The sequence below is a fragment of the Anabrus simplex genome, chromosome 1 (genome assembly GCF_040414725.1).
Source record: "Anabrus simplex isolate iqAnaSimp1 chromosome 1, ASM4041472v1, whole genome shotgun sequence".
Lineage (NCBI taxonomy): Eukaryota > Metazoa > Arthropoda > Insecta > Orthoptera > Tettigoniidae > Anabrus > Anabrus simplex.
In genome coordinates, this window is record NC_090265.1 from 251,625,693 (window position 1) to 251,697,781 (window position 72,089).

At 38.8% G+C, this 72,089-nt stretch overlaps 1 protein-coding gene across 1 annotated transcript; it reads right to left on the reverse strand.

The window, feature by feature from the left end:
• Nucleotides 1-13,774: 13,774 nt before the first annotated feature.
• On the reverse strand, nucleotides 13,775-51,369 carry eIF2Balpha (eukaryotic translation initiation factor 2B subunit alpha). Its single transcript, XM_067141860.2, has 8 exons — nucleotides 51,200-51,369; nucleotides 43,989-44,090; nucleotides 42,723-42,862; nucleotides 39,417-39,533; nucleotides 37,158-37,270; nucleotides 21,559-21,703; nucleotides 21,356-21,481; nucleotides 13,775-14,864 (listed from the first exon to the last, which is right to left on the reverse strand). Exons 1-8 carry the CDS (start codon nucleotides 51,210-51,212, stop codon nucleotides 14,715-14,717), a joined length of 906 nt encoding a protein of 301 aa, XP_066997961.1. The 5' UTR covers nucleotides 51,213-51,369; the 3' UTR covers nucleotides 13,775-14,714.
• Nucleotides 51,370-72,089: the final 20,720 nt, after the last annotated feature.

A 72,089-nucleotide genomic window follows, 5' to 3' on the forward strand; every position in this document is an offset into this window, starting at 1 on the left:
TTGTTATTATTCCATAATCATATTAAACCAATATTTAATTTATTGTGCAATAATATATCATTTTCACACACAATCACTCATTCCACTCATACAGGTACTGTACCTTGCTGGAAGCACTTAATGAGGAACTGCTGGTAGGAGGTTTTAAATATACTTTTTGATGCAGCATCCTTGATGTCTTTGGGAAGAGCATTCCACCATCCCGAAGCGGTGATAGTAAATGATCGATGGTATGTGGTTGTTCGGTGGACAGGTATTTCTAGGAGGGACACTGAGCGAGTATCATGAGGATGTAAAGAACCAAGGTGACGAAAATTGCTGGAGAGATAAGCAGGGGTGTCTTCCGAAAGTACCTGGTACACAAGAGTATTTGCATGTAGTTTACGTCTGTCATGTAGTCGTAACCAAGATAATTGTTTATAGTAGGGAGAAACTCGAGCGTCATACCGTAAATCCATAGCATATCTAAGACAAGCATTTTGAGTGCGTTGTAGTTTCAAGCTTAATTCTTTTGTTATATCCGTAAGAATTACATCACAGTAGTCAAAACTGGGAAATAATAATGACCGAACAAGTTGAATTTTTAGTGATTGAGGGAATACATTTCTGAAACGTTTTAAGGGGTGCAAGCCACAATAAACCTTTTTCAGATATTCTTAACTTGCGCTGTCCAGTTTAGAGTTTCCGTTATAATAACACCAAGGTTAGAAACTGATTCACAATAAGGTATAACAGTATTATTTAAAGTTACGGGAGGAATGCAATTTTGTTTTAAAATGTGAAGATTCTTTGATGTACCGATGATAATGGCTTGCGTTTTATGGGGGTTTAATTTAAGGTTGTTTTTAATTGCATAGCTATTAATTTGCTCAAGGTCAGCGTTTACATTACATATTGCTTGTTGTATATTATTAGTTCTAGTGTGGTAATAAATTTGCAGATCATCAGCATAAAGATGGTACTTGCAGTGCTTAATTGATCTGGTGATATCATTTATATATAAAGTGAATAGGAGAGGGCCTAGGACTGACCCTTGTGGAACACTAATATTTTTTGTTCGCCACGTTGATTTATTATTATTTGCAACCACACACTGCCGGCGGTTTGTGAGGTAAGAATAGAAAAATTCCAGCACTTTCTGGCTAAAGTTTAAGGACTGTAATTTGGAAAGAAGCAACCTAGGATCGACAGTATCAAATGCACTACTGAAATCTAAAAGAGTAAGTACTGTCACTTGTTTGTTGTCCATTGCATATCTAATGTCATCTGTCACTTTCAGCAGAGCTGTCATGGTACTATGTTTTTTCTTAAAGCCTGATTGGTAAGAGTCGAGTAAAGCATATTTATGTAAGTACGTAAGGATTTGTTCATGTACCAGGCGTTCCAGCACTTTGGACAAGGGTGGTAGGATAGAAACTGGTCGGTAATCTGAAGGAATACTGGGTCCATTCCTTTTTGGGATTGGGATGACGAGGGCATCCTTCCACGCCGTAGGGATAATTCCTTGGGTTAAACAGTAGTTAATAATGTGTGTTACGATCGGCAGAATGGCGCCAATGATGTATTTGTAGAAAGACAGAGGTATGCCATCGTGTCCAGCAGCATTTGATCTGAGAGAATACATAACTCGTTTTACGTCATTTATACCAACCTCTTTAAACACAAATGTATCTTGAATTGGCATAAAATGAATATTATTATTATTGTTATAAAAATTATTATTATTATTTGCTCTTACAGTGGATTCGGCCGACGTGAAGTGTAAATTTAAGTCATCAAGGGATACATTCGGCGCCTGCTTTAGTAACTTTCGACCTATACCCATCGTTCGTAATTGTTTCCATATTTCTGTCGAGTTCTTGCATTTCGATGCTTGACATATGTGTTTATATTTACTGTTTCTGATTAACTGTTTAACCCTGTTGCGGAGAACGCGGTAATTTTCAAAGTCATTAGCATTACCCGTTCATTTAAACCTTCTGTACCATGAGTCACGCTTTGCCATTTCGGATTTAATCTCACTAGTCAACCACGGAGAAGGTGGTCGAGTCACCCGGATCTCTTTCTTGGGAGCAAATCTGTCATACAGTTCTAACACCAGATCAGATAGTTTATTTATTTTTACGTCAATATCATCTATGTGTAAAATATCGTTCCACGGCAGATAATATGCTTCGTGTCGTATTCTTTCCTTGTCCAGATTTTTTATATCCCTGCGTGTTATATATTTAGTTTCATATTTTGGCATCTTTAATGAATAGCAGACATATATTAGATCATGGGTAGAAATACCTGGCACTGCAAGCTGTCCGTGATTTAAAACTTTCTGAGTATTGTTAGTTATGATCAAGTCAATCAAAGTATGAGTCGTCCGGTTTACTGTATGTAGATGGTTAGTAGCATTTAGAGGTAGGATGTTCAGGTCTAAGCTAAAGAACATATTTTGTAAATGCAATGAGTCGTTTGTCGCAGTCAGCAGATTTGTATTAAAATCTCCAAGTATAATTATATTTTCGTACAGTGGAATTAACTTGGCTGAGCAAATTTCAAGGTCCGATATATGTCTTACGTCTGGGGGTTTATAAACTACTCCGATCAGTACTTTTTGATTGTTAGCCAAAACTTCTATAAATATAAACTCAGGTCGACTGGGAATTGTCTGGTCTGAAGTAGCCACTATTTTACTTTTGAGGTCATTACGACAGTATATAGCACACCCTCCCCTATACGTTTTCTTCGGTCTAGACGGTGTAAAGTCATGTTATTTAATTCAACCAGGCCTGAGTTTAGTGAGGGTTGTAACCAAGTCTCAGTTACACATATGCAGTGCAAGGTATTACTTATTTAATTCAACCAGGCCTGAGTTTAGTGAGGGTTGTAACCAAGTCTCAGTTACACATATGCAGTGCAAGGTATTACTATCATGAAAGAGGGACTGTATTTCGTCAATGTGAGCCATTAACGATTGCGCGTTAATATGACAACACTGTAGGGCTCGCCGATATCTTGAAAGACTTTCCCTGAGAATGTTTCCCACTGACGTTGTTGGAGGGTAGGGTGAAGGGGGCGACTGGGGAGGGGGTGGGAGCGGGTCACTGACATCAAGGTCACCACAATCGGTAGAAATAGCACTTGTATTGTGACTAGCCATTATCTAGAAAAGACTTCTGCTTACTCACCTTGTTCTCACCGCAAGTACTTCCAGGGGCACAATCACATTCACTCACACACATACACGCACATTTACTTAAAACTACAACATTATCCATTAATGCCATCTCAGTAATGAGTCCGTATCAATGCTCACTCGTGTTTTACATTAAACTAACAAGTTGTACCATTGTAGTAATTAACACCTTTCGTCCATTGTCACATAGCACAACAATGCGACCGTCCTGGCTCCAGACACGATTTAAGCCAAAGTGATCTCGTGCACGATTTAAAATGTTTTTCCTGGTACCCGTGAGCGATTCCGTCAGGAGAAGGTGCGTGCCTTTTAGCCGACGTTTAGCTCTCCAAATGCGGTCACGATCCTGGTACCGCAGGAACTTAATAATCAGTGGGCGTTTACCCGTGGCAACCACATCAGCCGTTGTTCACTTCGGAACACCTAGGCGATGGCAACGGTCAATGTCTGGCATATTAAGCTCGATATCCAGTTTTTCTTTAATAGTTGATAATACTTTAGCGTACACGTTTTCACCTGGTGCTTCCGGGACGCCATGCAAAATTAGACAGTTTCGGCGGCTGTATTGTTCCGCTTCGTCCATCCATTCTCTTTGCTCGTCCAGCTTTTCCTCTATTTTTAAAATATTGTTTTTTTATGTCTTTCAGTTCACCAGACACTTTTTCTTGAAACGCACAGAACTCCTTCTCCAGCCGCTGTAGTTTCTCCTCCCGGTTGGCGCTGCTGGTCGCCTCCTTGAGTTGGGCGCGAAAATGCTGCATCGCATCTTCAATTGCCGATACCTTTAGAACTACATCCCGTAGCGTCATGATTTTTGTCAGTATTGGACGGTGATTATTAAAACTATGGCACTTAGTTGCTGTTTATCTTGCAGATTTACGAGTTAGCCTTGACACACACTTTACACTATGACTGAGCTCTCCGCCATCTTGCTTGCTTGCTTAGAAATTTTGGTGATGAAAGAAATAATTCCTTACAATGTTATAAAATAAACGTGTCAAAATTAGGTACTTCAAAATATCATGGTGCAATGTAAAATTGTGTCTAGTTGTACGCGATAACTTAAAAGACGATGTCCGAAACGCAACGTAAGTCGTAGATGTGGGTTATTTTGAAGAGATATCATATAGCACAGCCCGCAGTGTTGCTTGTTCAAAAGAAGTAAAGTACGTCGGCAGAAATACTCCTGGGATGATCCAGCACTTAGAAACGCATTATATCAATGAAGAGGAAACGTCACAGAACACCTCTGCCCGGTCTGCATCACAAGAAGCTACCCTGTCCATTAGTGATGTGCAGTCTGAGACTAGATTTCTCGAGACTAGCGCAGACACTATTTCTCGCGAGAAATTTTGAGAGATCTCAAGAGCGTTGTCCCCGCATTGTGTGGCGAGCAGCGTGTCGTAGGCCTACAGCTAGGCGGAGCTGAATGTTGTTTTCACAGAGTATGCGAATAGCAAACAACGCACCTTCTCCATTCCGTAAATACGTGTCAACAAGCAACTAGGGCGTTCATTTCTCTCATTTCTGGCAAGGTCTATTTTGACGCAGTATAACATAATTATAAAGGTTACACATTCCGGCATTGTATGCAGTGGTATTGTAAGTACACGAATGAATAGGCTAAGTACAGAAACTGATGGCTACTGTAGGTACACCTGCCTGGATACTAGAGAAGTGCATTATTCAACTCGAGACGAGGCAAGATGCGCCCTGCTGTCTATGCAACCACCAATACGCATGAGTGGAATGTGCAGTTTAAAATGCTTGAGTTTGCTCCAATTCTTTTGACAGGTAGGTGTAAATCGTTATCAGATCCCACATTCAATATCACATTATGACCACTGTTTGTATTTATGGATATTTTGGTGACGAAGGAAATAATTCCTTACAAAGTTATAGAGTATTCACGTCATATGTAAATTTAATATATAAGTAATAATAACGTAAACGTTTCCACCTTTTCAATACTAAAATATAAAATTACAAAAATTACAAAAATACAAAATTATACATTACACGGTACTAGTTTCGACCCATCTAGGGGTCATCATCAGCCGTATTGGAGCAAAGATCACTTTTGGCGAAATCCTAAGAAAATGTTATTTTAAAGAATAACAAGTGAAATGAGATGTTATTATGGTAATAGTTAATAATACAAGGAATATACATACTAAGAGGTTTTTAACAAAGAATAAAGTATAAATGGGGTGTTGTAAAAATTATAATCATGGAAATCAGTAAGTTCTTGTATTGAAATGACATATATAAAATTATAAATGGCTTAGGAAGAGGGCTTAAGGTGGGGCTGAAGGGTGCGGGAGAAAGTGTAATTGTCTTGGAAAAGTACCTTTGATTAAATTTAGGATTGAGTTTAGGTTGGCTGCATTATTGTTTCTGAGGAAAGTGATAAATAGATCGAAGAGTATGTTGGGTTTCTCTGAGATTTCATTGAGATTGTGACTGGCATTAAAGTATTGGTCTAGGTGTATGTAGTAATTTTCCATTATGTTGAGTAAAGGGCCCTTGTTTGCTAATACGAGGATGTCCATGTCTTGTTCAATATTGGTGAAATTATGGTTATAATCTTGCATGTGTTGGCCGATGGCTGAAAACCTGTTGTATTTTATTGCGTTAGTGTGCTCGTGGTATCTGATAATGAAGTTTCTCCCGGTTTGCCCGATGTAGGTTTTTTTACAGGTGGTACATTTGATCCTATAAACTCCTGATTTTAAAAAACTGCTGGTCTTGTTGATGTGTGAAGTATTGTATAAAAGTTCATGTTCTTATTGTTGGTTTTAAAGGCTATTTTAACGCCTTGTTTCTTAAAGATGTTGGTTAACTTGTAGATATCATTGTTGAACGTGAAGGTGGAAAATGTTAGAGGTTTGGTTATTTCTTTTTTGAGGGTAGTTTTTGGGCGATGTTAGTGTTTATTGATTATCCTTTCTATAAAATGATGGCTCAAGCCGTTGAATTTTGCGAATATATTTTAGTATTGAAAAGGTGGAAACGTTTACGTTGTTATTATTATTACTTATATATTATTCTCAGTTCAATACGGACCAAAAACATGAAATTCATAACCATTAATATATGTAAATTTAGCATAATTACCCAACAACAGCAACAACAACAACAACAACAACCAGAGTACAACAAGCAATTCCATGAAAAGGAAATATTGCAAGAAGTACTACTAATTTAACATTCTAAATTCAGCATCATCATACACAAATTCAGTATTTCCAGTGCTTAACACTACCGCTTACAATACTATAGGTTAAGCTTCTACTAGCTTAACATTACAAGTGATAATAAAGTGAAGTTAAACCATCATTACCCTACAACTATAACGACTACAATGAAAGAAAATATGACAAGAAGTTTAACTTTCAAAATCCAGCATCATTACACACAAATTCACACACAACTTATGTATTCCCATTACTTAACACTATGCTTACAATACTATAGGTTGAACTTACTACTAGCTTAACACTACAAGTGATATTAAAGTTAAAACATAACTATCCAACAACTATAACAACAAGAGTACAACAAGCAATTCCATGGAGAGAACATATTAGAAGAAATACTACTAGTTCAACACTCTAAATGAAGCAGAAAATGACCAATTCAGTGTCCGTCGTTTACAGCTTTTACACTAGCATTAATCATCTTCTTAAACGATTTGATACCAGAAGAGAATCTATCAAAGACTTCTGCAGGTAATTTATTTCAATCCCTTATGGTCCTGTTTACGAAGGAAAACTTGCCCACATCAGTTTTTTTTTTGCTAGGGGCTTTACGTCGCACCGACACAGATAGGTCTTATGGCGACGATGGGATAGGAATGGCCTAGGAGTTGGAAGGAAGCGGCCGTGGCCTTAATTAAGGTACAGCCCCAGCATTTGCCCGGTGTGAAAATGGGAAACCACGGAAAACCATCTTCAGGGCTGCCGACAGTGGGATTCGAACCCCCTATCTCCCGGATGCAAGCTCACAGCCACGCGCCTCTACGCGCACGGCCAACTCGCCCGGTGCCCACATCAGTATGCTGGTTATTATTACACTACTGTAAGTGACCATAGCCACCGGGATATTTCCCATTTGCAATGTATTTGTTAATAATAATAATTAGGTACTTCGTTATATCACAGTGCAATGTGTAATTGTGTCTAGTTGTACGCGACAACTTGAAGACGATGTGCGAAAATCAACGTAAGTAGTGGATATCGGTTATTTTGAAGAGATGCCACATAGCATAGCCCACTGTGTTGTTTATTCAAAAGAAGTAAAATATGCTAGCAAAAATACTTCTGGGATGATCTGACACTTAAAAACACATAATATACAATTTAATGAAGAGGAATAGTCACAGAACACCTCTGGCCCGGCCTGCATCACAGGAAGCTACCCTGTCGACAATGATTGCGAGGCATCTAGGTAGGTTTACATTCTAATAACAGATATTAACAAATTATATGGGTTATTCAGCTAAGAAGTCCACCTGAAATAACTTGTGAACAGTTTAAGATTCTGGCATTCTGTCTTTACTTTCGTTAATGCTATTAAAGAGCTCATAGTTCAACATGGAGTGCTTTCCTAGGCTTTTGACAAAATTTATCATCACACATGTTTCTATATGAGAACTGCTGATGGTAACTGTCAAGCTTACACTCGTAGTTACCAGGACGTCGCACAGCTTGCAGCACACGAGAATTGCCCATCACCACTGCTGAATGAATTGAAGTAGGCATTTTAGATTACACGTTCCACTCATGTGTAATGGGGGTTGCATATGTAGCAAAGTAAAACTTCCTCGTCTCAAGTTCGAATAATGTATGCCTCTAGTATCCAGAGTAGGTGTACATCCTACCTACAGTTATTCACAAATTATGCAGGATAATTCAACTAAAATGTCCACCCCAAATAGGTCGTGAACAATTTAAGATACTGACATTCTGTTTTCACTTCCGTTAATGGTATTAAGAGATTCATAGTTGAACATGCAGTACTTTTCCAGGCTTTTGACAAAATGAATTGGCTCACATGTTTTCATATGAGAACGTTATTTCGCAAAATAACTGCCAATGATATACTATCAAGTTAACAGTGATAGTTAGTGGTACGTTGCACAACTTGCACTACAGGAGGATCGGTCTTGAGATTCTCGCGAGTCTCGAGCAAGAGCGTTGCCCATCACTTCCTACTCCTCAGTACCTTTCATCAAACTCGTCCACACTTCTGTCACACCACAGTTATCGCTCCTTCAGTGAGTGACAAGCTGGCTATCCGGTCAACTCCTCACATTACCTGTCTCCGTTCTATTCAACTATACGCGACTCTTGGCGTAGACTTATTTATAATGCGGAAAGTGCACTGCTATCATTCACTGTTGAGTAGAGGGAGAAGGAGCATTGTCTATATTTGTGTTAAATTAAATTAAATATCATTTTAAAAGTATTTTCCATAAACAGAACTTGAATTTTTATTTTAAATTTCATCAGCAAAAGGCAATCTCATTATTATAATTATTATGCTAAAAAGTATTTGTCTGTGTTTAAATAGTATTATCTTATATTATTGTAACAATAAATAGCCTATTAAGTAAGTGCTTGGTGTTTTATTGATTTCTGGTCGAAACGACCGTACACGACTCCTGACGTCACACTCAGCATGCGACCCCTTGCGGGTTAAGTGTTACCTCATGTGCAACACTGAACACTGAGCAGTCTGCTGATGGAAAGACAACATGAATTATTACCATCTGAATGGGACAGAACAATGGGTATCAGATGAACAAGGTATTCTAGTTTTGAAGTTGAACACAGTTGACTCAACATTCGTTGATCCATGGTATCATATTGAACCCGAGTGACTTAGGCCCAAAGTCAATCATGATTTGATTGATAAAATAATATATGGTACATTTATTGAAATACAGAAGTGTAGTTGAAAACATTTCATATATGTAATGTCGAAATAGGAGCGAAGGAAGGACGACAGACTGGAGCCTGACGGATTAGCTCGACACACCAACATTTAGCTACTTCACAGCAGGGGATCTCATTAGTTGGCGAACAAGGAAATACAAGTCTACAAATAAGTCTTGGTCAGAAAGAGAAAGGGATAGTTTGACAAAGGAAGCTCGCTACGTGAGTAATGCGCTGGGATATTTTTGGCAAGACGGAGATTCCCGTGCCGTCATGGAAAACTACAGCGGTTGCGAGGACATTCGCTAGCCTAGGTTCGGGCAGGTGGAGATTTAAATCACGTGACCGCTTGCCGGCCAATCGTAAAAATTTGATGTAAGACTCAGGGATACCATCTTAAGGAATGATGGATGAGATATTCTCGTAACTTCAAAATTAATCAGTAATAAATTATTGTGAGTACACGGATCGATGTAATGAATTTATTAGATGTCACGCATGGAAAAATAATCAATAATTATTGGCAAATTAAATAAATTGGAGGCTGGATTTCTTGGAAACCAGACAGCTTGAATGTCATTGGCTGGACGAAGACCACGTTGTAAGGGACGCTTCCGAAGGCGCGAAATGTGAGGAGCTAAATCCACCCGTATCTCCTAAATCTGTGATCGCTAGGAGTTCATATTTAATCCAGCAGATATGCTAGCGGAGTGGATTAATTTGATGTAAATTTTAACGTCCAATTCGGAGTGCAAGAGCCGATATTAAAAATCCACCCCCTCCCTCAGGGGTATGACGTCAATGAATCCGCGAGGGAAAGCTTCATCCATATATACGGGACAAGGGATCCTCGCCACCACACTTGAAATGAATCTCTGGAGCTGAACTGTCGGTCGCAGCTAACTTCAAATTCTACGGGCGTACAGTAACTCAACATTTAATGGCGCGAGCATCCGCCAGTGTTTAGAAAATGTGATCGCGCTCAAGCAACATGAACTGGAAATAGTTAACGTAGGACAGTGTTTGCCAGTTATAAATATCAGTGAAGTAAAGTAATTGCACTGTAGGAGAGTAATATAAATTGCACCGCAATAAGTACGTAAATAACAGACTGTGTGACGAACAGTACTTTAAGGGGATAATAGCCTGTACTTTGCAATATCGAACCGCTATCATGAACACTTCAAGAAGGCCGTATGAAACGGGCGTATCGCGTCGGACGACATAAATCGCGACGGGCGTAAAATTTGACACCTCGTCGTACGTGTCCAGGTCCATTGTGCGGTAATTGGACGAAGATTAAAATAGTGTAAAATATTAAATTTTTGGGTCTAGGATATTAATTTGTTGTATAAAAGTTAAAGTGTTCAGTGTTAACGTTGTCAATGGTGAAGGTTTGTGATAATTAAGGTATTAGTGTAAAATGGTAATGTGCCAGGAAATCTTTTGTGGAACTACGCCATCAAGAATGGAGGAGTAAAATGCAGAGAGGGGCCGAAAGGAGCCTCTCATCTGCAAAGCTGTAATGGAATACCAAGAAACTAAGATGAGTACATAATGTAAAATATATTTGGGAAATGTTACCGTGATTGGGAAAAATGGGAATAATTTGATTAGACTTGGTTACCTTCTGTAACAAGATGAGTCGCTTAACGACCCCATCCTAAATTTGTAGCACGGACAGTAGTAAATATAACAATGTAAATAATCGGGTCTTTTATGTATTCAGTTTGTTGGAGATGTAAATTTTGTAGATATAGAGTAGTACGTTAAGTCATGCATGTATTCTTATTTTCTTTGTAGTCAAGAATAATTTTCTTTACATTTGATTTTGGTTATGATAGTTAAATAGACCCGATATGTGCTTTCCTGTTTGTCATTTTAACGAGCTATGTAATGACATTGAAGGAAAGTCCAGCCTCGTCATACCAGCTGTGTTTGTTGTTGATTAGTATGTTCATATTTTCAAAGTGAAGTTGTTAAATTTGTGAGAAGCGATAATAATAATAAATTTCCAAGTAAATCATATCTGGATTGATTAGTGCCAGAATAAATCGAAATTGTAAAAGGGGTTATGCGTTAAACATATTAAGAATGGACTACCGTGTAACAGGCGAAAATAAATTTTTTAAAATTAATAATAATAATAAATAAAAATAAAATTACTTTTTTTTGAAGAAATTTTTTTAAAATATAATTTGGAAATAATAATAATTCATGAGATATTGGAATTTTTAGTGAGCCATGCGTAATAATAAAATTTAGGTGATCAGGTGTTGAGTTTGTCAGGAATCATTTAATGGCGGGATGTCGTTTTTAATTCGGAATTAAAGTGTGTGGTAATTTAACTTGATAAATTAATAATATTGAAATTTAAGATCGGTGCTAATAATCCGTACATGTTAATGAACGTGTGGTTTAAATTACGGTCCAATATTTTTCTTTACGAATAAATGTCGTGTCTTAAATTTGCAATTCATTAGCCGGAACACGTAGGACTAATATTACGAAACCATGATTGTCAAATTTTGGTAAATATAATTTCAAGATGTTACGATTATTTGTGGAGAACGAACTAAGGCGTAGATCAAAATGAGATAGAAAAATGTTAAAGAATCTGCAGTCAGATAATAAAAGGTCGTACGATGTCAGAAGTGGAATAAATAAGTCAGTTGATAATTCTGTGAGAAATAAATGAATCAAGGAATATTGAGATAGAAAGGGATATAAATTCGGTACGAGAGACACTTAGGATATTGAAATGAGTGTAAAATGTACGGGCAGTGTCACAGAGAAATACTGAGTTACGTAGCGGGTAGAATTCGAACCCGTGACAGCATGTACGAAATAAATAGACTGCACAGCTATTCGTCGAGATACTACGGATCTAAGGATAATGAGAGTTCAGAGTTCACATAAATGATCGTATAGTGTAATCATTGTAATGACGAGCGATGACAATCATGATGTCGTGATAATAATAATAATAAATATTGCAGATAAAGGATTGGACCCCGTTAATTAAATGAGCGTTGATAAAGATGTTAAACGGGAATCTAAAGGAGAATATGCAACCGACATAATAATAATAATAATGTAAGGACGATGTTAAATCATCGCGGTCAGTTTAATAATAATTATCATAATAATAACAGTAATGATGCCGTTGGTTGATCAGTGAAATAATTATAATTGCGACCGATATCTTAATATATTTTGGCGGAAGTGACCGGTTCATTAATAATAATAACATCTTGAGTGACGTTAATAATAATAATAATATCTTAAGTCACCTATTCATTAATAATAATAATAACCACAAGAGGGATATAATAATAATAACAGTAATAACCATTCGTGTTTGCGTCCCACATAATAATGACGATATTAATCAAACGTGGCAGTGCCAGGAACCGTTGAATAATAATAATAATAATAATAATAATAATAATAATAATTTCAAGGATGATAATTTCATGAATATTCTGACAATAGTGAATTAATTAATTGGTGACAACATCCCTCTACTCGTATGTTTGAATAATAAGAGTGAGAAATATTATAGTCATTTTGTTACCTCGTTATCGTACGGTTTCCGCACGGGAGGAGTTACAGTAATACTTGGTGTGTTTGTTTACTTCGCCCGCGATGCGAGGGGAGGTCATTGCCACGGTATTTCCCACCGCTTCTCGTTATCTCATCTGTGGCAGTAGTCTACTGAGGCTACTTTGTAACATTTGAGATCATATGTAAATAAAATGTAAATGCTAATTCTGTGGTATGGCATCAGCTGGACATCGTGAGATAGGAACTGTCCGTGTAATCCATTTTTCGTAATTCACGAGAAACATTACCCAGTCCGAGTACCGGTCTCGGAAAAATGTATATAGCCGGGGTACATCATCTTAGTTAAATCGAGAAGCCGACCGTAACATGGGTTATGCTCGGGCTCCCGATAGAAGGAAGCTATATCCTTGAACAACGGTTCGATTCAAATGGAATCGATCCGTAAATTATACCTCAAAATGTCATTTTATTTCAGAAGCAACCCAGCACGATATTGATACCACTTGCGGTATAGCAAGTGATTTGTTTATGTAACATGTGTGGAAAATTTAAATATCGTTGCCAAATGTATCAAAGTTTCGTACGTCGGATGGCGTAATAAACTGCTTTTTCTGGCAAATTATTTCAAAGGAAACCATTCTCATAATCTTTTTATTGTAGTTAGTTGATGCCCTTTTTAAAGTTAACAGTCACTTCCTAGTCCTATCATGGAGTCCTTAAATTCAAGTTTACAATCGAGCCTTCCCCATTTTTAATTTTAATTGCTCCGTTCATTCCCGTGTTCTATTTATGCCGCTATATTTATATTTGATGACTTAAATAATGAACCGACACCAATGAGATAAATGCTAGTCTGGGACTCGGGAGGTGGACGGGTGCAATATGTGTACTGGGAATATCTCCCATCAGGCATTTCTACCTACTATGGATATTTCAACATAACACACACATAGCATCGGCTGCAATCATTCAAGACAGGCAGTATTAGTCATATTTCCAACAGACCAATGCAGCATTTTTTGGGTTCCAGGGATGTGGGATACAGGATTCATACCACTAGACATCTGGGCTTACTAAGTCGCTAGTAATGCACTGTTTATTGGGCTCAAATTGTTCAGAATTGATTCATGGAGTATTGTTCAGAAATGATTCATGGAGTATCTGGACAGCTCTTAAAAAAATTAAGTACCCCACATTTGTCTGTTATGAATTTAATATAGCATTTATGCAATATGGTGAGAGGTCCATATGTACCCAGTATCTTGCACCCCCAAAAGTACCAGGGAACTGTGTACAGGTATCTATGCAGCATGGTTCAAAATTTCTTCAGAGTCTTTTCTTCACTTGAAGAACAGATGTCATCTTAAGATGCACCACTTTTAATACCTGAGTATACCACACAGCCATAACATACATGAAGGTAAAATAAGTACAATCTATTCTACATCTTGGTTGGGCTTATGTAAACACTTTTATTCACTTTCAGCTCTAAAGTGGCACTTGTATCACTGGAATGAGTTTCCGTATTTTTATCTTGTGCGTTCAGTCTTCAGTTACACACAAACACCTACAATTTTAAAATACAAATGACATGAAAAATGCTAGTCATTCTCAGGATGTGAACTAGACCACTTTGATAATTTTGATAACACTACTGATTGCACCAGATAAGAAAAAATCTTAAGGTTTCCAATTTTACAACTTAAGACAAAAGCTCTTATAGTAGCTACAATGAGAACAAGTCATAACTATCTGTGAACTTCATTGTTTTAATCCAATGCATGCTATGAGCAGTATTCAGGGTTAACTGATATAGTCAAGATGTTTATTAAGTCTAGAAAAATTTAAACATTAAATTAATTCAAATTGTGGTCAACTGTGCACAGGTCTAGAATCAAGAGATCTCAGACTTGAGCCCAGAAAGTAAAAACCATTTTCATTGAATGTCACCTGGAGTATCTAGCAGCTTATTAGGAATCAATTCTTAACGAGGAACTTCAAAACAGTTTATTTCCTATTCTTTACAGATATAGCTTTATGAGTTCATCACTGACAGCAGAAGGCGTGAGAATACCCAGGTCGGTGAAGAGGAGAGTGATGTATGATGGTGGCGTATAGTCCACGAGTGGATGCTCCTTGCTGAGGTCTTTCCTCAACATTCCTGCTGGGTACTGTCAACAAACAGAATTGATTACTTACACAAATTCATTCAAATAAATCAAAGAACTGAAAATAATCAACTGCAATGAGTCAGCAAAAAGGATGCATCTGGATGTGTTAGGAGTTAATGATATTCGGGTAAGGGGAGGAAACGAGGAAGAGATAGGAGATAATAACATTTGCTTGACGGGAGTTAAAAAGGGAAGGGCAGAATGTGGGGTATGACTGTTCATCAGGAATACAATTGTACGCAACATAGTTTCCATTAGGCACGTAAATGACAGAAAGATGTGGGTAGATTGGTAGTTGGAGGAATACACGAGGGATACACGACTTAAAATGCCCCCATGTCGGAAAAAATCATATTTAGTGTTTCCATATCCCTGTTAGATAGTTTTTATTCTTATATTCGGTAGTACATTTTCTTGCTTAACATGTTTCTTTTTGTTGTCCCCTGCAGAAATGTCTTAATAAGGTTTTACTGTAGCTGTTGAATCCAAGAATAGGTCAAGGGAAGATTTTGGCAATAACCTGGAAAGGTCAAGCAGCAGGGAAACCTTTCTGGACTGTAATAGAGAATCTTAGAAAGGGAAGGAAAAAGAAAATGTATAGTGATTTGGGTAAATCAGGTGAACTCATAATAGATCCCAGGGAATCACTGGGCAGGTGGAAGGAATATTTTGAAAATCTTATCAACGTAAATAACTTGGATGAAAACCAGTGTGGTTTCAGACCACAGAGCGGCTGTCAGGATCACATTATCAGTACGTGCCAGGTAACTGAAAAATGCTACAAGAGGAATGGACAGCATACGACAGAGTTATTTGCCTGGTGTGAAAATGGGAAACCACGGAAAACCATCTTCAGGGCTGCCAACAGTGGGATTCGAACCCACTATCTCCCGGATGCGAGCTCACAGCTGCGCGCCCCTAACTGCATGGCCAACTCGCCCGGTATCTGTAAAATTCTAATCTGGTTGAAATTTAGTACACAATATTCCTACAAAGTTCTACAATAACGTAGTGAAAACTGCACGGGCCACTTTCAGTTTTGAACGTCAATTTTGAATGCCGAAAATCTGCTGGGCGACGGCATTAGCGAGGAAGTGGGAAGAGGTAAAGCTGACCTTGAATCATAGCAGCACGCAATGGCTCGTGGCAACCAGGCTGCGACCTGCCGTGCCGCGTTGCATTCCCCAACTTCCACCTTCCCCTCATCCCTTCACTATCATAACAGTTCGGTAGGGCTATGCAAAACAAATGTGATTTTTCGGATGAACAGGTCCCTAATTGTTCCGTCATCATGCCATGTAAGTGCGACAATTTTATTTTGTCTGTTTTTTAATTTTACTGTCACAGACAACAATTAATTTTAAAACTTTAATTTACAGTCAGATTAATTACAAATGTCAAAAATTGACGATGACAATGTTCAATTAGAACACCTTCCAAATTTTAATCCTTGGAATGTGGTAGTTTGTCTACAAAGCTGCTTTGCTGAAAGTTATCTGTATGAAAGCCAAATGACACCTGGTGAAAGAGAATTGGGTTTTGAACTGTACCGTAAGTAAAAACTCCGTTTACATTTTCTCATGGCAAATGTAGACGTGCGCCAACTTTGAATCATGATCCTTGTTTACAAGCCTTATTGCAGAAAAGGTTAGTGATATACAGGTCGCCACTGAACATGAGGAGACGTTAGTTTTGCCTGACAATAACAAACTTATTAAAAACAATGAATTTGCAATATTCTACACTGACAGTGAAAAAGATGCTACCTCAACACCTGCAATAAGTATCACATAAAAAAAAAAAAGAAAAAAAAAAGAAAAAAAAAAGGCAGTTGATTATTGGCTGAGCAAAGGAGGAAAAGGTCATTTAAAGTCGTTCAGCACCAATTTAAAAAGCTACGGCATCAGTCGGACCTTTCTAGATGGAAGCTATAAGTAGAATCAGGCGGCACTAAGGCCGAAAACCTGAAATTTATCACCAAAGAAACATCTGAAGAATTTTAAAAGGCGAGACTGAACAACAATAAAAACATCCATGGCGTATGCATTAGAAAATGGGCCCTGAAGAATACTCGGCGTGTTCATGATGATATCTTCTGCGCCTCAACTTTCTGGGTGCGAAAGTTTGAAAATAAATTCAATATTGGTTCCTGGAAAGTTATGAAATTTGTAACCAAAAGTTACACCTTGACCTTGCATGAATGCAACGATTTTTGTAGGAGAGGTATCTGAATTAATAAGCACTCGCTCTCCAAAGTGCGTTTATAACACAGGATTTTTGTTCCTGAACTTCAACAGTTGGTAGAACTGGCCCCATGCTTCTGCTATGCTTAGGCAGGACCATTGGGAGTGGGGAGTGTGTGCTGTTAGATATTTCCCGCCATTTCGTCAGTAACGCTCACGATGTCAGAGCAACAGAGCAACAGGTGCACCCCTCCATTGCGCAACACATAATTATAAAATTTCTTGCTCGTGAAGGAGTTAGAGCGGCGGAAATTTTCCAGAGTTTGACTGCACAGTTCGGTGATCAAACACTGTCAAGGATGCATGTGTGTAAGGAGTGGCGGAGGAATGGGGAGACAGCACTAGTGAAAGTCAAAGCTCTACTGTCAGCTGGCAAGGTTCTTGCAACTGTTTTTTTCGATCGGCGAGGCATTTTGCTGATTGATTTTTTGCATGAGCGACGCACAATCAATGCTGCTTACTACTGCGCGCTGTTGAACAAGGCGAGGATTGCATATCGCCGCAAAAGACGAGACCAACCAATTCGACAATGCGTGGCCCCATACTGCAGCTCTAACTGTCTCCAAGCTGCGATTTCCATTTGTTCGGACAGCTTAAAGAAGCTCGAGGAGGGCAACGATTTGAAGAGGATGAGAGTGTGGAAGACTTTGTGCGCAACTGGCTGGTGATACAATCCTGTTCTTTTTATGAGGGCATCAGAAAGCTGCCCATACACTGGGACAAACGCATTTCCAAAGCAGGAAACTATGTGGAAAAATAAATTGTAATTGCATTGTGTTTTTCAATAAAAAATAAAATCCTGTTTATATTTGACCCTCCCTCGTATTAGCATCAAAACCTGCCAACAAAACTATTATTGTTAAAACTATTCCCCAGGGAACTACTGGAATGATTCAGCCATTAGGTGTGATTGGTTTCCGGATATGGAAACAATGTGTTCGTTTTTTATGATCTGATTGTATTATGCAATTTTGATATTAACATTAATTTGCGCAACAATATTTTTAAAACCCAATCACTGACCCACAATCAACTATATTTTCTGCAGTTTTGTAACATGTAAATGTATAGTTGGTACAAATCCGGTTATGTTGAAACACACCCCGCTTGCTTTGTGAATCGCATTCAGTTTTGTTTCAAGGCTGGTGCTATCCGAAATACAGTACAAAAGAAAGTGTTACAAGGTGCGCGTGGTGCAAGCAGTCTCTTTGCATTGACCACTTTGTTGTAAGCATCCACTATTGCAAGGATTACAAAGGGTGAAAGAGGAAAACAAAGAAAGGTCAGTTTATTAATTTACAGTATGGCCAAGCGCTAAACATCAAATTATGTTACAAGCTATATTCTAATCGAGAGGGTAGAAGGGTGAGGGGAAAGTTTAAGGTGGGGAATGCAATGCAGCTCGGCAGGTTGCTGTTTGATTGCTGCGAGCCATTGAGTGCTGCTAGTATTCAAGGTCAGCTTTACCTCTCTCCACCTCCTTGCTAATGCCGTCGCCCGGCAGGCTTTTGGCGCTCAGTATTGGCGCTCAAAATTGAAAGTGGCCCATGCAGGTTTTACTATGTCATTGTACAACTTTGTAGAAATATTTTAACCCTTTGTTGCCTGACGGTACTTTAAAGTACCATCTTATATTTCATGGCTTTGGAATTATTCAGTAAATCCTACCCTTGTATTTTCCTCATGGTACTTTCAAGTAACTAATTCTTGAAACAGAGATATTTCATTTTTGAGGTTGGTATTGATGAAAAACGCGGGAGATCGTTTTATTCTTAGGAGTGTAGTCATAGTGTTACCACTGTAAACAAATGACTTTTTGATTGATTATTTCTTTGCTCCTATTGTTACATTTGACCTGCAAGTGATCTTAGTACATGTATGTATGCTTCTGTAATGCAATAAAATACTCAAGTCGATGAAATTTGCAATTGGTGTGGATATATAGCTAGTAAATGGCGAGGTACTTAGAAGTTCCGTCAGGCCATATGGAACGTCTCATGTTAGTCATATCCAAAACCGAAAGTAATGCTTTCCTTCGATGGACATCAGTGTTTTTCTAGGGAAAGACAGTAAAGGTGTGTGCTTAGCATCTAATTTCCATGGAACAGAAGCCACAACTGTTTCTAGGAAACAGAAGGACGGAAGTAATGTTACTGTTGATTGCCCGGTTGTTGTGCAAGACTACAATGCGCACATGGGTGGAGTGGACCATGCTGACAGACTTCGAGGCGTATATGGTTTAGACTGTCGATCCAAAAATGGTGGCAAAGATTATTTGGGAATGATTGAGATAGCATTTGTCAATGCCTACATCATATACTGTAATCTGCATGAAAAAGTCCCTCTAATGGCATTCCAGCATAATGTGGCCCTAGGACTGATGAACCAGAAAGAGATTCCTCTTCCAGAAAAACTTTCACGTGATATGAGGTCACCAAAGTCACCAGAGCAAACTTGTCTACCAAAAAGGAGGAAAACAGAGTATTCTGTGCCCAGTGATGTCAGACTAAGTAATCGTGGAAATCATTTTGTTGATTTTGTAAAAAACCGTGGTCGATGTGAGGTGTGTTCGAGAAAGAAGGTGCAGTCAAGACCGCATTCAATGTTTACTACATGTAGTGTTTTTCTTTGCTGCAATGAAAAAAAAAACTGCTTTGCAGAGTATCATAATTTGTCAGTTGTATAGGATGTATGCAAGATGTTCTACATATGAACAATAATATTAGGAAACTTCCTCTTATTACACATATTTGCTTTAAAATTTGCTTTTATATTTTTGTAATAATTTTAGGTATGAAAAACATGTTCTACTAATATTTTGAGACACTAAATGTGATATAATTCCAAAATGTGAACATTCTCATTTGCCCAAATATGAAGCCTCCTATGTGCCTGACGGTACTTAAAAGTACCAGGCCCCAAAAACATACCAAAAACTAATATGATGATTTGAAAGTATTAGCATTTACTATTTGAACATATTCCATTAGAATAAGGTGAAAAAATCACGTACACTTATTATTTTTCACTATTCAGGCAACAAAGGGGTATACTAAATTTCAACGGATTAGAATTTTACACCGAAATCTGTTCCCTTGTAAGTCCCAAAGCACGCTGAATGACAACAATATGCTCACCTTTTTCATAGAGATCCAAAACTTCTAACTTTGTTCCTAACACATACGACTTGCATACACACTTCTTCCCTTCAACAGGCACACTTTCTTTCCTTTTACCCGGAATTTTAAATATGAAATCTGTCAAGTGGAACTTCACAGCTCTACTGACCAGAACTGATGATTCACGTCTTGACAAACATGACAGAAGACGCACGTAGAGATGCGCTTGCCCCATTTAACCGTGGTGCGCGACATAGTGTACATTACAGAGTTTGGCACGCATGTCTGTACCTGCCTCCACGTACTGTTAACAGATGGCAGCACTAGACTTAAAACCAAAATCGCATATATGAGAAATAGAGGATAATGAATTTGCATATAAGGGGGTTTACCTGTAGATAATTTGAAGAATTTAGGATGTGTGTTCTCCCAGGATGTAGTATAGTAAGTGAGATTGAATCAAAGTGCAGCAAAGGTAATGCAGTGAGCTCGCAGTTGCAATCAACAGTATTCTGTAAGAAGGAAGTCAGCTCCCAGATAAAACTATCTTTACTTTGGTCTGTTTTCAGACCAACTGTGCTTTATGGGAGTGAAAGCTGGGTGGACTCAGGATATCTTTTTCATAAGTTAGAAGTAACAGGCATGAAAGTAGCGAGAATGACTGCTAGTAAAAACAGGTGGAAACAATAGCAGGAGGGTACTTGGAATGAAGAAAGAAAGGATGTTAGGAATGAACTCAATGGATGAAGCTGTGCGCGTAAACTGGCTTCGGTGGTGGGGTCATGTGAGGCGAATAGAGGAGGATAGGCTACCTAGGAGAATTACGGATTCTGTTACAGAGGTTAAGAGAAGTAGAGGGAGACCGAGATGACAATAGTTAGACTCAGTTTATAATGATTTAAAGATAAGAGGTACAGAACTAAATGAGGCCATAGAAATAGTTACAAATAGAGAATTGTAGTAGTGGTTAGTAAATTTACAGAAACCATCAAATTTCATATTGACCAGATTTTACTCAAATATGTCTATGGTAATCTACCTACGACTGCCAGCCCTTCTGAAATGATATGTGTTCTTCTCCCTGCCCCTTCTGCCACATCCTCAGAGAATCAAACTTTGTTTAGATTACCTTTAACTCGTTTGGCAGATCCTGCTGGTTGAGAGGATATAATCTCACAAACTTGAAGCTTTCAGTTAGGACATAAAAAGGTTTCTTCATTTCTCGAGCACATAATGCCACTGTATAGCTTCCAACCTGGAATAATAAGCAGTTAATTAAATAAAGTACAGAAGGTAGAAGAGATGTAAAATTCTGTTAAATTATTTTCTAACCTTATTAACAATACCACCACTTTCTACGACACCTTCAGCTCCCACCATAACCAAATCCACTTGCTCCATCACATAGCCGATGGCCGAATCGAGAATTAGTGTGCAAGAAATATTAGCTTTTTCTAGCTGTTTGCACATTTCAATCCTGCTCAAAGAAAAGATGCATTACACACAGGAAATATTATTTAGTTAATAGGATCAACACAAACAAATTATAATAAAAACAAATTTATAAAAAGCAAAAACAAATAAAAAATATAAAGTAAATAAAATCAACAATGACATTAACATCAGCCAAATTACTAAAATGAATAGGTATGTAAGATGTTTTAAAAGGTATGTCATTTAACATGATATGATTTTTACAGTTCTTCACTTCACAAGTTTATAATAGCCATCGATCAGCATCTTATCAAAGCATGGAATGGAAAGAAGAACAATGCAGGCAAAGATGCTTATGCAATTTGCCACTTTTAGTTCAGACATTTCCTGAATTCACTTCACACAGTGATTCATCAAGAAACCTGACCAAGATGATATTAAAACAATTACTTTCTTTCTGAAAAGTCTAATCAAGACTCAAATGTACTTTAAGACAATTAACACCTAGCCAACCACCAATTCAATTCAACCATCAATGATCTGCATTTAAGGCTGTCACCTAAATGGCATATTTCCGTTCAAATGTTTACCTAGCTTTTTCTTATATTTACAATAATTATATGTACTGATTTGGTGGAAACCTTATGTCTGTCTGTTGTAATTGTAACAATATGGACCAATATGAAGATAATTGCATACAATATAGCCTTTTCTTGAATGGATATTTCTCTGATAAATTATTTCAATCTCTTACTACTCATCCTAAGTATTAATATTCACAACACTGAAATATCTAATAGAAGAAAGAACCAATCACTAGAGCTAGGAACTTTAGGTACAAAATTCTGGTTAAAAAGGTGAAAAAAATGCCTTAATTTAGTAAAAAAAAAGGTGCAAAAAGTGCAAATTTTAAATGGAAATATTCATACAGACATCACCAAAACCAATTTTACATCATATAAAAGGACACAAAATTCACTCATGTTATCATGTATTAAAAATCTGCCTACACCTGGTTATTACACAATGTTATTACAATGACAGGTTCAGAAAACTTGTCACAACATAACATATTTCATTTACCCTTAAAATAAACACAAGTACTCCATCTAGTAAGATTTGGGTAAGTTGGAAGAGGATCTTCTGTATTTACAACATACATTTATTTCCTAGCAGAGCCCTTTTAAGTAACCTCTTAATGCAAGACAGAAATGTATTCGCATATGAATATTCATCTTTTAATGCTTCACAAGCTCAATGTAATGCATGTAAACGTGCTTTAGATTACAGTACCGTACTTAGTTTACATGTTGGTAAATGCCGACAACTTTGAAAATGCTCGATCATATTGTATTCCTTCTGGCCACAATACAACATTAAAACTTTGGATCACACTGGCACTGTTGGTTTAATTCGGAATATACATTTTCAACAGCATGGGTTTCACTTGCTTCCATTTAGGGGTGATATTAAAATGTCTAGAATATATCTGTTTTGCCCACCACTGGTTTCATCAAATTGAAAATATACTGAATTTTCATCTATTTCTTGACTGCTATGTAGTCATTTTTCTTTGTGCAGAGGCTGAAGATATGATCTTCATAAGGTGCTCTCATCTGGAACAGACATCCCAGTATATTTCTGCAAAATACCTTTTCATATGTAAGAGGGATATCACACATCACAAATGTCTTTGCTGTTTCAGTATTTCTTCCTTCTTCTTGAATTTGAAGAAGCCATTTCTCACCAAGGAATTGTTGGTGCACTCCACCCTTACTACATTGTAGTTCCTTGCTCTTTACATTTTGCGCTAGCTATATGCTGCATAACATCGTTATGTTGGTGATTTTTTTATCAATTGTTATTGATCTATCACAAACATTGCACTTCAGAACAGACCTGTCGCTCTGAATACCATCTGCACTAAACTGTTTATTACTATCACGTATTTTCTCGGCGTTCATTTTCTGTTTCAGCATATCTGATACTGATACTAATACTGGAAACTTAAGCTCCCGATTACACTGTATAGGGAGCCTACGATCCAAGCGGCATATTGAGGGACTACATCGAACCGAGTTTTACAGATGAAACATTTCGCTTTTTGTTCAATTTCTCTAGGAATAAAATGTGGCAAAGGAGCCAAAAAATATATTAAACAAGTGGAAAAAGGTGCTAACATTAAGAAAAGGTGCAAAAAGTTGCTAGAATTGAGAAAAGATGCAAAAAGGTGCAACTAAAACACAGGGGGTGTTCTTTTTACGTTTTCTTTGCAAGACAAGGTAATTTGGGCATTTATATAGTGAAAAAAAAAAAAACCACCCAAATATATATATATAGTTCAGCACCTAAAATTCCTAGCTCTACCAATCACTAACACTCACCAGCAAATTTCACAAAGATATGCCTGGCTACTTCAATACAATGAAATGGATATCTCAAGAGAAGAAAATCTTGCTACTAATATGCTGCTGCAACCCGACACAATCAACTTGCAGGTGTCATTCACTTATGATGATCTAGCTGATATGCAAGGATGTTAAAATCTAGGATTTTTGTTTTAAAGACCGTGATTTAGAAAATTTATTGAAAACGCTACATTAGATTATAACCAACAGCCTTCCTGAAGACATGGAATTTGTAGGTTTCTTGATGGTATATATGAATGGTTCTTTTCTTTGAAGTACTTTATATGTACACAAAACCAAGTGAGCTAAACCTCACTGTTGACAATCGATTTTATTGCTTTCCGCTGTTTTCCATTTTAACACCTGGGGTTGTATCTTAATCAAGTCAATGGGTAGTTAAATATAACACCACTATCGCTGACTACACTTATATATTTTTACACTCAATACATATACAATAACACTTGAAATATACAAATACAGTAGAAGTCCGTTATAGCGAGAATCCACAATACCGAAAATTCACTCGTTATATCCGATTTTTGTATAAAAGTCGGAAAACCCTTCATGCACTTTAAAGTCGGTATGAAACGGCAATCAGTTTGTTCAAAACTTGCGTTTCCGCAGATGATATCCACACTACGACTTACTTGTTTGCTATTTTTCGTAATCCGATACTACGTGAAGGTGTATGTTTAATTTCATTCTGAAAAAATTATAGTTCCGTATTCCTCCAAATCCAAGATTAACCCCACTTTTTCCTTCAAAAAATTTAAATCAGGCTCAAAAAAAAGTTTGTAAAATCATACAAGCCTATGCATTTTTAGAATAATTTTAGACTTTCGTCACGCCGTATTTAATTTTTTTTTGCGGCTGCACAATTATTCTTTATTTCTGCGGGTTTAAGGACCATTAACTTAACATTGGCATCATAATACCGAAGATAACTCGTTGAAAATTTTCCGGCAATACCTATTCCATGCGTCTCTACAATACAACGAACCATCACGAAATTATTCTTGCTGTCTATAAAACTGTTACTTTTATGCAGCGTCAGATATAACCGGCTACCGCTACACGCACGTCTCGCTTGTCGGGTGCGGCCAAATTCAACGGCTAGCGATGTATAGGCCTAATCGTGAACGTTGAAAGTCAACGAACGAGTTTATTGCGCCACGGTATGGCCAACCGCCCTTGCGTTTTTCGTGCACATATCTCACAATTTCATCACCGACGTCTTTAAAGCGTCCTTGTTGCGGACCACTGAATGCATTTTTTGCACAGTACCGGTACGCATTTTTTTCTTAATTTTTTTTTTTCTTCAAGCTAACGCCAAATATTGGCTTAAACTTGGCATTATGATATCGACTAGAACTGGTTGAGAATTTGCCTTTTCCACGTATCTTTACAATACGACTATCCATCACGAAAATATTCCTGCTGTCTATAAACCTTAATTTTACTAAGCGTCAAGTGCAACAGACGCGTTATGATTCTGCCACTGAGTAGCCATGGCTTTTCTAAGAATTCGAAGGGTCGCATGTTTTGATGCCATTCTGCAGATTTGAGAAACACACAGGCACTGTACACTGTACAGCCGGTAGCGATGTGTAGTAAAGAGGCGGTCGTTTATTGTCAATGCGTTCTGAGCGCGTGTGAAAAGAAGCAGCTTGGTTACCGCGGCAATTGCCAGTGGTATCTATTAACTTACTGTTAGGCCGTGAATGCAACAACCCTTGAGTTTTCGCATGAGATTCTGAGAGAAAAAAGTCTTGGAGTCGGAGAAATATGGTATCTTTTTTTTTTTTGCTAGTTGTTTTACGTCGCACCGACGCAGATAGGTCTTACGGCGACGATGGGACAGGAAAGGGCTAGGAGTGGGAAGGAAGCGGCCGTGGCCTTAATTAAGGTACAGCCCCAGCATTTGCCTGATGTGAAAATGGGAAACCACGGAAAACCAGTTTCAGGGCTGCCGACAGTGGGATTCGAACCTACTATCTCCCGAATACTGGATACTGGCCGCACTTAAGCGACTGCAGCTATCTAGCTCGGTAAATATGGTATCACTCCAGAGATTTCTGTGGCAAACACCTGAGCTTTCTTCTTCAAACAGCGTCACCTAACCTAACCGTATATGTAGCCTATCATGAAAACATATTTGAAACGCATGTAGAGAAATAACCTCCTCGCGAAAAATTTACATGTAAATAGCCGTAACTAGACGCGAGAAGATATGAAATATCCTCTGAAATCAGTGATGTACTGTACCATATCTTGAGGTGTATGACATTCTGAAGTAATTTCCGTATATATCATTAAAATTAAGATATCGTTTAAGTCTTTAATTTTACGAGTTAACAACTGCTATCGGCCACGTCATTTACGCATTTATTACGAAAACGTGTTATCCCCTTTTTCATTTCGAAATTTCTTTAGAGAACAGCAGTCGATGGGTATTACTAATCAACTCCAACATCGCCTTTGAATGGCAACGAGAGAGCTCGCAAATGCACAAAGTGAGAAAACTAAACCGTACCGAAGATGATCGATCGCATTTTGTTGCAAACGTTTCAGTTTTCTTATTCAAACAGCGTGACATATCCTAACTTAACCGTACTAAACGTATGATGAAAACACACTTCAAGCGCCGGTGGAGAAATTATACCTTTCTCGCTATAAATTTACATAATAGCCTTTCCGTAATTTAACCAGACGCGACAAAATACAAACTAACGTATGAAATCAATTAAGCACTCTGTCATATCTCGAGGTGTATCCCATTCTTACTTAATTGCAGTATTTAGCCTCAAAATTAAGCGGTCGTTTAGTCAGCCTTAATTTTTAACGAGTTAACGACCGTTATCGGACACATTATTTATGCATTTATTACGAACATATGTTCTCTTTCATTTCGAATTTTCTTTACGGAACAGCTGTCGACGGATATTACTAATCGACTCCGACATCGCCTTCGAATGTCGACGAGAGAAATCGCTAGTGCACATAGCGAGGAAACTATGCCGAAGGTAATCGATCGCATGCAATATCATCGCTGGGGTGCATAAATATCGGTAAAGGAAAAAAACGGGCGCGCTTAATCGCTCGTAATAACGGATGCGCCAGTGATAGGGTTCTCGCTGTAACCGAAGGACGATACACAGTTTAATATAGGAATTTTGAAGGGACAGAAAAAAGTAGACGTTATAACGGAGTTCTCGTTATATGCCGTACTCGCTATAGCGGACTTCTATTGTAGTACTTCACAATCAATCTGCAAAGCAGTATCAGCATGGTACGACTGATCTACAACAACTTGCTACATCAATAACCAACTGTCAAAACATCACTCTATCAAACCACATTTGATCTGCTGATGCAGTATCAACAACACAACTCCATAACAAATCACTGCTGATCCGCTATCTTAAATTTCAAAACACCTGAACTACAATAACACCACTAACTGACTTACATCTCAGTACAACTCCATATATATATATATATATATATATACGGGCTAGAATTCTAGTTGATTCTGCTTTCTTACAACATAGTATTACTTCAAGATGGCTGGAAGATTCTATAGTATCACCAGAAATTCCTTCATAAGTACTTGTTCTACAATTCCCTTCAGATAAGTTTGTCAGTATGGCACATAACCTTATGTTATCTACAAATGTCTAGAATATTATACAACCTGTCCTTGGTACATGAAGATTCCAGAGCTTACTTATATTAACACACACATCACTGGGGGGTTTTCCTGAGTAACTTTGAAAACACAGACAATTTCCTGAGTAACTTTGAAAACACAGACAATTATTTACAGAGATAAACCTTATGTAACCTTAACCTAACTTCCCTTGCATAATATACGTATAACCGGAAGTTTCCTGAATAACTTTGAATACATCAGGGGTTAATTACAACCAATAAACATAAACTAACCTAAATACAGTACATGAGTTACATACACATGATTACACTTAAATACATAACCTAACTTGAATCATAGTTGCTATCTGCCTAGTCTTAGCACATTCCTAAGCCAATATTGTCGTAAACATATCCGCTAGTATGAAATTAAATAGTTGTCAAGTGTCAATACAGTATGAGGCAAAGCAAACAGTACTGAAATTACAAACATGCTCTGAACCGGAGTGCTGCAAGGGAACGATGTATCAAGATATTGGAGATTGGTTTTCCCGAACTCTATTCGTGTGTAATCACTTGCATTCGGATTTGGTCTTCGCTTGCTCGGCATCACCTAGCTGATCGCTCCTCAGTCAAAGGGAGTGCTCACTTTCAAACTCTGATACATTATACATTATAAATTTTCCAGCTAACTCATTCTTGGTTGCCAATGTTTTGCCCCCGTGTGCTAAGTTGGGCTCATCAGTTGGTACATAACACACCCACTAAGATGGATGGCTAGTGCATCCGTGGAGGCCAATAATGGACCATTTATATTGGTATTATAAATTTACTCATTTGGGACAAATATTTCAGGTTCCCTATGGGAATCAACATCTACATATATCATTCAAACTCTGATACGTATAGCTGTACCACAAAAACGGTCTCATCTGAGACAGTGGTGTGACCCGTGCAGAACAAGCTAACAGTATCATCAGAACGTAAAATATATAATTGTATTTATTTATTCAATTAATTATCTCCAGTTTTAATTGGTATTATTATCTCTTATAACATCAATATGTATGTTGTAATATTAATATTTGTTGTTATTCTTTGCAAAGCATCTTGTCTTCCATGTATTTTTATTACTGCCATCTCATGGATACAGAAGAAAATATACTTCTATCAGAAAATTATTTACATACTGTTATTGGACTGAAACAGTCTAAGACAATTTAGTTTACAAATACTGTATTCAAGTGTTACTCAGTGTAATATTGATCTTGATGAAAGACATTTTTCAAAAACAAATTAAAATGCAATTTGAACATGATGTTGAAAAAGTAAATTTTTTTTTCTTTCTTTATGTCGCACCGACAGAGATAGGTCTTATGAAGATGATGGGATACGAAAGGGCTAAGAGTGGGAAGAAAGCGGCCGTGGCCTTAATTAAGGTGTAGCCCTAACATTTGCCTGATGCGAAAATGGGAAACGATGGAAAGCAATCTTCAGGGCTGCTGACAGTGGGATTCGAACCCACTATCTACCGAATGCAATCTCACAAATGCACGCCCCTAACCGCACGGCCAACTCCTTCGGTAAAGTAAATACAATTTTAGGAAATATATATGCTCAGAAAATGTACATAATGCATTAAATTAATTAACCCCATGATATAAAAAAAAAAACCCACTATTTGTCATTTAAAATTATTTCCTAGAAAATATTCTTTGCAATTATTATTGTTACAGAAGTGAAAACAGGGATAATTCGTTGTTCATGGCCTCTTGATTAGTGTGCAAGAAACTATGTATCAGCAATGGCCCAAGTTCTTGTATCACTGGATATTTCATGCCAAGATCTCAAGAATCTAACAGTACATCTATATATATAAAATAAGAGTTTTGTCTGTACATTGCTCAGAATTTGAAAATAATGGTATTTCTGCATCGGTCATGTCTACAGTAACAAGGAAATGCACTTTTTACTTTACCGTAATTTCTGTCTGTCTGTCTGTCTGTACGTATGTACACGCATCACGAGAAAACGGCTGAAGAGAATTTAATGAAATTAGGTATGTAAAGTCGGGGGATGAGCCGCTACAATCTAGGCTATACATAATTTTATTCATGCTGAGTGAAATGGTAGCTTAGGGGAAGGCCTAAAACTTAATTCTCAAATATTTATCTTATTAGTGGTCCTATCGATAAATACTATATAACTAAAGTTATATAGAATTATACTCTTCTGGTTGTTTATGTCTCATACATTTTTACTGTACCAGCTATAATAACAGAGATGTTAATGAATTTGTAGTTTTGTTGCTAAGTCCATATCAACGCCAAGCCACGAGAAAATTGGTTAACAGAATCTAATGAAAATCGGTATATAGAGTCGGAGAATAAGAAACTACAGTCAAAGCTATAAACAATTAGATTCACCGTGGGTGAAACTGTAGTTTAGGGGAAGGCGCCTACTATTTAATTTTTAAATACTTATGTTATTGCTCCTATCGAAAAGTACTACATAACAAAAGTTACAGAGAATACAATTTCTGATCATTTATGTTGGTTTTTTTTTTCCCCCCCCAGTTTTACTGTACAAACTATGATAAGAGTGGTAATTCAGAGTGGGAAGATAACTAAATGTGAAGGCCTACAATATCGAAAGTGCATAACATTGATCAACAATAACATTACTTTTTTTTAAAGTTGCTTTACGTCGCACTGACAAAGATAGCCCTAAAGATGGTTTTCCGTGGTCAGTGTCAGTGCCAAAATAGATTTCAGTCATGCAACAAGTTCCAGAAGAAGACACATCCAAGTTTTCCGAATAATTTTAAATCCAGTGGAGGTAACCTACAGAAGAAAAAACCAACCAAAAGTCAAGATCGCCAAAAATTCATCTCTACATAGACAGTCAAGGGCAGGGTATGGCAGAAGGCATCAAGGATGAGCTGTAGAATCCAGAAACTGAGGTTTTAGGACTAATAAAACCAGGTGCCAAAATTGAAGACGTCCTTTCAAGTTGTGATCCTGTGTTAGAGAAGGACAATTATGTGGTGATTGTGAGTTGTACAAATGACATTGCTGCAAATGAAGGTGAGGAACTAATTACGACCCTCAGAGGTAAGATTTTAAAACTACCTGATTCAAAAGTAATTGTAGTTAATGTGCTCCCCAAGTATGACCTTTTAGAGGACTCGTGTGTGAACAAAGCTGTACATGATGTAAATATAAAAATCAAGAGATTATGTAAGAGTTTTAGAAATGTCTATGTAGGAGATACTTTAGGTCTTGGCAGGCAAATGTTCACTAGGCATGGGTTACATCTGAATGGTAATGGAAAAGCAACTCTCTGTATACAAAATGCTACAATTATCAAAAGAGATCTGAAAACTAATCTGCACTTAAGAAAACCCATACCACTAAACTGGCACATACAGGGAAACTTGCCAGAAAACTCAGATCCTTAAATCAAGATCTATGTACAAGGATCTGGGTTCCCAGGAAGTTCTCAACTCATGAGTCAAATGTTACCCAATTGGAACAGACAAGTTTTAAGGAGGAAGGGGGTCTGAGATTGCTCTTGGTAAACAGTCAGAGTGTAGCAAATAAACAATTAAAATTCGGCACAATGATGGAATCTTATGAGACTGATATGGTGATACGAGTGGAATCATGGTTGAGAGAAGGGCTGGGTAATAGAGAAGTATTTCCAGAAGGGTATACGGTCTATCGTAGAGATCGAGGAGATAAAATGGGAGGGGGGGGTTTGTTTTTTCTGGTGAAGGAAATTGTTCACATGAATGGTTTACAGCTGAAAGGGATGAAATATTAGGGATAAAATTAGTTTGTGATAATATATAGGAGGTGGGAATTATAGGAACATATAGGCCTGGAAGAGAGGAAATACACATGGATATATATATTTTTTTGCTAGTTGCTTTACGTCGCACCGACACAGATAGGTCTTATGGCAACGATGGGACAAGGAAGGGATAGGAGTGGGAAGGAAGCGGCCGTGGCCTTAATTAAGGTACAGCCCCAGCATTTGCCTGGTGTGAAAATGGAAAACCACGGAAAACCATTTTCAGGGCTGCCGACAGTGGGGTTCGAACCTACTATCTCCCGAATACTGGATACTGGCCACACTTAAGCGACTGCAGCTATCGAGCTCGGTGGTGGAAATATTTGAGAATATAATAGATTATACTCATAAAAACAATAATAATGATATGGCAATAATTGGGGAAGATCTAAACTTGCCTGAAGTTGAATGGAATGGAGCTGCAAGTAAATGAAATGGCGTATGGCTTTTAGTGCCGGGAGTGTCCAAAGACAAGTTCGGCTCGCCAGGTGCAGGTCTTTCTATTCGACACCCGTAGGTGACCTGCGCGTCGTGATGAGGATGAAATGATGATGAAGACAGCACATACACCCAGCCCCCATGCCATTGGAATTAACCAATTAAGGTTAAAATCCCCGACCCGGCCGGGAATCGAACCCGGGACCCTCTGAACCGAAGGCCAGTACGCTGACCGTTCAGCCAACGAGTCGGACGAGCTGCAAGTGAAGCCCATGAACAGAAACTGGCAAATAAGTTAATTTGGGAGGGAGGATTTACACAAGTAGTACAAGAACCGACTCGTCTCAATAACTTGCTAGATGTATTCTTGGTTAGACCATGGGAAATTGTTGATAAAACTGAGGTAATTAAAGGAATAGGTGACCATAAGGCTGTAATAATGGATGTAGGACTCGTACCAAAAATGCTTAATAAGAGGGTCACACAAGACAAGAAATTATACAGAAAAACTAAAGTTGATGAATTTGGGACTTATCTTATATCACAATTCAGTTGTTGGATAAGTGAAGGGAGTAATGTGGATACACTTTGGGCTAAATTTAAAGGAATCATTTGGGAAGGAGAGAAGAGATTTGTACCTGTTAAGAAGGGTAAAATGACCTCAGACCCTGTTTATTATACAAGGGAAATAAGAAAATTAAAAAGAAAATGTAGAATAGTAAACAGGAAAATCAAAGAGGGTAGGGAGAATAGAGAAACTAGAGGGAACTGAATAGAGAGAAAAAGGAAGCAAAAGAGAATTATATGAATGGCATACTTCAAGAGGGTAATGACCACAAAGGGAAATGGAAAATGTTGTATTCATATATTAGGAATCAAAAAGGAAAAGGAATCCAAATTCCTACAATGGTGGGAGAAGGGGGTGAACACTATTCAACAGATACTGAGAAAGCAAATCTATTTAGTAGGAAATTCAGAGATTCAGTAGAATATTGTCAGGAGTTGGAATCTGTAACAGAAGATAGAGAGGGAGAGAAGCATAGGGAAACAAGAAGCTTCTCATTGACAAATGAAGATATTTTCAGAAAAATCCAACTGCTTTAGCAAGGAAAAGCAGCAGGAAGTGATCAAATTACTGGGGAGGTATTAAAGACAATGGGATGGTACATAGTGCCTCATTTAAAATTTCTCTTTGACTATGTCATAAATAATAGTGTAATACCAAAGGAATGGAAGGAATCTATAATAATACCAATTTATAAAGGAAGGGGTGATAAAAAGAAACCAGAGAACTACAGACCAATCAGCCTGACCAGTATAGTTGATAAAATACTGGAGAGTTTAATAGCAAAGTACATCAGAGGGATATGTGATGATAAAAATTGGTTCATGAGGAGCCAGTATGGATTTAGAAAGAAATTTTCTTGTGAAGTACAACTGGTGGGATTTCAGCAGGACATATCAGATCAGTTGGATTCAGGAGGCCAGTTAGATTGCATAGCCATAGATCTTTCCAAAGCCTTTGATAGAGTGGAACATGGAATATTATTTAAAAAATTGGAGGGAATAGGACTGGACGTAAGGGTTATATGTTGGATAAGAACATTTCAAAATTCAAGGGTTCAGAAAGTCAAAGTAGGAAATAATATATGACAGGAAGAGAAAGTTTGGAAGGGAATTGCACAGGGTAGTATAATCGATCCGTTATTTTTCTTAATATACGCAAATGATTTAGGGAACAATATAACATCAAAAATAAGATTGTATGCAGATGACATAATTGTTTATAGGGAAATAAATAACATTGAGGATTGTTCAGAATTACAAAGGGACCTTGAGAGTATCCAACAATGGGTTGAAGAAAAGGTTAATGGAGGCAAATCAACTGTTACAACATTTACAAACAGGAGCTTTAAAACTGAATTTGAATATACTTTGGATGAGGTAGTTATCCCCAAAGATGGCAAGTGCAAATACTTAGGTGTGAGATTTGAAAATAATTTGCACTGGAAGGGTCATGTTGATGACATTGTTGGGAAAGCATTCAGATCGTTGCACGTCATATAGAGGCTACTTACAGGATGCAACAAAGAATTAAAAGCAAAAAGTTACTTAAGTATGGTTCGTCCATTATTGGAATATGCAAACAGTGTTTGGGATCCTCACCAAGAATACCTAATAAAAGAAATAGATAGTGTGCAGAGGAAAGCAGCAAATTTGTAACAGGGGATTTCAGGAGAAAAAGTAGTGTATCAGAAATGTTAGAGGAACTTGGGTGGGGAAACTTTAAGTAAGAGAAGTGAGAAAACTAGACTTATAGGATTATATAGAGTCTATACAGGAGAAGAAGCAGCATGGGGAGAAATCCGTTACAGGTTTCAGTTGGAAAATAATTATATCGGCAGAACTGACCACAAGTATAAAATTAGAAGGAATTTTAGCAGAAGCGATTGGGGTAAATTTTCATTCATTGGGAAGGGCATGCAGGAGTGGAACAGTTTACCAGGGATAGTGTTTGATCCTTTTCCAAAATCTGTACAGATATTCAAGAAGAGAATAAATAACAACAGAGAAAATAAATGTAATGTTAGAGGGCATTCGACCAGTGCAGGTTATTGTAAATAAAAAATGTGTGTGGAATAAATTAATTCCATCCCCTGGTCTATGGAATTTGGACAGCCGAAGTAGGGGCTGCCTGTAGGGATGAAGTACAGTGGGGACTTCGAGGGCCCTGGGACCGCTACAGTAGCTGTGAAGGCCCTTCAGGAACTCTGAAAATAGTATTATTTGAAGTAATTCCACATACTGTATATGAGTTGACTATGTTTGTAAGTGCAGGAGATATTATAAGTAGAATTTTGTAAACAATATAAATTTCTTAAGGATGAGCTGTGTGTTTAATAGGAAAAAATGTTAGCGTAAATTGTATAATGTTTTATTCTAGGAAAATTTTCTTCTTCTCTTGTTATTTTAAAATTTAGTGCTTGACAATAATGTATTTTAGTGTACCATTTGCCACCAAGGTAGACACCTCATTTGCAAATAAAGAGATTTTGATTTGATTTGAATGAAGCCCCTAACTTGTGGCGAGGATAGGAATTGTGCCAGCTGCCGAGGCCTGTCACACTCCTCTGAGGCAATGATTAATGACTGACAGATGAAATGAAAGTGGAGAGTGTTGCTGGAATGAAAGATGACAGGGAAAACCAGAGTACCCAGAGAAAAACCTGACTCGCCTCTGCTTTGTCCAGCACAAATCTCACAAGGAGTGACCAGGATTTGAACCACGGTATTCAGCGCTGTGAGGCCGGCGTGCTGCTACCTAAACCATGGAGGCTCTAAAGTACTGCACTGTACTGACCCAAAAAAAAAAAAAAAAAAAAAAAAAAAAAATTGGAAGGTATTTAGAAGAAAAATTAAATAATAAAGCTAATCACAACCTATTCAAGCTCTCCCATAAATAAGATAATTTTGGTAATAAGCTCTAAAGTATATCTAAGAACAACAATTTATTTTACAATTAAATATTGTGGGCTTACCTCATAGACAAAATTTATCAGCGTTATCTAATGGTAGGCATTTTGGAATAGCAGGGTGATGTCGTGAATATAGCCCTGAATGCCACAATAAGTACTAAGGTCACATTTCTGTGTATAAGATTAAGGAATGGCTGAAAAATGCAGGTGAACGGACTGCAGGTATGAGGGGGCATTAAGAAGTATCAGGGAAGAGATAAAGAGTTTGAGGAAGATAATGAGGCTTATAAAGAAAGACAAGAATGGAGGTAGGTCTGCCCCAAATAATCTACAGGGTTTACTAAGTAGACAAGACTTTTATTTATTTTTCCATGACAAAATATTAGTTGGTATTAAGTACACTCTGTCTCTTAGGCAACCTCTAAATTGAGGAAGTGTTACCATGCAATAAAAATAACAAAAAATGCACAGGAGGGCTAATGTTTTAAGGGGAAGAAAACTGAGGTCTTTGGGATCTAGTCAGCAGAAGAGTTCTAAAGAAGATATTGGTGAGGAATCGGTATGAGTCAATGCTAGTGGAACAGCAAAGGGAAGATGGGGAACATTGGTTTTTTGAGATTCCTGGAATGACCTTTTTGGAACCTGTTTCTGTTTTAAAGTACCTATAAATACCCTTCCATTTTTCACTAACGTTTATGTTATCCTTAGCTGACTTTTTTTTTTTTTTTTTTTTTTCTAATTCAAATTTCCTAGTACGTTCCTTCAATCTCTTCTTGCACGACCATTCCTATCTTTGTTCCTTTCTAACTTGCACCTTCTTAAACTGTTAATATAATAAAGTGGGTCTGTACCATTGCATACCATCTCTTAAAGGGTACACACCTGTTTTCACACTTCTCAACAATTGCTTTACACCCAACCCATAGGCTGTTTACATTTTTACTAACCATTTTCCATCAAACATAATTACTTTTTTTTAAACTCCATCATGCTTCTCTTATCAACCGTATAGTATTGTTTAACACATTGTGGATGGGAGACGAGTTTACTTGTGTTTGGCTGGTCGAGCGTTGCGGACGGGAGACGAGTTAACTTGTACGTTCAGTGACATCTTTGGAAACTTCTGAAAGGTTACAGTGAAGGTTACTAGAAACTTGGTGCTAAGGCTTTTGTTTATTCCATGCCGGCTTTGCTTTATGTTCTGTTTTATGATTCATTTGCTAAGTTTTCCGACCTCATGTTTACATCGTTCAAGGAGTCATGTGGTGGGTAAGATGGCACTCCTCAGACTGAACACGAGCGTAGATGCATACGAGATTTTTAATGAATTATACGCGGAAAACAGCAGAACATTGCAAGCTGAACTGTCAATGACACCTGGGGGAATATGGATTGCCAAAAGGATTTGATACTTTTTTTTTTTGCTAGGGGCTTTACGTCGCACCGACACAGATAGGTCTTATGGCGACGATGGGATAGGAAAGGCCTAGGAGTTGGAAGGAAGCGGCCGTGGCCTTAATTAAGGTACAGCCCCAGCATTTGCCTGGTGTGAAAATGGGAAACCACGGAAAACCATCTTCAGGGCTGCCGATAGTGGGATTCGAACCTACTATCTCCCGGATGAGGATTTGATACTAGTAATTTGAAAATAATACTTCAGACTCACCCACTACTATCAGGGCAGGATGTCGTGACATACACTTCAAATCGTTTATGTGCTTTAGCTGCTTCCTTCATTGCTTCCAGAACATTACGAGATTTGGAGTGCGTTAATATCCGCTATAACAAACAAGTCACCTTTGTTATTGATATCACAATTATAACATCAAACTTCATGAATAATATTCATCACTGTTATCTACTGTAATTTCAGCCACGAGCGGTGTTGAGGAGAATTAACACTTTAAAAAAATTATTGGATATAAAAACACATATTAACATAAGAATTCTGGTATAATCTAATAGTATACATTAAATTCTTGAGTTTAACAAAAAGGATAGAGGGAATGAGTAATGAAGATAGCAGATTAACAGAAATAACTGTAATTTGCACCACATTACAGTCAACAGAGATTAATTTGCATAGTTGGCTAGATACTCACTCGTATGCTTAAGGTTGGAGGACTGAATCCTGGCACAATTAAAAATGCCAGAAGAAAGGGTCAACAGATTTACTGATGCATAAACAGCTGCTTTTCATGAAATAATTCTGAAAATCCAAAGATATCTTAAGACCGATAGCAAAGCACCATCCTTATGTTCTTTCCTACAAATATCAGACTGTAATATTATTAACTCCTCAGTGATGGGCAACATCTGGGTGCTGCTTTACCCAGCGGACGGAGGCGATTCAGATATGAGCGCTGAGAAAATGCAGGGATAACATTAAAAATACACTTTTATAACAGTTTGGCTCAGATTATTTTCAAACCTTCACAACAAAGACTCAAGAGAATGCAGTTTACATTAATTGATTTTATATTTATCTTACAGTTTACTAATGGAGAAGAGACCTTCCATATTTTATATGGAATGAAAGTGACATTGTTGTATTTGCATGGGTTTTTTCACAATGCAATGAAAATTAGAGTAATCCTTGCCTCGGAAACTTTGAGTGGAAGAACTGGGAACAATACTTCAAATATTCATTTAGCACAACTCCCATGTTAATGGGACGATTACTCACGAGAAAAAGGGCATGTATTTTGAAATGTTTTATCGCCTGTTACTTCGCCGTGCGCACCATGTGCTTCCCATTCCTCATCTAATGTGTCCACTGTCATTTTGCTCAGCTCAGTCTGGTGTAGTGCTGTTATCGTCTGATTTATTAATACTTAATTACTTCTCTTTCATTCAAACTGCACCGTGCCATGCTTCTGCAACATGCAATATCGTATTTCAAAGTGACAGTGAATCAAGTAATTACGGGTCATAAGAAGTTTCAGTGCCTTTGCTGGCGGGACCTAGTGTTTACAGTGCACTATGTCTTCTGGTATGGGGGCTAGAGCAATTTTTTACTTTCATTGATCTGTCTCAGCTTTATCCTTGGCTTTGACAAAATGAAAGTGACTGAGGTATGAGTGATGCTAGTAATGCCATTCCTTCTGCAGCCAGTCCCTGCTATGAATGGTGTGAAAATATTGCTCATAGGGTCGGATGGTGCATGCATTTCAGTGGGCTTGGCAGACTGATATGTAATAGCAACTTCTGGCTCGGCGAGGAAAGCAATGGGAAACTACCTTACTCCTCATTTCCCTAGTACGCCTCTTCAGTGATGCCTAGGCCATCTATGACAGCTGATGGCTGAGCTGTTGAGGATCCAACCAGCCTTCGGGCTGAGGACTAAACACACACAAGAAGTTTCACGGCATTGAAAGAATTATAGGAATTCTCACCAGATCATGTTAACATGCATATCAGTGAAAAGATGGTGATTTATACTATCAATCTAAGGAAATGACGTATAATGAAACGTACATCCACTGGAATGCAGCACAAATTTTAAGTCTATATGCTCTCAGGCGAAAGAGATCAGACTATTTCAAACTCTTTACAAAGAAAAAAGGAATACTGTTTTTGAAAAATATACCATTTCCATCTCAACAACTTCAAAATTTTGCAACCTAGAACAAAATTAAGTTGGGCCTAGAGGGTTCTATACCATGCACTGAGGTCAGCAGGATGTGAAGATAAGGAGGTCTATGCGATGTATGGAGGTTGGCATCAAAGGATTAATAGAATACATATACCTAGAATTTTAAATGGTCCAATTGCTCTAATTTTGTATTCTTTACTTGGCATTATTAGATTTTTCCCTCCACTAACATCACTTTAGTCTTGGGAATACTGATTTTTATAGCATGTTTGTTACAAATATCAGAGAGTCAAAAGCAAGAAAAAATTGTTTTTATCAAAGCATACTTACAGAACCATCAATTATAAAGGGCGACGCAAGTTTGGCAACTTTCCCTCTAGCTTCCATCAGCTTCTTAAGGAAGACTTCTCCACGATGCAACATAATGTCCTTGCATTCTTCAAAAGTCTATAAAATAAAAATTATGAAAAGAATGACGTCCATTTATCTTCTTAAAACCCTTCTGACAATTTACAGCCAGAGGAAATATATGGTTGATTTCCCAATTCACATTCAACTGATATAAAATTTCAAACTTGAGATTTTCCTATGATACTACATTCATCACAGTAGATGTGGAAGAATTAGCCGTTCTACTTGAAAGAGTTAAAGATGAAAGTTAAAAATGGGTCTGGAGATCAACCACCAGGAAACAAAAATAATAAAAGTGGACAAAAATAACCAACTTTCTAGGAGATTAATTCCTAGGAGTCTTGAAACATACTTCGGCTCAAATATTACCAGCAATGGAAACTGCAGCAAGGAAATTAAGCACAGAATTGCAACTGCAAAGAAGGCAATATGACAATTTAATCCCACTTGGAAAGATTGTTTATTCTCTAAGTCAGTGAACGTATGGCTTGTTTGCATACTTATCTTCTCTACCTTATGGCACAGAAATGTGGATAATTTGCGCATCAACTAAGAAGAAAACACACTGACTGACACGGAAGAAGTTAAGCACCTGGAAGGAATGGTCTGATGTTGAAATAATTATTGCATGTGTATATAGCATTGGCAGGTATGTAAATGATTAAAGTTACAATAATCTGTGACAGCTAGAATGGCCACAAGAATACGTTATGTCCTCATCACATCATAGTGTTGTTAGTAAGCATTGTGAAGGACCACAGAGAATGTTGCACTCTCATGTGATGCAATGTTACCAGCACTGGACAGATTTAGTAGAATGGGGCCTCTTTATGAGTCTGCATATGACCGGCTGGTTGAAACGTGCAGTGCTCAGGCATGTAGGGCATTTGGATGTGATAGAGGCCAGATATTAGACCGAATGAGAACGTGAGGGGAACCATTAATGTCGCCAAGGTTTTGGTCGACCAAGTCTGACACAGCGTAGCCTCCGTGGCTCAGGCGGCAACCCGCCGGCAGCTCACCACTTAGTTCCGTGGTTCAAATCCCGGTCACTCCATGTGAGATTTGTGCTGGACAAAGCGGAGGTGGGGCAGGTTTTTCTCCAGGTACTCCAGTTTTCCCTGTTGTCTTTCATTCCCCTCTCCAATAGCATTTCATTTCATCTGTCAGTCATTCATCATTGACTCAGAGGAGTGCGACAGGCTTCGGCAGCTGATACAATTCCTATCCTCGCCGCTAGATGGGGGCTTCATTCATTCCATTCCTGACCTGGACGAATGACTGGAAACAGGCTGTAGATTTTCATTCAAGTCTGACCACACCATGGGAGGACCTCGATATAGTGTTCCAAGGGCATCATAACCCCTTCACATCTGCACCTGCCAGCTGGGTACAAGTAATGGACTTACTACAACACCCCATGTTATCCTGCACCATTAGTCGGAGACTAGCAGCAGCTGGACTACTGAATCACCATCTCATACACCACATACAGTTGCGTTTGGAGAGGTGCCGTAACCAGGAAGCATTAACTGCTTATGAGCGGCAATTCACCATTTTCAGTGCTGAATCACAGCTCTGCAGTACCTCAGATGACCATCATTTGCAAGTATGGCGGTGCCAAGGGGAGAGGACACATTCTGCCAATGTTTTGGAGAGACACATCCATGTTTCTCCTTGTATTATGGTAAAGGGAGCCATTGGGTATGACTTCAAATCACCTTCGGTAGTGATTCAGGGAACTTTGACAGCACAATGGTATGTCACAGACATCCTGCATCCTTATGGTACAGTACCCCGATAACATCTTTTAACAGGACATTTCTTGTCCACACACAATATGTCTCTCTATGACCTGCCTGCATGATGTTGAGGTACTACCTTGGCCACCAAGATCCCCCAATCTGGCTCCGATAGAACATGTGCAGGACCAGCTCGGATGTCAACTCTGACCCAATGCTAATATCCAGGATATTGAGGGCCATTTACAACAGTCGTAGGCCAACTTGCCTCAGGAGAGGATACAAGACCTGTATGATACCCTTCCTAACCATATCACTGCATCATCCAGGCCCGAGGGAGTGCAACATCCTACTGACAAGGGACCAACAATTACATGGCACATTTCACTTGATTTTGAGATCGCTGAAATAAAATCACATAACCTCTCAACATGTGATGTTTCATTTTCTCCTCTCCTTCTAATGCTTAACATGTTTTGCCAGTCAGTGTAACTTATGAGATGTGGTGTTGGAAAAGAATGCCTCATATTTCTTGGATAGAACATAAAACTAATACATCCATTTTCAATGAACTGAAAATTGATAAGAAATTGTCTACTTTCTATCTGCAATAAAAACTGTAGTTCTTTGACCACACTAAATAATGTAGAGGAGGAGAATCTCTGGAGACGGTGGTAGTGTTCAGCAAGATATTAGGTTGTAAACGTTGTGGGAGAGCACTGCTATGATGGTCTCATAAAGCTAAAAGAAGTATTGCTTCTGCAGTTGTCAGGGCATACAGGAAAGCTCGAGAGAGAACCCAATGGAGAACCCTCCAAAAAATATCAAGGAAGATCACTATCCTCAGCAATTAGAGAAAGGCTGAGAAGAGGAGAAGGAGAAGTGGTAACTGTTGGCTTAAGAGGCAAAATAATGAGCCATTCTTAACATTCATCAAAGGAGGAGGTGTGACTCTTCAAAGAATGAATGTACCGGTATCAGATAAAGAAAGACAAGGGCACTGAAAGCTGACAAAAAGAAAGACTTCCTAGGGCCCACAAACCTTTACAATGTCAAGGTAAGAAGAACTCATGAAGGGAGGTCAGAGAGGAAAGATAAGAGAGTATTATTCTACAGAAAAATGTAATGCTGATAGACCAATTTTACAACAAAAGAAGTATCCAAATTGTATTATGTTCTTGTATTCCATTATGTTTTATTTGTAAATCTAGGGCAAATTAATCTAAAATAAAAGCATACAGTTGAGCTGAATGTCTCATATTATAGAGTCCAATACGTTGGTTTGATCCTAACTCAGTCTGGTGGTATTTGAAGTTGCTCAAATATGTCAGTGTTGTGTCAGTAGTTTTACTGGCACATAAAAGAAATCCTGCAGGTCAAATTTCTGATACCTCAGTATCTCTGAAAACCATGAAAGGAGTTAGTAGGGTGTAAAACCAATAATATTATCATTACTAAAACATATACAAAGAAAAATCATTACCTTAGTGTCTAATTTAGCTAGAGTAATGAACCGTAAAAAGAGTTCGCAGCCTGAGACCACGGCAGTGACAGGGTAATCTGTGTTTCTCATTGCTTCACCAGCAGCCTGCAGATTGGAATCTAATTCCTGGACTGTTTCAGCTGTAAAATAAAGAATACTTCATTATGAAATCACCTGGAATTACAACAGTTTTAGGATATTTTGTACTAAAAGACTATTTAAGCTATCATACACTATTAAGTAGATAGGCTATAAGAACTTGCATTAAAAATATTTTGATCTGATTACTTAAGATATATAGCCTAATAATAGCCTACTATATGGTAATGAATGCTGCAAGCAGACTTAATTTAAATCAACAATGGAACCAAACAAAAGGATAACTTTTGAAATCCCATATTAGATGACACAATTGTAATGAGACATGAAAGTAAAATTTGTGAAAAACCCACAGAGAGTGAAAAAACAGTGAATCATTTCCTCTTAACCCTATGTAAAAAAATATCACCAACCTCGGGCAGCTTGTCCTACAAATTTTCAATCCTGAAAATATAATACTGTTGATCGAGAGAGGTCAGATAGGAAAGATGAAAGCAAGGAGGTGGGCATTAGTAACAGTGCCAGATTCAGCCAGGGAACCTGCTTTTGTCAAACTCTTTGAGTCAACTGTTACTGTTTTAAATGGAACTAAACCTTAACCACCATCTCCTTTTATGCCTCCCTTCTTAACAACAAAAATAAACTTTAAAATCTCAGACTAAGTGATGGGTCCCGAGATCCCCACCTTGTGCACTAGCAGTCAAGAGTTCCTGGGTCTACCCCTTTTAGTCATCTTATATGACAGGGAGGACTTAAGGAGACAATAGGCAATTCTACTGCTCCAACCTGCAGAAGGTAACTAACAGTTATAGAGCAGTAAATGAGATTTTAAGGTTTTATTAAAATATTAAGTTATTTAACATAAACTCCAATTATCAATTTAATTTTTACAATACAAAGGAAACCAAAATTAATTCCTCTGGGTCATCTTGAAAGGCCTTTGTCACACCATGGTATGATGCTTGAGAGTTATGTTCAGTTGAACAGAGATGAGGGGGCCAGATCATAGTATGAATACAGAAAACATTTTATGATAAAGGTAAAAATTAGAAATGTGGGATGTCATATTTCTCATTATAGTGATTTTGTCATCAGCCCTATTTCTTTACGTTATGAACATAGTATCATAATGAATTGGGTAGATAGGTAGGTAAAGGTCCAACTTACATTTGTCCATCTTCAGAACATGTAGTAAAGTCCGTATAGCTGCCATCCCAGCTGAAACATCTTGCTCTTTCTCCAGAATTTCACAAAAGAACTTGGCTATTTCTGAAACACATTATTATAATATATACTTTACAAAATGCTCAAAAAGGACATTGGGCAAAATTAAATTTTAATGAACACATGGATGGTAATATAGTAAGTGAGATTGAATCAAGGTGCAGTAAAGCTAATGCAGTGAGCTCGCAGTTGCAATCAGCAGTATTCTGTAAGTCAGCTCCTGGATGAAACTATCTTTACATCAGTCTGTTTTCAGACCAGCTTTGCTTCACGAGAGAAAAAGCTGGATGGACTCAGGATATCTTATTCATAAGTTAGAAGTAACAGACGTGAAAGTAGCGAGAATGAGTGCTGGTACAAACAGGTGGGAACAATGGCAGGAGTGTACTCGGAATGAGGAAATAAAGGCTAAGTTAGGAATAAACTTGATGGATGAAGCTGTATGCATAAACCAGCTTCGGTGGTGTGGTCATGTAAGGCGAGTGGAGGAGAATAGTTACCTAGGAGAATAATGGACTCTGTTATGGAGGGTAAGAGAAGTAGAGGGAGACCAAGACGACGATGATTAGACTCAGATTCTAACGATTTAAAGATAAGAGGCATAGAACAGCACTCATTGCAAATAGAGGATTGTGGCAACAATTAGTAAATTCACAGAGGCTTGCAGACTGAATGCTGAAAGGCATAATGGTCTATAATGATGATGTATGTATGAATACATGTAGTGCAACAGAATTTACAAGAATATAATTCTTCTAAGTTATACTTAGAAGTTATGCTTTGCTATGGAATTCTAATTGTACACAGAAGTAAGTAAATTCATGTCCGCACCCCAAGGTCGTACAGCTCTTTTCAGACACATCCCCAATAGAGGTGAGCTGCGTGTGCCATTTTAACCACATACCAGCCCTCCTGCCATTCTTAAATTTCTAGCAGTACCAGGAATAGAACGTGCGTCTCTGAGGACGGCAGCTAATAGCGCTAACCGTTAAACTATGGAGGGTGGACAGAATTCTAGATGAAGTAGTGTACATGTTGTGAGTAAGACTTTATTAAATTGAATAGCTCATAGCGTTACCCAAGAAACATAATGAGGAGACTGCCATATGTTGTTTCTCATGTAAATACCGCTTAGGGAGTTTTCATTGCAATGGCAGGCCCTCTTGCCTACTGCCAGTCACAACTGAGTTGTACAGTTTTTATAATTATGCCAGACATTCACTCTTCACGTGCCTTTTTATGTCCTCAGAAATACTGTCTCTGTGATTTTCCAAAAGCCGTACAGGATCTCCCAATGGACAAAACACCATGACAGCAATATAAATGCAAGAAAGCATTTTTAAAATAGGTATCTGCATAAGTACAAATGAAATAAAAATTGTAATGATTAACATTTTTTATTATTGCAATATATTGTGGACACCGTTTATTGTAATCTTGGAAACAGTTATCAACTGTATTATATAATCACTTTTATGAAGTCCCGTATGGACAAATACTGTACTGAAACATAAAAAATCTTCCGTTTACTGTGATCATGAATTCGGTTTACGTTATCACATTTGTTTTCAAGGATTTTGTTCTCAAGTATGCGAGTAGAGTGCATACAAAGAACAACCTTTAAAAACCCATTTTTACACTGCGCCTGTCTTCAAGGGCACTTTCACATCTCATCTTTTTTAGCAGGTGTATGGTAAAAAACACCGGTCAGCGCAGGTAGTAACCCTCCCGCATACACTTTCTCTTTTGTTTCTTCCCTTACGGTAGTTTAGCCAAGGACCACTCACTCGAGTCTTACTAAAGCTTACGCACTGTGAAGTTCTTGGCGTTGTAGTGCAGTGACGGTTAGTGTGAAAAGCAAACGTAAAGACTTAATAATTAAAGAGAAACTTTCAATTATAGAACATTATGACAAATTGCCTACGAGTCAACGCAATGCTGCTGTGTTGTTACGAATTTCGGAACCTCTTCAGATACTGCAGATACTTCTGCAGAATTAGATATGGGAGGTGAAGAATATGGAGCAGAAGAAAAATCGAGACAATATTCTTAAGGCAGCAAAAGAAAATAAAAACTTCAAATCGTGGTGGAAAAGACGGTCAAAGTTGAATCAGCTCTAAAACTTTGGTTCTCAAATGTTTTGCGAGATAGATTCTCATGTTGACGGTCCTCTGATGTGGAAAAAGGCCGAAGAACTAGCAAGAAAATTGGGAAAAAACAATTTCGTAGCAACAGAAGGATGGTTTCACCGCTGGAAGAAATGAGAAAATATAGTGAACAAACGAGCGCATGGTGAGCAGAATGATGCTGATTCTGCCGCTGCTGAGAAGTGATTAGAAGAGGAGTGGCCTAAAATTGCTTCTGAATTCCCTTCTGAATGTGTGTATAATGCTGATGAAACTGCACTGTCTTATCGCGCCTTGCCTGAACACACTTACTTGTTCAGAAACGAAAGTGCTAAAGGCTGTAAAACCTCCAAGGAACGAGTAACAGTTTTATGTTGTGTGAGTATGTCTGGTGAAAAGAAAAGACTTAGTGATTGGGAAAAGTAAGAACCCACGTTGCTTTAAAGGCATCAGTAAGTTTTCAGTGGACTATCATTCCAACTCCCGGCCCTGATTTTCAAAGAATGGCTACTGAAGTGGGATAATAGGCTGGACCATAAAATAGTTTTGCTGGTTGACAACTGTGCAGCACACATTGTGAATTGTGAGCTCAAGAACACTAATGTGGTTTTCTTACCGGTGAATACGACTTCATTAATTCAACCATGCGATCAAGGAATCATTTGCACCATGAAAAAGAATTATCACCATGAAGTGCGCACAAGAAAACAAGAAAACATACAGGAGTCACATAAAACTAGTGCCAATGCCCTTGCCAAAACAACCAGCCTTCTTGATGCCCTGCATCTTCAAGACATGTCATGGGATAATATCTCAGCACATACAATAAAGACCTGTTTCCGGCATGAGGGATTTTTAAGAGAGTTACCAGAAGTAGAGGAGAATGTTGAACTTTGTCCAACAGGCTTAACGGAAGATGAATTTCAGGAATGGATGAACACTGATGAGGGCATCATTACTGAAGCGAAACAGACAGATGATGACATATGTGAGGCAGATACTTCTGCAGAATTAGATATGGGAGGTGAAGAATATGGAGCAGAAGATAGTGATGCTGATGATGACGATGTTGCTGAAACTTCCCGAACACCAACGAATGCTGAAGTGCGATAGGCGCTAGATGTCTTGCGACGAGGTGTTCAGCGTAGGTCAGTGGACTTCCAGAAATATTATGAATAAAAGATTCATTAATGGACTTTTGAAAGAGAACCAGAAGGAAACAACAATTAGAGACTATTTTACATAGCTGAAAACAGTTAGTTGTATTGCAGTCCTGTGTACCGGTATCTGTTTCATTGTAGTGCATGTAGGTTATGAATCAGTGTTTCACTGTGGTGCATGTAGGTATGAATCAGTGTTTCATTTTAGTGCATGTAGGTTATGAATAAATACAGTAGGCTACCTATCAATTTTTATTTTTCAGTTACTGTTATCAATCGGTTAATGTTATCAAATTATCTGCATCCCAGAGTTATCATAATACGCGGTGTCCACTGCATATGGGAAAATTAGCCTGGGTAGATATCATGTAAAACGGTACCCTAAACAACAATATGTTTCCAAGCCATTTCGCTAAAACTTGTCATAACAACTTGGAGAATGTTAAGAATCTGGAAGGCTGTGACTGAACGAGAGGTAAAATGATCTCTATTATATTATATTAATGCAGTATCTTGTAGCGAGCCTCCATGCCGTGATACCTGAATGAGTGCGCTTCTCTTTTTGTTTGGTCATTTGGTTAAACTAATCATGTTCCTTGTCACTCAAAGGCATTTAAAATAAGACAGACTCACATGCGGCACTAGTGTACGGTCCTCGAATTGCAGTGGAGTCAGCTGTATATAACATGCACTTGGTTACTGCGAAGAGAAAAGAAAAGTCGAGAGCAAGAGTGGGCATCGTGAATCACACACGAATGTGTGTAAATGTTCTTCAATTAAATGATGCTGCTTCTGCCATTTTGTGGCTTATTTTATTCATTCAAAGTAAGGACATCACACTCCAACCCTGAAAGGCATGCGTCAAAACACAGTTAAACATTTTTCTCTGAAACTATTAGAAATACGAAGAAAATTCATATAAACTATTTCTGGAAATTGAATTTCAAGTACACTTGGTGTGATCCATTGTTGAACAGGACTAAAGATTTTCCTCTGACTTGCTTCACATTTTCTTTCACAACATAGCCCACTTAAAACACAGCGCGACTGGGTGGGTGTGTGCGGTTAGGGGCGCGCAGCTGTGAGCTTGCATCCGGCAGATAGTGGGTTCGAACCCTACTGTCGGCAGCCCTGAAGATGGTCTTCCATGGTTTCCCATTTTCACACCAGGCAAATGCTGGGGCTGTACCTTAATTAAGGCCATGGCCGCTTCCTTCCCACTCCTAGCCCTTTCCTATCCCATTGTCGCCATTAGATTTATCTGTATTGGTGAAATGTAAAGCCAATTGTAAAAGACAGAGTCATAGTAAGTAGCTTTCATTAACTAAAGGTTCAGCTATAAGGTAGGTAAGGGTTGTTCTGCCCGAAGGCAGGTCCGAACCTCCGCAGAGGTGTTCCTGAGCCGGAGTTTACGTGCGGTAGGGTGGCCAGTTCCTTTCCGCTCCTCCATTCCCCACCAACAGCGCGTGGCAACCTATCCAACTCCTGACCACGCCCAATGTTGCTTAACTTCGGAGATCTCACGGGATCTGGTGTTTCAACACGGCTACGGCCGTTGGCGTTCAGCTATTAGCTTGCCAAATTTGAGTTCCATTTTTTTCTTCATTCATTCATTCATTCATTCATTCATTCATTCATACATTTTTCTTCATTCTGCACATGGTTATGAGGGTGTTTAGGGGTTGTAGTAAGGATGTAAAGCGGAGGGCATATAAGTCCTTGGTAAGACCCCAACTAGAGTATGGTTCCAGTGTATGTGATCCTCACCAGGATTACTTGATTCAAGAACTGGAAAAAAATCCAAAGAAAAGCAGCTTGATTTGTTCTGGGTGATTTCCGACAAAAGAGTAGCGTTACAAAAATGCTGCAAAGTTTGGGTTGGGAAGACTTGGCAGAAAGGAGACGAGCTGCTCGATTAAGTGGTATGTTCGGAGCTGTCAGCGGAGAAATGGCGTGGAATCACATTAGGAGACAAACAAGTTTGAGTGGCGTCTTTAAAAGTAGGAAAGATCACAATATGAAGGTAATGTTGGAAAGCAAGAGGACAAATTGGGGCAAATATTAATTTATAGGAAGGGGAGTTAGGGATTGGAATAACTTACCAGGGGAGATGTTCAATAAATTTCCAATGTCATTGAAATCATTTAAGAAAAGGCTAGGAAAACAACAGATAAGGAATCTGCCACCTGGGCGACTTCCCTAAATGCAGATCAGTATTGATTGATTGACTGATTCCAGGAACCCTTTGATATTTCACGATATTCCTATGTTATAAGTTAGTGAAGGAAATTTCAAAATTGGTCTTGCAGTTTCTGAGATTACCTGTTACATACAAACTCACAGTCTTTCTTTATATATTAGTACAGATTTATGATTTACAGGTAAAATTCAACCTTGTAAACCTACATATTTTTATATAAAAATATTTTTCAATGTTTATCCCTTGACTGGGCAGATAGCTGTATTCCTGAACATGTTAGCTAGTGACAGAATTAATTATCTCTTTTTCTATACCTTTTCTTGCTTAATAATAAGGCTTCCGAAGAAAGTAATGTGGTTCCTATTTACTAAAAATGTACATCATACCACCATCTCTCTTTAATCTTTAGCAGTTTGTATTTTTGCCATCTCCTAATCCTGGTTAGCTGAAATAATATATTTAATATTCGTGTCCTCCTGATTAATGAGTGTTGCAGCCTTTATTATCCATTTGTTGCCACAGGTGCACCAAACGCTATGGAGTAAGTGGTACAAACACCGCTCCTAGAAATGCAAAGTTATTCAACAAGAACTAGATCTGGCAGAGAGAAGGAGTCCTTCCCAATATTGTTTCAGGGGACTGACATATTACAGCAATTTAAAGACAATAATAAACTATAGCCAGTATGCGTGTGAGGACAATTTGGATATAACATCAAGCAATACCTTTTTCAGCGGAGATGCCAGGGTACCTGTAGCCTTAAAAATTTTGGAAATTTCATAGGAGAGAAATGTACATTTTCAGAGTTTTGAAAGGAAGAAATAAACTGGTCCACACTATACTGAAGTCTTGAAAGCAGAAACACTGTTAGTGTTTAAATACGTGAAAGGAGTACGGAAAATCATAGTGATGCTATGAAGTTCATTGATGAGATCTTTGCCAACCATAGTTTATTTACTGGAGAAGTGTTCACGCTCGTTCAGTCATAATTGATTTTATTTTATTACAATTTGTTTCAAGTCTCACCGACACAGATAGGCTTTATGGCGACGATGGAATAGGAAAGGGACAGGAGTGGGAAAGAAGCGACCATGGCCTTAATTTAAGTACAGCCCCAGCATGTGCCTTGTGCGAAAATGGGAAACCACAGAAAGCCATCTTCAGGACTGCTGATAGTGGATTTCGAACCCATTGTCTCTCAAATGCAAGCTGACAGCTATGTGACCCAAACCGCGCAGCCACTCGCTCGGTCAGTGATAGTGATTGCATATTGTGCGTCAGAGTAGGCACTCTAGCAAGAATGCGATAATATTGAATAGAGAGACATGATTGTCATTGGCAATATTCTAACATATTTTATACAACCACAGTTAAACTTCCATGAATGTTACATCATTCGAAACAAAATTTGTATCCAACTAATTTTCAACGTGCTATTTCGTAACACTGACATGCGCACGTCAAATATACACACGTTGGAGATGTTAGTGTGTAGCCAACATGTGACTGATGTTATGAAAGTGAGGTTAGGTTAGATGACGAACCAATTGAACGACGAGTAATCTATGTACTCATTCAATCCCTTGTAATTTAACAGACAGTAAACCTTCTTGATAACCTTACTAATAATTAAATGGAGAATGAGTAAAACAAAACCACATAACTTACCTTTCTTATCCATTTTCAAAATGATAAATTGGCAATTGTTGGCTCAAAGCAACTTATAGAAGTTACCTCTGCGTTACAAATAATGACAAGAAAACAAAAATTACGAATAAGTATAAAACTGAAGGTATTTATTCACAACATGACAGTAGAGAGATTTAACAAAGTTGGCAATACAAACATTTTCACATGGCAATGTTGGCAGAATTTGCTATATATCACGCTATCTTTGGGGAGTGATTGTAATTGAAATTTCAATAATAACAGGTAATATTATTCTCAAATAATTTTTGGAATATTTTGAAGGAAAATAGAGCACTGCATCATTGAAGAAAGTATAATGTAATAAAATATATGAGAGTTGTTTCTCAAGGTCCTCTATACACGGTTTTGCCAAGTTACATGTTTGTCCTCTTCTGCTACCTGCAGCCAGTTCTCTCAACTAAAATATTTGGCGGAATTTCCAAATAGTATTATACTGTAAATATTTTGAGGACTATGCTTGTACCTCTTTAGGGGATTAGGACATAGCGATAATCAATTATGTGCTATAAATATGTCCATTAATCATATCTATGGGTGTGAATATTCACTGCCGTTTTGTTATCTACACATAGTCGTATGTTGCCATTAGGTTAGGTGATCACCAGTCACTATGATTGGCTCTGGTGATAATCTTGTCCCGCTCGAGTTCGTCGAGTTCTTTCTCAACCTTTTCTCGAAGGGCAAACAGAATTTCTCTGGCTTTGAAAACGGGCCTCCCGTTTTGCTTTAACTGAAATCAGCTAGTAGAATTTGGAATACAACAAAATTTGGCTTTAAACATACGGTATTAGAGTTAGTACTTTTTATTTCAATTTCTTGAATTGCTTTACCATTATTTAGAGACTCTAATTTATGAATAATATTTGAAGTGTTGTTGCCAAACGTTTTCAAATCTGTACTGAATTGCCTGATCCAAATGCGACCCAACAGCGGAGTAAAATGATTCACCATCACAAATATTGATTCAATTTCTTGTATGTTCACCAACGCCGATCGGGAGAAAAATTGCAGAAGTGTAAGATCGGAAACGAACAGGAGTAAGTAATATTTTGGCTTTAAGTCCAAGTTTATCAAAATCACATTTAGGTAGTAGGCCTAAGGTAAGTCCGGCACCTGAGTCGACTTCGAAACCTAGGAGCACGTGTATGTAATATTTATCAGTATAATGTCCAAAGGCTGCGTCGTAAAAAAACATCGACGATATTTTAAAGTCTGTTCAAATCAATGTTGGAAATGGATTAATTCGACTGGTTAAACTTGAATCAGAGTGTTGGTCAACCTGCCGAACATTACATCTTTTTTAAAATTTACGACCCTATACAAACTCTCTGGACGTGTTTAATCTTGTCACAAGATTTGCACCGAAGTGTCTGGCGACCAACGCGACAGTTAGCCGCAATGTGGGAATCACGTCCATAACGCAAGTACAAGTTGTCTAAGCCTAATTGAAGTAAATGTATCTTTGAAAAAGAAGATTGGTTTGATTTATTCTGGCGTGGGCTGAATCGTGGTGTAGGGCTTGGTTGCCTTCGAATTACGTACTTTGTTGACAGTAACTGTGGAGTTGCTGGTATTTAATGTTTCACTGTCAATTTTCGATGTTTACAGGGTGAGGGCTTTGTTTGTTACGTTTGAGAGTGTCAAGTCAATTTGCATTAGTAGTTGTTCACGAATTGATGGGTATTTAATGCCTCGAATAAATTGAGAGCAATCGACTTTTTGCATTCGCAGTTGAAATCGCATGTATCAATATATTTCCTCGGATATTCGGATATCGATGAGTCTGAGATTGTGTGCAGCTGGAAACGATGACGTTCGACCATGACATTACGTTTGGGACTTAAGTGGTCTGTTAGATACTTGACAACCTCGTCAAATTTTAGTTCAGAATACTTTTTGTTGTTGTTTGATTTCAGAGATGATAGTAAAGAATAGGTATCCGGTCTTATGCTGTTTATCAACACACGGGCACACATCTCTTTGTCATGAAGCTTTTTACCATTTGCATGTAGCTGTTAAAACGTTGCATGTATTGCTGGAAGTGTTCTTTCCGAGCACCGAAAGAGTCGAAATTTGGAAGGACTGTAAGACCCGAAGCAATTGCCTGTTGTTCTTGACCTTGGCGATTTGAATTGTTCGAACAATCGTATTGAGTATCCGCTCATTATTAGAAGTGGAATGCTGTAGATGCTATTGAAATTGAGTAGCATCTGTGTCAAAGGAGTGAACTCAATGCTGAAATTTCAGTACACGCTCAGTAGAAAATACAGCTTGTCAAACTATCAGGTGACTGTCAAATCAACATGTAAACAACAAATCTTTCACCTCGTCGCAAAAACTCTTGTGCTGATATAAAAAAAGAATCATATGGCCTCACCCACCGTGTGCAAGCATTTTTAATTTGACGTCACCTGGCTGCCTGCTCGTCAATTTCGACGTTCCGTTTTACTCTATGCCTACTACGTAGTAGATGGCAGAATAAACCGGATCTCTCTTGGGCCTCTATGGCTGAGATTTAATGAATTTTGTCTGGCAAATACCAAACGTGTCCGTCTCTGTGGTGTAGTGTTTAGTGTGATTAGCTGCCACCCCAGGAGGCCCGGGTTCGATTTCCGGCTCTGCCACGAAATTTGAAAAGTCGTACGAGGGCTGGAACGGGGTCCACTCAGCCTCGGGAGGTCAACTGAGTAGAGGTGGGTTCGATTCCCACCTCAGCCATCCTGGAAGTGGTTTTCCGTGGTTTCCCACCTCTCCTCCAGGCAAATGCCGGGATGGTACCTAACTTAAGGTCACGGCCGATTCCTTCCCTCTTCCTTGTCTATCCCTTCCAATCATCCCATCCCCCACCACGGCCCCTGTTCAGCATAGCAGGTTAGGCCGTCTGGGCGAGGTACTGGTCATCCTCCCTAGTTGTATACCCAGACCCAATGTCTCACGCTCCAGGACACTGCCCTTGAGGCGGTAGGGTTGGGATCCCTCGCTGAGTCCGAGGGAAAAGCCAATCCTGGAGGGTAAGCAGATTAAGAAGAAGAAGAAATACCAAACGTGTCACCAGAGACCTTTTACATGCCGACATCGTACAACATGGAGCGTCGTATGGACGTTTTTCCACCCTTCAAAAATCCGGCTAACTCTGGTGGGTTTGAACCCGGTATCGTGGGATCCGGAGGCCGACACTCTACCACTGATCCACAGAGGTAACTTGTGATGGCATAAAATATGTGTTAATGGCTGGGGGTTATCAGAAAAATGTCCGGCTCCATGGCTAACTGGTTAGCGTGCTGGCCTCTGGTCACAGGGGTCCCGGGTTCGATTCCCAGCAGGGTCGAGAATTTTAACCATCATTGGTCAATTTTTCTGGCACGGGGGCTGGGTGTATGTGTCGTCTTTATCATCATTTCATCCTCATCATTACGCGCAGGTTGCCTACGGGAGTCAAATCGAAAGACCTGCACCTGGCGAGCCGAACATGTCTTCGGACACTCCCGGCATTAAAAGCCATACGCCATTTCACTTCATTTCATCTGAAAAATTACCGCCACAAAATGTGTAACGGAAGTGTAACCTAGCAACCGTGCTGGCTGGAGTGTGAAGTATGGATGGATGGTCAGGCGATGTTTCCTAGCAACTATCCAGGCTGTCTTATGGCTGGCGGTCATCTACAATCTGTTTATATAGTCCGGTGAGAATTGCTGTATAAAGGGAGGATGAGAACACGCCGCCATGTTTTATGAAGGACTTATCTTGCTAGGAGGTTTATGTAGACCTAATTAGGCAACTCATTGCCTCTTATTTGGAAATAGGAATTCAACATGTCGTGTCTACAAGTGTGTCAAGAATAATATTTTGTTTCGGTGTGCATAAGACCATGCCCTCCTCGCGCCAGTCATCATGACAAAAAGTGAACTATTATGTTTATTGGGAAGGGCAAACGTTGAAACAAGTCTTTCTGCACGATGAAGAAGGGTGTAACAACTTCCGCTGTATGGCCGGGAGCGCACATACCACTTCCGCTGTAAACAGAGCTGCAAATTATTATTGTTGCAGAGTTATTATGAACATATTCAGAAATTGCTGAAATGTAAGCGTGACCTGAAAGGCAGAAAGCTTGAGGAAGATAAACCACTTGGTGGGTTACACAGGCTCACAGATAAAGAAATACACAGTCTGCAGGTTTACTACGGCAAGGCCATAAGAGACAATGTTCGAGATGTCAAAGCTATAGACAAAAGCAGTGTGGGCAATATTTATCCACATGGTCTCTACTGATGAACATGCAACGCATACTCTTTGCAGCATAAACTGGTGTAAATATAAACAAGCACAGACAAAAGCAGTGTGGGCAATATTTATCCACATGGTCTCTACTGATGAACATGCAACGCATACTCTTTGCAGCATAAACTGGTGTAAATATAAACAAGCACAGCCAGAAGGAAGATCATATATGGGTAAACATAGATACGTCTTCCTGAAGCTGCGATGAATGCTATCAAGCCCGCATTCCGGATTCTAGCACACACCAACCTTTTAAAAAATGTACTCATGGCAAAACTCAAAACGCGGATGAGAGATACAACCAATTAATATGGAAAAGGTGTCTTAAAACGACATTTGTTGCTTCTGATGTAAAAATTGCTTGGTGTTGAATGATGGAAATAACAGAAGAATCAAGGTGCTTGAAAGGCCTGGTTTCGATGCTGGTGCTTACACGTGGACAGTCCTGAGAAAGATAGACGACCAACCCATTGCTGCTTCAGAACTATCAGGGGGAATGCTCGTCAAAGAATCCAGGCAAAAGAAAGAGCTGAATAGAAGAGGTTTAGCCACAAGAAGGAGAGGAATGTGGTTATGTCCAGCATTAGTTGTTTGTTTTTGGTAAATCACATTTCAAATGTCATTTCTTCATTTTCCGTAAATTACATATTTCAAAATATACGGAACATTTTATCGTAAACTACTAGGGTTATTTTATTGAAATTTGGCACAGTTGTTTTAAATAACTAATTCTACAATAGCCCCCGACAGTATTTCTTAATTAAATTTAGAAACCAATTAAGCATTTATATATACATATAAAAAGGTCAACAAGTTTCTGAAATTGAAAATTTAACTTCTTAACTAACAAAAATAAACATAGATACGTCTTCCTGAAGCTGCGATGAATGCTATCAAGCCCACATTCCGGATTCTAGCACACACAAACCTTTTAAAAAAGTGCACTCATGGCAAAACTCAAAACGCGGATGAGAGATACAATTATGTTCAACAGAATTTTTCAACTGCTTTCTTGCAGTGTATATACAAAAATTCAAGTTAATAGCAAAGACAGTTTTTGAGTAAATGTTCCTTACATCATGACAAAATTTTCAAAATGAAAATGAAATATTATCTTTTCATATTTATAGATAAAATTCTCCTGACAACTATTTATGTGTGTGCAAAGTTTAGTAAAGCTAACTCTGAAACGGACTGAGTTATGATGAAAATACCATTATAAAGCAATATCGCATACGCCCCCTTAACTTAACAGGTACAGATTCGACTCCAAGCTTACCCTCACAGGTCCTGGGTTCGACCCTAGGCTTAAAAGCGTTAGCTTTATAGTTCCAAGTTTGATACCCAAGAATGCCAGCTTAACCTAACTGCCAACGTGATTATGGACAAAAGTGATAGCTTAAACTAACAGACCTCAAGTTCGATACCCGGGCTAACTGCAAGCTTAATGTTACGCTGACCACGCGTTAACCTAACTTAACCTCCCAGGACTTGGATCTGAACTTGGAACTAGATGGCGGCTATATGGCTTAATACGTATACTTTATTCATAGGGGCGTAACAGCTGAAAGCGATTGAAGGTAGCTTGGAGCTGAACTTGGAACAAGATGGCGGCTATAGGGCTTAATGCATATGCTTTATTCATAGGGGCGTAACATTGGAAAGCGACTTAAGGGAGCTTGGAGCTGAAATTGGAACGAGTGGGCGGCTATAAGGCTCAATACGTATGCTTTATTAATAGGGGCGTAATATCGGCAGGTGACTTCGGGGACTCAGAACTGAACTAGGAACAAGATGACGGCTACACATGGGACTAGGGAGATGGCGTAAGGCTTAATACATGTACTTTATTCATAGGGGACGTAACATTTAGGAAGCGTCCTTGGGGCTCGAAGCTAAACCTAACCTCCCAGGCTAACCGAAAAAAGTTTAAAATTAACTTAACGGAATTTAAGTTCGATACCCGGACTAACCGCTTTAAAAGTGCAGGCTTAACTTAACGCTGGCCAGGCGTAATGCTAACCGGTTGGCCTTTCCTACTCCCTAGCTAATTGTGCAGGCTTAACCTTACGCTGACCAGACATTAACCTAACCGGATGCCCTTCCCTATACGAGCTTAGCGCCTACGTATTGAATTAATAGGACTAAGGAGATGTTGTAAGACTTAATACATATGCTTTATTCATAGGGGGCGTAATGATGAAAGATAGCTTCAGGGGATTGGAGCTGAACTCGAAACAAGATGGCGACGTGGGACTAAGGGACTAGGCTTAATACATATGCTTTATTCATAGGGCGCGTAACGTTCGAAAGCGACCTGAGGGAGCTTGGAGCTGAACTTGGAACATAATGGTGCCTGTGCTGACGCGTAACGCACTGTTCGTTTTTTAGTGTCTGGAACACTCCATTTTTTATTTGAACTTTAGAGCTTATAGATTTGAACTCTAGAGACTTACAGTAGCTTACACTATTGTTGACATTACCCGGAGACATACTCTTGTGTTCAGATCCGAAAACTGTTTTGCGCTACTTAACGGGTACCTAATAAGAGAAGTTAAGACTTACCTGATATATATACTGACGAAATTTTCAAGACATGTAACTGGAATATAAATAATACCCATAGCACGTTGCAAAAAATATTGGATAGCTGTGCATATATTCATTGATGAATGTAGATTGCTGTCTTAGGAGTGGTGAATAAAGGGATAGGCTTATTGAAATAAATACGTAAATAACGTTTTTTATAAATTATCATATATATATTAACACGTCTGAGATACAGCTTTAAGAGTACATAGCTTTAAAATACATTTCTTAATTCACGCATGCACAGTCTACAGTCCTTAACCATTGGATTTAATCCATCCCAATCGGTATTGCCGTTTTCACCTCGATACTTATAGTGTTGCAGGCAACGTCTGAATGCGGCTACTTCTAATGACGTCTTACAATGGAAAGGTAGCATTGCCCAAGCGGAATGTATACGTAAGCAGCGTATGTTGATAGAAAACCAGATGGTAAATACATAATCAAATGCTGTGGCATACAGTGTAAGCGTTTATGTTTATAGAAAGCTGTAATAGCCTTACTTACTAGTGTATCATTAGGTTCAAGATTTGCACAAACAAGTTTTTCTTACTTCGTCGTCCCTGCTTTCTTCTTTCCTATCAATGATCCTCGATGTAGAAGCACACACACACTAATAGTAATGAAGTAATTTTTGAAATCTACAATTTACCGCTGCTGCTTTAAGAGCATTGTAATCACTGCGATCACGGATCAGAATTAGCTCTTGTTTTGTGTTAATTATAATACGTCTATAGTCTTCAGCGAAGCCAAGAATATATTTCAATGATAACATACCTGTAAAAGTACCGTCCTCATTAATCATCCAGTTGTTGGTAGCTTTTGGACACCATACTGCCATCCCTAGAAGATTACTTTCTTCAACACTAAAAGAAGGGCAGAGTTTCATTGCAATTGTAATACCAGCAACCTTCGATCTATCTATTTCAACACTATTTACTTCATAACGCGCCTTCGAAAAGAGAAAAGCTAGACCTTGGTTGTTTAGTTGAAATGTGCTCGGCCCACTCCCATCTGCCTTATCTATTCGTCCTTCGATATAGAGGTAGCTTTCATGAGGTAGTGTGTATACATCTTGCTGATTGATAATCATGCGAATATCATCATTTTATTAAGTCTAAACGTAAAAGGTTGATAAGAATGGAACTCACTTCGTACTACACTTTCTTGAGTTTCTACTGTGTTCATGATGACTAGCATCTCTTCAATATTGTTGTTGTAGTAGCGTATAACCTAACTCTTGGAGAATCTGCATATGCACATCTGTTAACTCGATAATTACTCGCAAACATGTGGCATGTCTCCTCGTTGTATTCCGTATTTTATAGATTTGTTTCATATTGATTTAAGCTGCTGAAGTTTGTAAGCTCCGTACGTGTAACGATCTAACTTAATGAGCTGATGATGTTTATTCACAAGTCTAAGGGTAATGTTACCGATGTGTTTTACAGTCACTGGGTGATAAAGCACAACTGACGGTTTTTCACGAATACTGTAACCACTTTCTTTTGTAACGGTAAAGTCGTGCAGGACGTGCGAAGTTTGTTAATTACTATACATGTCTGTAATGATATCACAAGTGATGCTTAAGTGATGGTCATCGAAAAGTGTTATACGTTGATCGGACTCATGATGTACATCGGTGTTAGTTCTCTTGATGAAAATCCGAGCAACGGTTCAATGGAATCAGGTTGTGACTTAAAGTCAATCTTGAAAGAAGATTCAATAACACATTTATGTGTAATGCTGCTTACTGAAAGAGAGAACTTGTAATTATTGTCACTAAAACCTACATCACCAAACTGTTCAATCAACACACTTTCAATGTATTCATGAAAATGTCTGCAGAATAAGTGCCTAACGGCGGGGTTAGGACATACCGTACTCGTCGTAGTAGAACTTATTACTGCCACCTCGCACGTTATAGATTTTATTGTAGCTTTCAAATGATACTAGCCCAAGATTATTTAGCCGATGACTGAGTTCGATCGGTGGATTAAAAGAGACAGTTGTTTCAGTTCCTTCTCCACGTACAGTACACGTTCTTGCACGCTCATCATTAAGTGCACACCAATGCCTTTTGTCTGCAGTCTGGGTTTGATATAATAAGATTAGACATAATCGCCCACACATGCGTGTATTGAAATTTTGTACATGGTTTTTATTGTAAACAATGTCTCCACTGCTTCCGAAATATTGTGTGAGCTCAGATGGGGGGGAGGTAAGTCTCCATAACTATCGAAATACCATCCTTTAGAGTTATGTTTTACGTAGGCAACGTAATGAGTTCCAGGTCCACGACTGTCGTCTAAGTTGATTACAGCATTCTCCAGTTTCCGTGGACATGCTGGTAGCTGATCTCGCAAAGACACACCGCGAAAATGGTGAATACCTAGTTGTTTAGCATACGTAGCCACTTTTTCATTGGTTAGAGCTCGATGTGGCAGTGCATTCAGTAGATTTTTTTTGCGATATGTAAATACCAAGCCCTTTTTTGTAGGGCGATAGCTTCATGTGCACACCTTTACCTCGCAATGCAATTGCTTACATCGTCTTATTATGACGCTTACTTTCTTTCAATCGATTCTTCGCCTCTTCTACAGCCTTAACAGTTCTTGCTACAGCACTGGCACCACCTGGCAGAGATCCTAAAGCCGCTAGTTCTGAAAACAACGCTGGAAGGAATCTGCCTCGTTTCGATACAGGAATAATTCGAGCACGATTGCTAAATATTGCTTTAGTCCTCGGTGAAATTCTCGCTCTAGCTGCGTGTAGTACTTTGGTAATAGCTTCTCGTGGATTGTATTCTCCTCGAATAGCTTTTCCCGCATCCTTTACAACTTCTTTCCATCCAACATAATTTTTTTCTTCATAATGTCAGGATACCGTTGTTTCACTCTGGATACGACTTCTCTTGCCAACAGCGATTTACGAACTGATAGTTACTTGTCGTTACGTCATTCGTTATATATTCTTATGATGTGGCACTTTTTTATTCAGTCAGCATGAAGATTATAAAGCAGCAAGACACACTACCTCTCAGTGACATAGTGTCACATCTCTTATCGTGTTCTGCTACAACTACGCGAAGTCCTCATAGAGCATTGTTTATCTCTACAGTTCGATGTATCATAACTGGGCCATCAGGATGCGGCAAGACAAATCTTTTACTTACACTTATTCACTCCTTAAATGGCATACGTTTCCGAAACATTTACATTTTTGCAAAGTCACTTTATCAACCACTGTATACTATTCTACAGCTTATTATCCAAGATCTCGTAAAAGCTAGTTTGAGATATTTTCAATTTAATGCGCATGAGTAAATATTGCCACCAGATGACGTGCTACCCAATTCTCTTATGATCTTTTACGATGTCGCTACAGAACAGCATGATGTTATTCGTGCATACTTTAATATGGGATGTCATAAATATTTAGATTGTTTTTATTTATGTCAAACGTATTCTCGTGTGCCTAAGCTGTTGATACGTGACAACGCTAATATCATTGTATTTTTTCGACGAGACGAACTCAACATGCGACATGTATATGATGATCATGTTAACAATGATATGATATTCAATGACTTTAAACGACTGTGCGCTAGATGGTCATCACAACGTTACGGCTTCTTAGTTATTGATAAAGAGAATTATGTTCGTCGTGGACGGTATCGTGGATCATTTCATAAGCATCAACATAGCGGCTACAGACCGCACTTGATCTAAAACTGACATCATGTCCACATCAAGGAAAGAGTTTACACAAAGTATTATCCGTGCGCGGAACAATATTCGACGTAAATTTAAAGGGCTTAAACGTATTCAAGCAGATACTGATTTCTTTTTGGAAAGGCAACTCGGTGCACAACTAAAAGAGATTTTTAATTCTACGTTATCGTCTGAGTCTAGTACAAGTTCTGGTGCTATGCAAATATCTAAAAACAATGAGTAGCAAGAGAAGAAGCCTGAAGAAGAAGAAGAAGAAGAAGAAGAAGAGAGGCAAGATGATTATAAGTTAAGAACATTTTCCCGTATTGAACTGAGATTCACAATTAGAATTAAAGAAGGTTCAACCTATTCAATACAAAATGTGTTGTACAAGGTGTTCACAACATATTGTGAATTGAGAAGCAAGATGAGGCAGAGGAGAAGTGGGGTAAGGATGAGTAAGAAGAGGACGAGGAAGATCTTAACGTCTCTTTACCATCCAAGCGAGTTAAGTCTTTAACTACAGACGTTGTTGCTGAAACACCTACTACATCAAAACACGATTTACCTTCCTTGTCTGAAATTATAATCACACCAGTGTATCGTAATCAGTTAAAGACTTATTCAAAACACATACGGCTCACTCTTTGCACCTTACATAGAAAAACTCCTTACAGGGCAAACCGACACAACATACGGTATTCGCCATGAAGACGACTGTTTTCGGATAGGTAATACAAATGTCAAGATTAACGCTAACAGTCTTCTCGTAAAAAGTGTAACATAAACCTAGTAAAGGTCTTTTAGAACTTCTTTTTTCTCGGATACCTGACAGAGATACAATTTCGCAAGATGATATTAAAAATATAGAGCAGTACTTTTCGCTACTGATGCTACTCGAAGTAATTACAAGAGGACATAAGCTATAAATGCAAATAAGAGTCGCAAGTACCGCGATTTTATTCCCAAGCTTTTTCTTTCGCATCAACTGTCAGCACGTGGTCTTAATGTTGTCTACAAGCCTGTGTTACCCTATGCAGACGTAAGGTACTGGAACGACCCTAACTTACTTGTATAACGTTTGAAACTTCTAAGAGCTTCTTAAGATGTCGGTCACACAGGTCATGGATCAGAGATTCTAAAAATAGAAGAGGAATTACGTCATGCTTATTATTGAGTAATGGCTCCTCAAAGCAGGACCTCGCCTGTAAAGCTAAGCATCGCACACGAGTTACACAAACCAGCTCGCTCGTCGCACCTACCGTCGCAGACGTGTCTTTACAAGTGGAAAGGATGAACTATGGCAAGATGACCTAGTAGAAATGATTCCGTATGCCTCTAGCAATAAACAGTATAAGTATCTACTTACTGTCATCGATGTTTACTCTAAGTTCGCTTTTGCACAACCAGTGCGTTCTAAGACAGCAGCTCATGTCAAAGACGCTTTCCATCGTATTGTTCAACAATCAAAACGCTGCCCACAGCTTCTCCAAACTGATCAATGTAACGAGTTTTACAACACCATTTTTATACGTATCTCAAGACATTCGGCATTCGTCACTATTCTATGTACAGCATTCTCAATGCTAGCGTTGGGGAACGCTTTAATCGTACGCTCAAAACTATGATGTGGCTATAATTTACAGCGCAAGACTCTTATCACTGGATAGATCTCCTACCTAGACTTGTGTCTACCTACAACGATACGCCTCATCGCACTTTCGGCACAAAGCCATGTCTTCTTACCAAGAGTAAACCACGCTTAGATGCTGTTCATCACATAAACAAAACAGCTGATTCACGTCGCCATCGCTTTCAAAAAGGTGATTTTGTTCGCATCAGCAAACATAAGCCTGTCTTCGCAAAAGGATACACCCTTAACTGGAGCACAGAAAATTGTCAAATCAGCAGAGTTACCTGTTACCTATTTACTTCACGATCTTTCAGGACAGCTTTAAGATTGCATAAACTCGTTAGTCAACATCATTACTACTAGTTAAGTTAAGATTTGGAATAGTGTTGGACAAGAGACAAGTTAAAAAAGTGAACAAAAAACAACTGCACTATGTTTTACAAATCTTGTTTATTTCAACGTATGTATTCAATTTCTTCTTTCACCAAAGTAAATCTGTTCAGTCCTTAGATATTTCTATGCTGTTTTTGCCTTTGAAGACCTCCACCCAGCTACAGTTTCTCTTTCATTGCAGCGGCAACGACATTTCTGCTATCTTCTCAGCAACTGTAGTATTAGGTGACGTCACACGTTGCATAGCTTTACGAAGCAGATTTTCATCAGCTACACGTCTTAGTTCAGGTTTGTTTTGACGATAAGCAAAGTCATGCTGTTTGCAGGAAGCATCTAACATATTCATACGAGGATCACCGCGTGCCAAGCCGACATCATCCAGACCCACAGTACTGATAACTAGGAAGATGAAGCTCAAAAGCTCTTCCTCACTTTTCTCCCAGCACATTTTCCGCCTTATTCTGCGACAGATTGCTTACTCTTTTCGCAACCATGGTAAGTGTTTATAAGCGAAGTCCACTCGTTAGTTTTAGGTCCGCAGCCCTGAAAATAGTTTTCCGTGCTTTCCCATTTTCACACCAGGCAAATGCTGGGGCTGTACCTTAATTAAGGCCATGGTCGCTTCCTTCACACTCCTAGCCCTTTCCTGTCCCATCGTCGCCATAAGACCTATCTGTGTCGGTGCGACGTAAAGCAACTAGAAAAAAAGTTTTAGATCCGTGATACAGTTTAATGAGTTGAAATGTATGGCACCGTCTCACTGTCTCGCTGAAGGCCTCTTAGCTAAACCCACTTGTTCATGATGTTAAGTACACGCTTGAAGCTCTGACAAAACAGGATCTTGTGTCCTCTCACGAGGCAGCTATATTTACCAAAAATGCCTTTGGTAATGCATTCAACTCTTCTTCAGTAAAAGGGTTTAGTTTCATTTTGAAAGCATAAAACTTCACGATTGCCTTTTCAACTGCGTTATACTTAGTATCAGATAGAAATGGCATGTTTCTTTCTCACTGTTGACATTTGAACACTGCACTTTACATATTGTACCGGTAACGGCGGTACAAACTAAGTCCCCGTCATAGAAATTTTAAAACTTACGTGTTATGCTCCGGACCGCTTACGAAGGACTGACTAGACAGCGAGCAACATATGTGCGCGTGTGACGTAGTGAGCGGGTGACGTCACAGCATGCCTCGCCGCACTACAGAGCCTAGACTGATGTAGAATGTTCTTCGAGTTTCGACGGGTAATAACTTTTCCCACGATAATAATTGAACAAATTGAACTACATCACCATATAACTTGATCCTTTAGCTATGTTCCTGCCGAATTTCACGTGAATCTGACTTGGGACGATAAAGTTATGGAAAAAGGGGTGGAAGCCCGGATCAGATATAAATACGTACTGCTTCGCTCAGCAGACCAGTGTGTGTTCCAGCATGTTACAGTGTGCCGCAGTGCGCTGCAGTGTGTTACAGCATGTTGCCAGAGTGTGATGCCGCTATTAAGTCTCAAGTTCGTGGACTTTAACCTAATCGTGTTGAATATGGACTTATGCAGATTTCTTTATACTGTGACAACTTTTTACTCCGATAGGACGTGAGATGAATTGTGTATCGTCTGGACATTATCTATTGACTGTTACTCTATACGAGTGTCTAAGACTCGCAAACGTTTTCGAGTGCTCGAAATTGAAATTTTGTGTCATGGACAGGACTTAGAACCGATTGCTCCTTGCCGAGTACTAAATACTTCGAGTTATACGACTGTGTTTGAATCCAAATTTAATTTACCATTCCATGAACTGTGTCGATATTTTAGGTCGTGAACTGTGAACTGTGCATGTGTGAACAGTGCATTTCTATTCTAATAAACAGCACATTTCAATTCTGCGAACATTTAGTTTACGAACAGTCGAACCAAGGACTGTCAGTACTCGATTAATTTCGTCTTTTGATTTCATGTTATTTTCAATACGTGAATGAGTTCTAATTCACGAGTGGAACATCTTTATTTTCAATGAATTATGTTTAACAGTGCTTCAAAGAACTAAGTCATGCGGCATTGCCTTACGTTGTACCAAGTGCAACAAACTTTAAGTGACTCTGTTAAACTCGACGATCAGTTCCGAGTGGACTTTTATCTTATGAGTATTAACTTACATTCTTTCAATTAACACGGGACAAAATTGAGTGACATTTCACCGTGTGATAAAAGATACATTTTGTGTTTGAACTTTGTTAAAATTATCTATAAACATCCCTCTCATCTGTGCAGAAGCAGCCTTTACATTAACTCGCCCCAGGACTTAACGATGTTCATTCATGTTCACCATTCACAAGGACTACCTCAACGCCATTCATTAACGTCGCAGGGAATGGATTTTCTAGAACTTCCATCGGGGGACGAATGGTGGTTCGCTGGTATGGAAAATGGAGCTGCCGGAATCCAAGGACATCGCCAGCCATAGGACGAGGAACATTTTCGACTGTATACGCTGTACAGAGGTGACATTACTTTCAATTTCTTAATAAACTCTGAAAAAATTTTTAAGATTTATTTTAAGCAAACCCTCTCCCTCTGTATGCACTTTAACGAATGGTACACACCCTGCGTCTCATCTCTACCGAAGTACCACATTTACTGTTACAATATGAAGATCCCTTCCCGGCATGCATTGCCACACACCCAATCAAAGAGCATACACACATGACGTAAAGACTGTTTCCGCGTTTCCGCACTATGTTCCTTCAGAAGGCTGTTCAATGAAACACGTACTAAATACACGTAACACGACCTAATAGGTTAAAGTCGATTTGGATTATAATGAGGTCATGAACATTCAATATTCATTAAGCTTACACATTTTTGCGGTTATCCTGGGAGGTTACGTTCAGCTTCGAGCCCCAAAGATGCTTCCAGAATGTTACGTCCCCTATGAATAAAGTACATGTACTAAGCCTTACACCATTTCCCTAGTCCCATATGCAGCCGCCATTTTATTCAAAGTTCAGCTCCAAGCTCCCTTAAGTCGCTTTCCAATGTTACGCCCCTATGAATAAAGCATATGTATTAAGCCATATAGCCGCCATCTTGTTCCAAGTTCAGCTCCAAGGACCCTTAAGTCGCTTTCCAATGTTACGCTCCTGCGAATAAAGCATACGTATTAAGCCATATAGCCGCCACCTTGTTTCAAGTTCAGCTCCAAGTTACCTTAACGCGCTGTCAGCTGTTACGCCCCTATGAATAAAGCACACGTATTAAGCCATATCGGGGCTATCTAGTTCCAAGTTCAGCTCCATGTCCACCGGGCGAGTTGGCCGTGCGCGTAGAGGCGCGCGGCTGTGAGCTTGCATCCGGGAGATAGTAGGTTCGAATCCCACTATCGGCAGCCCTGAAGATGGTTTTCCGTGGTTTCCCATTTTCACACGAGGCAAATGCTGGGGCTGTACCTTAATTAAGGCCACGGCCGCTTCGTTCCAACTCCTAGGTCTTTCCTATCCCATCGTCGCTATAAGACCTATCTGTGTCGGTGCGACGTAAAGCCCCTAGTAAAAAAAAAAGCTCCATGTCCTGGAAGGTTAAGTTGGGTTAATGCGTGTTCAGTGTAACGTTAGGCCTGCAGTTAGCCCGGTTATTGAACTTGAAGTCTGTTAGGTTAAGCTAGTACTCTTGTCCGTAATCACGTAGGCAGTTATATTAAGCTGGCATTGTTGGGTATAGTAGGGGACAAAACATGACGACCTCTTGGAAGCGAGCTGGAAACCAGCTGTAAATCCCATTCTGCACCCTGCTGAGTTAATGAGCTCCATGTGATCCTTGCTTGGTTTGGAGAGGTTGCCAAACCATTCTCTTCGGTCTTGACTTCTTGACTCTTTCTCCATACCGAGTGCAGTGCAGTGACCTAGTGAGCATTATTAATAGTAAGATATGAAATAACTCATATTTGTGATATTTATAACTTATCAGTTTAGCGTAAGAGCAGTAATATGCAAGTGTTCTTCCGGCCGTGTGTAAATCAGAATCACAGTGTAACGAAGCGGAATTAAATCAACTGCCTGGACATTCTTCTTCTTCTTCTTCTTCGTCTTCGTCTTCGTCTTCTTCCTCACCAAGAACTCCAACTAAAAGTGACAAACATGTTATTGACAGAGGCGTTAAATTACGAAAACAAACCGTGATGTTTATGAGGAACATTAAAAATTTCTTACGAGGTGTTTTAGGAAATGGTGGTGTTATAACTGGTAAAAATGTAATTTAGCATCGAAAGCGGCATGAATCTGTGTAACTACGGTGAAAAAATAGTTAAAATCAGTGATGTCAATACCTATGTAACCGCCACTGAAAGGAAAGTTCGGAAGCAGAAATTTAAATAAGACGATCACACTCGGGACCTGCTTCGTCGAACAGTTTAGAGTATTATAGGGACATTAAATCTCCAACAATAGGTGACCTAACAGAATCAATGAAACAGAAGACAGCTGGGCAGATTATCACTTTCCGTATGGGGCGAAGACACTTTGTCGTCTTCTGAAAAGTATGGGGTTTTAATACCTGTCTGTACCTAAAAGCTGTTTAAAAGCTGAAACATCTTAAATAATTACTTTGCGGTACAGGTATTTTCAAGATATTTAAGATCTTCGGTCCCAAGGTTATGCTGACGTATACCTAGATGAAACGCGGTTCGACAGTAACTGTTGCAGAATGAAGACCTGGACAGACCATTCTGACAATTGTGCTGTAACAACCCCATTCAACAAAGGCGATAGAATCGTTATTGTTCATTGCGTTGAACGGTTTGGTTTTATTATTGATGTTCTTCTAGTTACACGTACTAAAATGGCGGATGCTCCCGCGGATTACCATGGCAGCATGAAATCGGAAATATTTGAAAACTGGTTTGAAGAGAAGATACTACGACGCTTAGAAGGACCATCTGTAATAGATATGGATAATGCCTCCTACCACAGCCTTGTATTTAGCCCTAAACCCACTTAATCCTGGAAAAAAGATCGAATCCTTCAATATATGATCGATAAAAAATATTCCTGTCCCTCATCTTGTTCCTATAATGCAAGTACTCCTCGAAATTATTACGAAGAACACGCCTATTGGAGAAAGAAGAAAAAGAAGTATGTTGTAGACCAATTGGCAGTCAGTATGGACACAGGAAGCCTGTATGCGCAGCCAGTATGGACACAGTTTTGCGGATACCGCCATATCACTGCATTTTAATCCCATTGAGATGGCGTGGGCGTAGATAAAAGGAGGACCGCATCACAAAATCTAAGAAAGAAACTATTGGAAGAAATTAGTCACTGAAGGAAGCCTGTATGCTCGTGACACCTGAAAAGTGGAGAAATTACATCAGCCACGTGGAGAAAATAGAAAAAAGCTACAAGAACATCCACTCCCTTTTTGACAATGAGAGAATTTGTATACAGCTAACAGATTCTTCTGGTTCTGAGGAGGAAGACGACGAGGATTAAGGTAAAATTTTAATAAGAAGAAATTAAATGGATTAATGGTTATGTATATGTATATGATTATACTGGATTTAGAATGTTAAACTAGTAGTATTTATTGTAATATTTTCTTTCCATAGAATTGCTTGTTGTACTCTTGTAGTAGTAGTTGTAGTTGGGTAATTATGTTTTAACTTTACTATCACTAATGTAAGTGACCATTGCCACCTGTTCCCAATTGCGATGTATTTGTTAATAATAATAATAATAATAATAATAATAATAATAATAATAATAATAATAATAATAATAATAATAATAATTCAGTTTACATCGAAATGACAAACAGATTCCATAAAAGTGTTTTATTCTTGCTCTGGCTCGTTTGGTGCTAATGAGATACACGATTTGGCAACTCTGACTACGGCAGACGTAGTAATTCCTATTAGCCCCTGATAGACACCGGGCTGCGGCTGGAGGGTAGTGGTGTGAGGCGAGGTCGTCACGTTTTGTCCCCAGCTATATCAAACTTGGGACCGTAAAGCTAACGCCCTTAAGCCTAGGGTCGAATCCAGGACCTGTGAGGTTAAGCATGGAGTCGAATCCGTACCTGTTAGGTTAAGCTTACACTCTCGACTTTGATCTCGTTAGCAGTTGGGTCCAGCTTGCACTTTTTGGCATCAAAGTTGGGTCTGTAAGGTTAACGCCCTTAAGCTTAGGGTCGAACCCGGAGTCTGTAAGGTTAAGCCTAGACATGTAGCCAGTGTAACATCATGTAAGGTTAAGGGCAGGCTCTTAGCTAGCAGCCCGCTCCGCGCTGTGAGCCCGCGTCGCACTGTGACGTCACTCACCGGTTCAGGCCTTGTCCAGTAGTGATGGGATATTCGATAATGAATCGAATCATTTGATTCCGTTCACGTTACTGAATCGATACAGTAAGCCGATTCACGGCTCATTAGAGTCATCGATCCTATTGCATCTGTGTAGTGTGTACTGATAAGACAACAGCAACAACATTCAGTGCTTGCTGCTGCCATATAGTCTTCATTCTATGAACTGCTTTCCTATGCATCATCTCAGATTCAGTACTATACTTGCTTATTATATTACACCATAAAACTTACGTAGTCAATAATAATAATAATTGACATAACTCAAATTTTACACACTACGTTATGGTTTTCCAAAGTTTTCTGAAAGTCACAACTTTTAAATATATAGAATTAGATTTAAAGATACCTGTGTCCGCAATAAGTAGCCTACATATTAAATATGAATCAAATAAATTGCTTTACGTCGCACTGACACAGACAGGTCTTATGACGACAATGAGATAGGAAAGGTCTAGAAATGGGAAGGAAGCGGCCGTGGCCTTAATTAAGGTACAGCACCAACATGTGCCTGGTGTGAAAATGGGAAACCACGGAAATCCATCTTAACGGCTGCCGACGGTAGGATTTGAACCCGTCATCCCCCGAACGCAAGCTCATAGGAATGCGACCTTAAACGTACGGACAACTAACTTGGTCATCTTTGAAAATGTATTTTTCTATCAGCAGAGGATTTTTTAAATCATCATATTTTGTATAGGCTGCACGAGGAGTACAGTATCCCACTGGTTTTCTGATTAAACATCCTTTTATTTAAGCTATTGCATCAGTCGGCTCACTCACTTACTGTTCACATACACCGGTGATCTCGTGATTCGATTATTGAAGTATTGTACAGTGATGCGACATACGAACTGAGAGAATACCGAGCGGTACTTTTGAATATAAAACAGTCAATTTCGAGTGGTCATGAGCATGACGCATGACTCACAGTCATAGGGTGGGCTAGCTAATAATGTTATTGACTTTACTTCCCACTACGTACTAAGACGCCGAGGTGCCGGAATTTAGTCCGGCAGGAGCTCTTTTACGTGCCAGTAAATCTACCGACACGAGGCTGACGTATTTCAGCACATTCAAATACCACCGCACTGAGCCAGGATTGAACCTGCCAAGGTGGGTTCAGAAGGCCAGCGCCCCAATCCTCGGAGCCACTCAGCCAGGCGGGGAGGCTAGATAGCTGAGTTTAATTAATTGACAACTAGCTATAAAAATACTGATTGATTAAACTAATACGGTAAATAGAATAATCTAATGTCTACTTACTTACAAGCTAGGTACTTTTGGAATTATGTTTTGACTACCTTTTTAACACTGCAAATAAATCCATCTATTATTTAGTGGGTATTATTTTCAAATGAACTGAGCTCAAGAGTGCGTTTGTGTAATGTGTCTCACTGATCCGTGTCTGCGTGCGATTCTTTCAGTGTGCCATGGCTCACTGTATGTCTCGCTTCAGCGGAATTTGCTCCCCACCAATGTTCAGTGTCCCGCTAGTGATCAGTGAGTGCGCCACTCAACACTGTCCGCTGCGAGTCAGCTGAATCGTGTGCCGTGAGCTCGCCGTTCCTGTGAATCGATTTACTCGGACACTTGAATGAATCGATACACTACTTCGAATCATACACTCAGTAACCAACACTATCATCCCGGGGGCCACCGGTAGAGGGTGGCGCCGAACACCTGAAAAATCGCTACTATTGTCGTGTAACAAAGTCACTTTGTCATGTCTTCTGATCCATTCCGGTCGTTACATTTATATAGCCTGTATATAGATTATTATTAAATAATGTTTAATAGGTTTTTTGACTGCCTCAGTGGTTTAACGGCTATAAGCTGCTGAACTGCCAACCATGCACCACTTAGATGTTTGTTCTTAACTGTAAT

Excerpts from the sequence above, each read along its gene's own strand:
- eIF2Balpha (XM_067141860.2), bottom strand. Across the intron at positions 39,534-42,722 it reads TAGCTAAATTAGACACTAAG|ACTTTTGAAGAATGCAAGGA; the intron begins GTAATGATTTTT and ends TTTATTTTATAG. Across the intron at positions 21,704-37,157 it reads TCCTGCCCTGATAGTAGTGG|GATTGAAATGTGCAAACAGC; the intron begins GTGAGTCTGAAG and ends TTCTTTGAGCAG.